This window comes from Oryzias latipes, chromosome 24, assembly GCF_053564925.1.
Source record: "Oryzias latipes strain Hd-rR chromosome 24, Olatipes_Hd-rR_3.1".
NCBI lineage: Eukaryota > Metazoa > Chordata > Actinopteri > Beloniformes > Adrianichthyidae > Oryzias > Oryzias latipes.
The window spans coordinates 18,427,683-18,480,699 of record NC_136260.1 but is presented as its reverse complement, the minus strand read 5'-3'; the positions used below and the strand labels follow the sequence as shown (position 1 = coordinate 18,480,699).

At 39.7% G+C, this 53,017-nt stretch overlaps 6 protein-coding genes across 6 annotated transcripts in view; 1 reads left to right on the top strand and 5 right to left on the bottom strand.

The window, feature by feature from the left end:
- matn3a (matrilin 3a) overlaps positions 1 to 602 on the bottom strand; it is an 8,032-nt gene extending 7,430 nt beyond the window's left edge. Inside the window, exon 1 of the mRNA XM_078942627.1 lies at positions 1 to 602. This exon is cut by the window's left edge and continues 366 nt beyond it. The gene's annotated coding sequence lies outside the window, so the exon portion shown is untranslated.
- laptm4a (lysosomal protein transmembrane 4 alpha) lies at positions 599 to 7,161 on the bottom strand. Its single transcript, XM_004083451.3, has 7 exons — positions 6,931 to 7,161; positions 5,015 to 5,135; positions 3,413 to 3,489; positions 2,628 to 2,750; positions 2,424 to 2,519; positions 2,067 to 2,165; positions 599 to 1,625 (listed from the first exon to the last, which is right to left on the bottom strand). Exons 1-7 carry the CDS (start codon positions 7,057 to 7,059, stop codon positions 1,551 to 1,553), a joined length of 720 nt encoding a protein of 239 aa, XP_004083499.1. The 5' UTR covers positions 7,060 to 7,161; the 3' UTR covers positions 599 to 1,550.
- A 1,468-nt stretch (positions 7,162 to 8,629) lies between these two features.
- LOC101171049 (uncharacterized) lies at positions 8,630 to 10,989 on the bottom strand. Its single transcript, XM_023952822.2, has 5 exons — positions 10,810 to 10,989; positions 10,017 to 10,095; positions 9,776 to 9,888; positions 9,554 to 9,638; positions 8,630 to 9,453 (listed from the first exon to the last, which is right to left on the bottom strand). Exons 1-5 carry the CDS (start codon positions 10,873 to 10,875, stop codon positions 9,332 to 9,334), a joined length of 465 nt encoding a protein of 154 aa, XP_023808590.1. The 5' UTR covers positions 10,876 to 10,989; the 3' UTR covers positions 8,630 to 9,331.
- A 2,779-nt stretch (positions 10,990 to 13,768) lies between these two features.
- pum2 (pumilio RNA-binding family member 2) lies at positions 13,769 to 30,576 on the bottom strand (the record flags this gene model as incomplete). Its single annotated transcript, NM_001172047.1, is given in 23 exon segments — positions 13,769 to 14,290; positions 16,048 to 16,240; positions 16,960 to 17,081; positions 17,914 to 17,985; positions 18,196 to 18,321; positions 19,251 to 19,388; positions 19,488 to 19,622; positions 19,702 to 19,831; positions 19,933 to 20,200; positions 20,514 to 20,741; positions 20,872 to 21,165; positions 21,256 to 21,396; positions 21,562 to 21,673; positions 22,132 to 22,277; positions 22,377 to 22,481; positions 22,640 to 22,733; positions 22,816 to 23,110; positions 24,770 to 24,942; positions 25,041 to 25,228; positions 25,881 to 25,986; positions 26,156 to 26,224; positions 28,515 to 28,860; positions 30,449 to 30,576. Coding segments are annotated over 22 exon segments (3,600 nt in total). The 3' UTR covers positions 13,769 to 14,158.
- Positions 30,577 to 31,041: 465 nt separating this feature from the next.
- LOC101171298 (rho-related GTP-binding protein RhoB) lies at positions 31,042 to 33,530 on the top strand. Its single transcript, XM_004083452.5, has one exon. It carries the CDS (start codon positions 31,247 to 31,249, stop codon positions 31,838 to 31,840), a length of 594 nt encoding a protein of 197 aa, XP_004083500.1. The 5' UTR covers positions 31,042 to 31,246; the 3' UTR covers positions 31,841 to 33,530.
- A 732-nt stretch (positions 33,531 to 34,262) lies between these two features.
- Positions 34,263 to 47,643, bottom strand: LOC101158739 (apolipoprotein B-100). Its single transcript, XM_011491576.4, has 26 exons — positions 47,439 to 47,643; positions 47,135 to 47,179; positions 46,740 to 46,852; positions 46,515 to 46,660; positions 46,292 to 46,439; positions 45,751 to 45,903; positions 45,528 to 45,652; positions 45,344 to 45,429; positions 44,806 to 45,256; positions 44,602 to 44,716; positions 44,371 to 44,517; positions 44,043 to 44,254; positions 43,743 to 43,962; positions 43,481 to 43,654; positions 43,212 to 43,406; positions 42,951 to 43,118; positions 42,609 to 42,814; positions 42,275 to 42,445; positions 42,045 to 42,175; positions 41,749 to 41,950; positions 41,463 to 41,635; positions 41,203 to 41,378; positions 40,996 to 41,111; positions 40,535 to 40,908; positions 35,748 to 40,441; positions 34,263 to 35,644 (listed from the first exon to the last, which is right to left on the bottom strand). The coding sequence occupies exons 1-26, from the start codon at positions 47,491 to 47,493 to the stop codon at positions 34,526 to 34,528; spliced, it is 9,915 nt and encodes a 3,304-aa protein (XP_011489878.1). The 5' UTR covers positions 47,494 to 47,643; the 3' UTR covers positions 34,263 to 34,525.
- Positions 47,644 to 53,017: the final 5,374 nt, after the last annotated feature.

The window sequence follows — 53,017 nt, the reverse complement described above, 5'->3', positions numbered from 1 at the left end:
ATATAATTATGAGCCTTTATCCTTTCTATTTTACTAAAGCAATTAGTACTTTTATTTAGCAATCATTTTATTGTCAGGCTATTTTATTATTTTTTACTTAAAGAAGTTACATATGTCAACCACTCTGCAATTTTCAAGAAGAGTACTGGAAATCAAAACAAACTAACTTTGAAAGCCTCAAAATGTGTTTGTAGTTAAATATATAGAATGTACGTCATACACTTTTGTGTTTTTCTTTTTGTCATTTGAAGCTATGCAGATAAAATATCCTGCTAGATTTTATGGAAATCATTTACTAAAATTAAACATTTCTTAGCGTAATCAACATCTATCAGAAATTGTCATCATAGCAAAAATTTGTGATTTTCTCGTTAACTATTTTGTCTAGTGTATTAGTGGTTTTGTTTTAAAAGCTAAATGGAAGTTTATGGTCTTTGTGATAGGGCGCCCCCTGCTGGTGTAACCTGAGCATACAGAAAAGTGGTATAAAACTTCATACAAAACAGAATATTTTTGAATAAAAACATTTTATAATATTCGTTTAATTTTAATATAGCTTCCCCTTATAGAATTTAAGGAAGATAAAAAACAACACAAATTTGATCCGAGACATTTATTGAAGTCAAATTTAATTCCACTGGGACAAAGTAATAATATCAGAAAAGGCATGAGAGCAAAGGGGTGGTTGTAATGACTGCATGCAGCTGACTTTGTCTATCTGCTGGAACTCTATCAGCTGATGGTCAGACGCCCAGCTGAGCCTTCATCCGCCGGTCCTTCATCGAGTTCTCCCTCCTTATTCCAGTACCAGCAGCGGTTCTCCAGATTTTGGGCATTTTTTCCTTTGAAAAAAACAAACCCCTTCAACTAAGATGCATGAGCCGATAAGCATGCGACAAGTAGTGCGAACAAAGCGGCCGTTAGTTTCAGAGGTGAAAAGAAGGGAAAACAAGAGAAGGTGCTCCGCGGTCAGCTCCCTCTGGAAACCCAATCGCTACGTCTGCTCAGACAACGGAGCAGCAGAGGGGCTGCTAAGGAATCAAATCACAACAAAGCAAATAAATAACCAACAAAAAGTGCAAGAAACTAAATTCTCAAGTGGAGCAAAGCTCTTTTTTTTGTTTTTTAGGGAAATATTAACTAGATCTAACAAGTGGATTGTCAAAAGTTCTTAACATTGAATCTATTGATAGAATGGTGCTGGGTTGATGAAAGCATTTTAAACTATTTCATTTTCACATATCCCTTTTGACTAAGACTTAAAAAAGGCTGATGGGAAGGGGGTCGGGGGGTCCTTCTGTCACTTTTCAAACCACAGCATTCACACGTTTTTAAATCACAGATTTCAGCTTCTCGCTCCTCATATCTGCAGGATTCTTCAAAGCGACTTTAAGAAAAACGGCGGAAACGTTTTCACAGGCTTTACACAGACACAGCGGCCCAGAGATGGGATGAGAGCGGAACGGCGTTCAGGAAGGGTCTCGTGAAGGAATCTAGGAATGCATATGATGGCTGTGTGTCCATGTGGGTTCAGGAACGGGGGCGGCTTCTTAGGCGGGCATGTAAGGAGGAGGTGGGTCCTTCTCCGGCATCTTCATTGCCATCTCATAGGTGGGAAGGATGTACTAGGAAAGAAATACACAAATATCTTTAACTTTTAGGAAAACAGGCAGATTAATTCCATTTTTTAAAAGGAAGATTAAAAATGTCAATTGAGAGAAAAATACAAAGTTGTTTCAGTTTTTTATTTGTTGTTCTGCGGTTAAAATCTTACTTGTCAAATCGAAAGTTTTTCTCAAATAAAAAGGACAAATCGCAAAGGATGATATATTTACTCATTTTGGAAAAGAATATTTCAGATATTCTCATTTAGCAGACTAGCTCAATGTCACTGGACTCTGGCAGTAAACAAACAACCCATAATTTTCTTTATACGCACCCTCAGTCAGTAGAAAAATGCCACAAGAACATATTAAAAAAAAAAACAGAGGGTCTTTAAGTCGTGGTGGTCAGATCAAAACAGAAATGCATGAATCTTTAACAAATTCCTTCTCCCTGCAGATTACCTGAGGGGGAGTCTCAAAGGCTGGGTAGACGGCGATCTCCGGCATGTTCCTGTTGTTGATGTACTTGTAGCAGTTCCACACACAGTTGATCAAGTAAGCCTGGAAAGAAGAGAAGAGCTTAGCATGGTTTACTCTGGAGCCACTGCTGCTATTTAAGAGAAATCAAACATGTGCGACGGTCTATTCACACTAATCCAAACAGAATTGGAATCATCTATGATCTATGCTGCTGCATGTCCAAAGGCAACGTAAATTTGCTCCATAAAAGGTGGATTTCATTCACTTTCTTCCCAGACGGAACATTCTATGACCTACTGACCAGCAGTGACCCTGCAGGTCGCGCAGTGATGACCTCACCTTGAGGATGATGAGGAAAGCAAAGAAAACCAGCACAAACAGCAGCAGGCAGCTGGAGTTCATGGACAGGAGGTTATCTTTGTAAGGGAAATCCGGCTGTGGAGGGAAGGAGAAGAGATCAAACGTCAACAGCTTTAAAAAAAACTCTGATGGAGAGCAGTGTAAAATAAATAAATGGGTGAATAAAAGTGGGAGCAGACAGACCAGCTGATCCAGGTAGTCCCTGATCCTGGGCAGGTAGGTGAGAGAACTGATGGCCACCAGGCAGCTCAGAGCAAAGTCAAAGAGCTGGTAGCAGAAAAAGGGGATGAGCCAGCCGTCGCGGTGCTGAAGACGATAAACAAAAGGTTACCCACTTGGACAAATGTTTACTCATGCAGGAAGGACCGCGTTTGCACCTTTCAACCACGTCTCCAAACAACAGTTTGGCCATAAAGTGGACAATAGTCCTTTAGTTTTATGGTTAGAAGATTTTCTCACAAAGTTCACATGATGTTTCTATTTAGAAACTACACCAGACATGGTTGAAATAGCAAAATGATCTTTTAATCTAACCAACTGATTATTTATTCTCCAGCTTTGACAAGAATCTACTACCTTATACCAGTTGATGTTCTATGTTTACAACAGTAAGGACTGAATGAAATACTTCCACCTGCTTCACTACAGACCGTCTGTCTAGTGTTCTGGGGGGGGGTTATGCATTCTACTTTAGGTATGCAGTCATCTACAAGCTCCACCACAAAAGCCTATCAAACCTGTCAGTGTTGCTGCCGTTAAGCAGGTCTGGGAGGCAAAGATGACATGAGGTGAGACAACAAACTACATCATTAATACTTGAAAAGTCTCATTTAAAACAGACAAACGTGGAGTTTTGAAGCGTCTTGGCTTTGACTTACTGTTCGCCTCTGCTGCAGCTATTCCACAGCTACAAATCCACGTGTTTTCAGTGAAATGTGCATAAACGGGGATGTTTCTGCAGAACTTACAGTGATGGCTCCATACACCATCATGGCACTGATGGTGAGCATCAGCAAGGAAATGGCGAAGCCAACACAGGCGTTTTCTGTATAAACAAAGGAAAGGCTCTGAATAAACATGCAGTGTCTTTCCAGTTCAGCTGTGGTTTGAATCCGCTGTAAGACGGACAGCCTCCAGGCGCTCTCTCTATCATACTCCCTCTGATTTAATGGCCGGCTCTGGGGAGCATTAAGCCGCCCGCTTTCAGTTGCACAGTAAAGTAAGAGTCAGTCTGTGATAATTAAATGGTCTGCCTTTCATATCCTCTTTTCTCTCCATCACTGGCGGCCGCAGAGGTCCAGTTCAGACGGATTCCTTTGTTGTTCAGCATGAACTTCTCTGAAAACCATCAGCAACTGGACTGAGAAATAACTGTGCGCTCCATTCAGGTGATAATAGTTTTACTTGGACAAAGCCAAAAAAGCAAAGATATTTGTTGATTTTTCAAGCATGATTACTTTTGCCAAATGAATTATTTGTACTGGTCCTTAACCAACAACTTAGAATAAAATTATGTTTTGAAAGAATTCACTCTGATCATCTTTTGATCAAGTGTTCCCATTGGCCTTTTATTTATGATTATGTCAAGATCAAAAACCTGTTGTTTTCTAGGACATAGTTTCTGCAGAGAGGTAGTAATTCAGTAGAAACTTGCCTTTGAGTAATGGGTGGGACTGTTGGCATGGAGCAACCCCGTCCCCCCTTCCCCATCCCATTCCCAACAGCTCAGAGCAGGCAGCTTGTGGCCTACTGAGCATATTTTCTACGTCACAAGTAAAGTTCAAATTAAATGTAAGGTCTCATTAGTCGTCATACTCCGAAGGGTCAATTGACCCACCACCCTGGGGGAGGGGTGAGCTGCAGACAGCTGACCCCGGTGGTTTAACTCCCCAATCCATGCAGGGAGGAATTGGCTCCCATTTTTGATATTGACTTGACCATGGACCCAGGGCGAACACTCTTCCACTAGGCCACTGAGCTCTTTTTCAAACAGCATTATATCGATGTGAACAAAGAAATACTCAGAAAATGAATTTTAAGCTTAATCTTCTTCATACACGTCTTCCATTGTGAGAAAAATGCCATCAAAAACACTATTTTCGTCGAATACTTTAAATAAATCAGAATGAAATACTGCGAAGTGGGGGTTCTTTTTCCGTAATCCTTTAATATTTTCACTAAAACATGACAAGGAAGAGAAAAAAAGCTACCTGATGACTAATATAGCTGTAATGCAGGTCAAGGACAATAGCATCTTAAATACTAAGACGCTGCAAGACTTCTTCTGTAAATTGTGAACAAACACATGCGCCTCATGTCTTGACATGAGTGTCTATGCTTGCTTTAAAAAACAAAATAAACAAGCTCTACATCCCAACAACTGTTTACTATAATCAATCATGCAGTCTTGAAGGCAGAATACTGGGATTCAACTATACCCTGTGATGTATGATGGGAAGTAAATGTATCTGTTTCTGTGGGTTAACAACTTTCGGCAGACAGACATCTTGTTCAATGACGGTTTAATGAAAGCTGAACAATATAAATGAAAAGCAAATGATTTTCCGTACCGGACATCCTGTCAGAGGCAAAGTAGTGGTCAATGACCTCATACTGAAGGTCAATGGTGGGCACATTCTCCGGGTGGGTCACAGCGACCGTCAGCAGGATACCCATCAGCAAGTTAACCACCTGAATCCAGGAAGAAAAAACAATTTTAGAAAGGGCCCCATTGAAATAAATGCATTAATTGTGTTTACATAAAAACCATAATAGTGCATTTAATAACTTGCAAGTACAAAGTCATGGTAGAGCAGGTTAGCTGTTCACTCTTACACACCTTTCTTAATATGGTGATGCGAGAAGAAAAACAACAGAACCGCTGAAATAAATCAACACTACATGCAAAGCAATGGAAAGAGAAAAACAAGAGCAAAAAAAGGGTTCAAACAACAATTTGTTCTTTGAAAAAAACAAGATAATTTTGAGCAGATTGTAAAATATGAGCTGTTTTTCCTCTTGTTTGTTTCCACCAATCTCTAAAGCAATAAACTCTTATGTGATCCTGCTTTAAAATCCAGAACAGGTTAGATAGACAAAAACACAAGTGCCTCGTGCAGCTTCAAGTATATTCAACTGGGATTTTCGTCATCTTCGCGTTTTAATTTTCTACAAATCTTGCTCCTTTTAATCAGTATGCATATTAGTAAAGACAATGGCAGTGCCGTTTTCAACAAAGCTGCCTTCCACAGGCTAATAAAATGGCATAAAAAAACAATTAACTATAATATGTTAGTACCAAGAAGCAAGATGTAGCAATTTGCTGGTGTATTGCAAATTTTAGGTAAAAAAAAAAAAAGTAAAACACATTTGATCTGTTATTTATTTAGCTACTTTAACTTTGCTGAGCCTCTTTCCACTAAAATAGCAAAAATACAAACTAGTGAATAGATCTGTCATAGGGGATGATAACACATATCCAAAATAAATAAATAAATAAACAAACAAATAAATAAATAAATACCCAGAACCTCTTCTCGATTTTGATGGGAATGGGAAACATAAATAGATGTTAAAAGACAAATAAGCCTTTAAGTCAATAAAACAAAACAATGACAAGACAAAAAGAGGTGTGTGTGTGGGGTCAGCAAAATATAAATCATATTTGAATGTTTTAATTGCATAATTTTTCTCATACCTTTTCTGATTAAGATGGATGATCTTGTGGGATTTTAAGTGTTTCAGCTACGTTTAATTCACGATTGAACAAATAAAAGCATTTTTAGTAAAACGTAGACGTTAAAGTTTGGGTTAAAAATATGATTCAGTCTGGTTATTATTATTTCATAAAATATCACCAAGGAGGACTTAAACGCTACAGGACACTAAACCCTCTGTTCTGTTGTGTGTCTGTCTGCCACCGAAATACAATAAATTATTCGGTGCCTTTAAAAAGTACGACATAAAATGTGACAAATATTGACATCAGTCCAGTTTTTCGACGTGGACAATTCAACAGCGCATTTACGATGAAAAAGTGAGAGAAAGTCACGACACGCGAGATCTTTCCCTCGATTCCGCAACTATTTTGGCTGATCATGTCGGCGACTGCAACAAGTTTACAATTCCAGATATCAAAAAAAACATCAAGTAACATATAAATATAGGGTTTTTACGTAGTCATTTAGGCCTTTCCGTTATACTAAACCAATATTTGAGACATCGGAAAAAAACACAAGCGAACAAGCTAGCGCTAACCGCAGCTTTCCGTTAGCATAACTTTGGCACATAGATGTTTTTTCCGCTCTAAAAATACAATCCAAATAACATTTACTTGTCTACAAATCTTAAAAACTACACATGAAATAATAAACCTAATTGTTTATAAACGCGAGTAACGTGTTATGTAATTTTTCACCGCATAACAGTTGACAACACATGCTAGCGTTGGTAGCATGACCGCTTTTTTGCGAACCATTTTACGTACAATGTACCACGTTCCCAGGATGATGGTCCCTGTTCGGACATGGCAACATCCACAACACCGGGTGGTGTACAGTCGATCTCGACTTGGTTTAAAATGATGCATGTCCTCCACGAGCGTGGGAAGAAACATCTGGAACACGGATCGAGTCGGGGGGCAAAATGTCCTCAGCGTCAACAGTTAGCGAGCGATCGACGAGAAACGCCCACCCGCTGCCCAGAAGACCTGCGCACACGGCGAATGACAACAAACGGCAGAGAAGGCGGAGCTACGTGTGAGTGACAGGAGTTTTAGCCAATGGCAGGAAATAAATTCATTTTATTTATTTAAAAAAATGTTTAAATATAAAATGAAAAATGTATGCATGTATAAGGATAATAATAATAATCATACTCATAAACTGCATTTATAAAGCACTTAAATCGTCCACACAGACCGGAAGTGCTGTGCAGTCACAGAGAGATCAAAATCTATAAAATAATGGACAAAACAATATTATAAGTGTACAAAGAAATGCTCAAAGTTTCATTATAAAAACAAAACACGACAGACATTTCATTAAAACAGGCAATTATGTAGACTCTCGAACATGAATTGAGATTTTTCCAGAGTATATATATATGAAAACAATTTAACAGTCTTTTGACAAAGTAATCAACCCAACATAAAATAGGTGAGCCATTAAAGCTAGGTGTTCGATGCTTTCTCCATCTGCCTGACAGAAAGAGCACTTTTTACAAACATCAGTGAAAACCTGATGAATATAATCTGTTACTGGATAAATATCGACCTGCTCTTGTGTCTGCACATACCGATTTTCAGCAACAACAAAAAAGCATTAAAATTCAATTTTTACATGCATTAAGGCTCCCTGTCTTTGTCAGTAACAAAGAAAATGAAGTATATTATTAAATAAAATAAAAATATTTTTAATCTATAACCTTTGGGTTGCTTCGTTTTTTTTAATTAATATTTGAAAGTAGAGGTAAAACTGAAATTGTATGTGCATTGTCACCTTAAACAGACAGCTCCTGTCCTGGTGATGAAACCTTTTGGAAATTCTCCATTTGCTGTGTTTTTACACACAGAGTAAAGCTGGGCATGTATACAGACAGTTCAGTAAAAATCATCTGGCTTGCAGATAGCACATCTTCCATTCACAGCATCGAAAACAGAAAAACAGATGTTCACTCAGCCAAGTTAAGGATCCTATTTTTGGTAAAAATGGAAAAGGAAACTGAGCGTTTCTGAGAAAGATGACTGGAGTAGCTATACTAGACATACGGGTTCACCCATGACTAATGAGATTACTGGAATGGATGGGGCGGTGCTGCAAAAGTCCTCGAAATGACTCCTGGATTCTTGCAACAACAAAAAAAAAAAAATTAAAGGACAGCCCTGCAGTGAGCAGACAACTTATCACCCTACTTTTGATTTTATGCCAATAGGAATAGGAGCATAAAAAATATTGACCATCTCTACATAAACAACATGGTGACATGTAGAAGGATCTCTGATGAAGAATACCTCGAACAAAACACATTTATCCCTGACTGTAGCAAAAATTAATCCTTTTAACGTTTGAATTTATTTTTAATGGCAGAAAATTCTGATTTCTGTTAGTCTGTTTTTCTTTTTAGGAAATGTATGAATCAAAACTGACCTGTGACCCACAAATGTCAAAAGCATCACATGCAAAAAGTGGTCTTCATGAAGTAATTTATTTACAAAGAATATGCAAATATATTCGATATTTGTGGTTTAATGGAAGCTTAATGTGGTCTGTTGGCATATTTTGAACAAGACAAGTACATTTATTGTATTTTATGGAAAGAAAGGTTGTAGCCTTAGACTTTTGCCATTTCTTTTTACGTCAAAACAACTAAACATTTACATGAATTAGACCCAAATATGCATAGGTCAGCGTTAGTTGAAATAGAAAAAGATTTAAATTTAACTGTAGGTGGGGAAAAAAATCATGCTTGTGGCTATGAAAAGTAGGATTAAAAGGATTTAAAGGGTTTTTAATCACCTGTAATTATTTTTTTTAAATAAAATGCTCGGAAAAAAAGAGGCCATCAAATAAATAGATGGAAAATACAATGAAAAAAAATATATATATATTTAGCCTAATCACCCCACAGATTTATGAACTAAGTCTCATTTAAAATAGAATTTTTTTTAAATCAAATTAAAACCATAAACACATTGGCTCACCGTTGCCATGTGTAAAAGAAAAACTTTTGGTTAATAATGTAAGGAAAACTATCAATATTATTTGAGAAATTAGTTGCATTGTGGCTCTAGAGAGAAAGGGGGAAATTTACAGCAGCTCCCCAAAACAAAAACAAAAAGTTAAGCAGCTTTAACATTTTGATGGCAAAAATTATTATATTAGTATAATTTATGTGATTTCTCTTTTGCCCAGAAGCCCCCCTTCATCCTCCCTTTTCTTCCACTTGTAGATCAATATTGCTGTTATCGTAGCTCCGATTGCCGCTCCCGTTAGAACCCCTGCAATCATGCCTGTTGAGACCAAATGTGCAAAGATTTTATGTGCAGTGTGACTCAGCTGCAGCACACAAACAAAAAAAGGAGATGCATGGATACAAATATTAATAAGTACCAGCCAGAACTTCTTCCTTTTCCCAAAAATGCCTGCCATTTTCCAAAAACACAAATCCGGACGCGGAAATTCTAGTAGAAGAAGCCTGCAAAATAAGAATTTGAATGGTTTTTACACAATTTTAAAAAGAAATAATGAACAGAGAAAATCGATTGATTTGTTTATCGTTACACCCCAACAAAATATGGATGCAGTGTTTAGCACAAGAACTGATCCAGATACCATCAGAGTGTCAGCTGGTAGCTTCATCCTCCCAGAATCCATCGTTTTGTGTACCTCTCCTAAATGATCTCCTTCTGGCTCCTCATCTATGTTTTTACCTTCAACGGGAGAAACTAGAGGCAGAGAGAAGAAGGAGCGCACTGTGAGAACATGCTGGGAAAAACAAAAACAAAAAAAAAAACAGTATAGTGTAGTGCAGTATAGAATAGTATAGTGGGATTAGCAGAGCGCTTTGATTTACCATGATCTGACCAATCTCCTGACCCAGAACTCTCCAAATCAATTCCTGATCCTTCCAAGTCCTCTGGAAGGCCAGAAATCTACAACAGAGACATAAAAATATATAAATTAGGATGCAGAGTCAGTGCAGATCACAGCCAAAGTGCAATTAAGAGACGATCAGATGCAAAGATACAAAGTCCTGCTGCAAAAACAAAGACACACACTTCCTCTTTGACAGCCAGATGTTACCCCACAGAAAAATGGTGGTAGGTTCACCACGTGATTTTAAAAAAAAGAAAAAGAAATCAGCTAATAAATTCCGAAATTTGTTCAGAAACTGTTTACTAAAACTTTAAATCAAGAAGTGTAGCATATAACTGATATCTTAAACTTATGCAGAGGTTGCCACACTGTCAACAAAAGGCATTTGAGAAAACTATACATTTTAAATGCCCGTTTTAACTAATGGTCGTTTTAACGTATTGTATTTACCAATTAGAATAAATGAAATAATTTTAAAAAGAAGTGCGTGTAGACGACTGATCGGTCACAGGGCCAAACAGCTTACAAAACGCGTAACTGTGTATTTGAAATAATGAGAACATACCATAAAAAATTCATATGGAACCATAAACAACATAAACATATTTCAACAAAAGTTGTACTTTTAGGGCGTCTTAAATTACATTTTAGAGGGGGGGGGGGGGGGGGGGGGAAATCAAAGTTTTCGAGTGAGATAACAGGAAGTGGGTAAGAAAGAAAGCGATGACGTTTCCATCGCTTAAAAACGCAACAGACGAACTTTGACTTACCGAGCTCGTGACAGCAGGAATTAAACCAGCAACTAGAACTAACGAAGCTGGTAAAATGAACCGCATGTTTGCGTTTTCTTTGTTTAATCTGGTGTCGATTCTGTCTTTCTGGCGTATCGCTCCTCACGGCACCTGCGGAAATACAGTGACTGAACCCAAACCACGCCCACACCTGTGTTTTGATAGTACCGGTAATAAAGTCCACCTGTGACTGACTGCTTAGGTGTGTCACCTGTGACGTAACATCATGAGTTCATATTTTAGTATGGTGTTATAAAATAAACACCTCAATATTCTAGACTCTTGTTTATATCAAAATACAACAAAAATATTTTCAAATTTTAATAAAAGCAGCATGTTTTTGCTTTAATTTGCATCTTTTTAAAAACTTCTTTACCTGGCGGATGGATAGGCCATCTTAAATTGTGCTGAAACAGTAACCTTTAAAAGAATGTACTCAAGTGTGAGCAAAAAGTATCCAAACATTTAAGTAAACATGTAAATACCTCAAAACTTTTTAAAACAGAAAAAAAAGAGAATAAAAATCTAAGAATTTTTAGATACTAAAAGAAAACATTTCAAAAGAAGTGAAAAGGGAAACATACTATTTACAGTATTTTTGTATAATAATGTCGAGAATCATTTAGGAACAGAATAAAAAAAACTGTTGGTCAATATTAGACATTAACATTAATGCCTGAACTGATAATAGATTTTTGTAATTTATAACATCAAAATTCAGCTGAGATTTTTAAAGGCGATCACCAAAAATTACTTTTAGAAAGTAGTATTACAGCAATCTCTGAAAAATATATTTTTAATAAAATTTTCCAAACTAATATTGTGCTGAATATTGTGCAAATATAAATGGTAAAGTTTTCAAAACCAAAATACAAATATAGCTCATCTTGGATGGATACAAGTACTTTTTCACCATAAAGTTTTTTAATTTAACACTTGTAATAAAGAAAAAAAAATCCTTACTAATCATTTCTGGCTCCTTTTCTCCCCTTCCAGGACAGCAGTTGGCTCAAAACCAAACAAGTCAAGAACAAACACGCATGAACGAAGGTCAAATGTTAGAAGAACAGTTTAATCATACATCGTCATATTTCTGCTTCCAAAAGTGAGTTTGTTTTCTTCATCCAACATCTGGAAATGTACATAAGGCCACCTGAAAATGTACATGACTGACAGTGTGACAAAACTCATATGTTCATATTTATATAATTGACAGTATTTTACATTGCTTTTGCTTACAAGGTAGGAGCTGTTCCAAAATACAGCACTCTTCTGTACAAAAATAAGTCATCATATCCTGTTTTTGTGGTAGCGGAGGACTAAAATACACCCTCCGTTTTGGTGCAGAGTGATTACTGTTTAAACTGTCACACATCAGAGGGACTATCAACAGTGGATGTTACAGCTTTAGTACAAATAAAGGCTGGCCTTTCCACAAATTATAACCCAAAAAAAAGCCAGATTGTGAAGCCATAAAGATTTTTTTTTTCTTTAAAATAACACTTGATCAAATAAAACTGTATACATTATGTTCAAGGGGGAAAGGAGTGATGAATATACACACATCTAAATGCACATTTGCCTTTTTCCCCCTCCCCAAAAAAAAGTGTAAAAGACATCCCATTTACAGCATAAACGTTTACAAATGTACAACTGTACAGACGAAATAAAAGCATCACTACAAATTTAGAGCAAGGCCTGTCAAACACACCAACTAGACACATTTTTTTCAATTTCAACTAATAATTTTACACTTATTACCTGCACATATACTACATATAATCTACAATCCATATGAAGTAAAGAAGTCATTACTACAAGCGTTTTCAGCGGAAATGTGGAGCTTTGGATGGCCGCCGCCCCCCGCCTCATAAACCAAACTAATGAGGATTTAGCAAGAAAGAGAGAAAGAAGCAGATCAAATTGAAAAGCAGAACAGCCCATCGGGTTCTTGAATCACCTTTAAATTATTTGTACTACAGCTACTTGATTTCACCTCAGCATGTTTTCTCTCTTTGTCAGGCGGTGGGGGGTTCCATCACAGCTGCCCTTCTACCCAAAAGCAACAATTTTACTCGTACATAAAAGGTGCTATACATCGCTAAACTACTTCTAAGCAAGAGTTGATTATTTAGTACATAAAGTTAATAGTTTTCTAGAGCAGTGTTCATTTCAAAACTACAAGACAAATGTTACACAAAGTAAAAAAAAAAAAAAAGGAATTTAAAAGATTAAAAGATGCATGCCGACACATTTCCCAATCCCCAAACTCCCACAAAAAACCCAGCCCTTCCATTATGGTCATTTTATATTAAGATTAAACCAGTTTACATCGTCTCTGTAAACCACTACTCATGCTCTTCGTCTGCGAAGACCAAACTGTTCTTCTTGCATAACCCCCAGAGTGATCACCTGGACGGAGGAAAGTAGAACGGCTGGAAACGGGGCTCAGTGAACAAACAGCAGCATACGTTTGCCTGTTTGTGACATTAAAGAAAAAAAAATGAAATAAAATAGAGGCAGAATCTATGCTGCTGCAGTAAACGTACATCCCCCACCAGGTCTGGAAAAGGAGGCAAGAAAAAGAAACAACTCAAACACTATCAAAGACACCCAAGGCCAAGGTAGTGTCCTGAAGGCCTCTGGGTAAATGCGGCACACGCCACTTGCCTGTGGATGGAGGCGTCCTTTGTATTGTATTACTCTTTAAAACGAATCAATCGGCTCCTTTGGCATGGGGCAATGTGTTACTCTGTGTGGGATGCTGTACAAATATTATTCAATTGCCCAGACTCGATTAAATCAGCTGACATAAAACATCAGGTTAGAAAAAAACAAAAAACAGAACGGAATCGTGTTTTAAAAGGATCACTGGGTAACTTTACAAAGTCACTTGCTGGTGTTAACTGTAAGAATTTCAGCAAATGTTTTAACAAGATTTTTTTTTTTGTATAGAGAATTTACAAGGTAAAAAACTAAATATACAAGATAATATGAAAACCAGTCAAATACATCTATCACATCATTGACACTGAACTTGTGCTTTGCCCGGGGAAAACTAAACAAAAGCTAGCTCACTGCACATGCCCTTGGAGCCACACTGGGGTCCAGCACCAGGGGCGGCATAGTGACGCGGGGGGGCAGTTGTCACAGCATTCTTAGGTGACTTTTCCTTCCCTCCATAAAGGAGGGGGGGAAAAAGAGAGGAAGGAAAGAGAAAGGATGAAAGAGTTTGTCAAAGTCTAACACCTATGGCTAAAAAGGAGCCTCTCTCACAGATCAGGGGGTCCTACTCCTCCACTTTAGGGGATCCAGGATATCAGCAGGACTACATAAGCCCATTTGTGGGGCCGCCAATTGGACCCAGTTCAGTGCCGCTCTTCATGTAGTACTTTTCTAGCTTGGCCAGGATGTGTTTTCCATACGTGTACTTGCGCAGAGTAGCGATGTGAGGCCGAATCTGGAAAAAAAGAGGAGGTTGTTTCAACATTTGGTAAATGGCGTATATTCATATAGCGCTTTACTACCTTCTTAGAAGGTTCAAAACGCTTAAAAGCCACAGTTCCATTCATCCATTATTACACTGATGGCGGCTCCACTGCCGCACACTGCCATCAACCTATAACCACCAGGAGCAACGTGGCGTTCAGTGTCTTGCCCAAGGACACTTCTACACATGTGTGGGCAGGGCAGGGAACCAAACTGGGATCTTCTGATTAGAGGTCGACCGCTCTACCTCTGGACCACAGCTGCCCAGATATTAGGCTTAACACACACAGTCAGAAAAACAATGGAAACTCTAAATATTGTGTGTTTCAGGTCTAAATGATTTATAAGACAATCTTTCCTTTTGATATCACAACAGATGAGCAACAATGATAATGTCCAATATGGCAACATCAGCATCGGGGGTAAAAATGACAACTGAATTGACCGCCTTCCACTGGAGCCGGAAGCAAGTTATTTTCTATGGGTGACATCATCTCACTCTGTTCAGTTCTTACAAACAGTCAATAGTAGCGACAGGCATCCTGTAGCCAATCAGAATCGGGTATTCATCCAGACCATGGCATCAAAACAGATGCACTGCGGCTAATGTTTTTAAAGGACTCAGGGATTACAAGAACCAAACCAATTATCTGGGAATTCAGACCCACCTTGTGGCTACACTTAACCCCGCAACCACGTGTTCCCATGACAACACACGTTGTAAACAAAAAGCATCCATGTGAGCACAGCTGGAAACAATAACAGCCCTTCCATTCCGGACCCAGAGAGGATGCTGACGCAGAAAACGCGGTGGGGTTTCTATCTAGAACCTGTCATTGTGCACTCATAACAAAAGCATGGTGGTGAACCCATTGTTTCTTCTTTTGGAAAGTCAACTTCTTAACCACAAAAATACAGTTGCTGTTAAACCTGTGGCTTATCAAACACATCTAAATATCACTTTATGAGACTCCAGAAAATAAATTAAAAACTTGACTTGTTTTAAAGAAAAAAAATCTGTAATTAAGACCATTTGTGGCCTGCAGTTAACGATCCTTCAGGATAAATATTTCCTGCTGATTGTTAAGACTCCACATTAGTGGTAAACCCTGACAGGTCAGGAAGCCTCAATGCAGATTCTGCTGTCTCACTTTCAGGAGAAGCAGATTTCTGTTAAAATGTCTACAATTTAATAACAAGCTCAGTTTAAAACAAATAAAGGATTACAGTTGGTTGAGGAAAGTCTTCCAACTGGGGATTTTATTTTTTCCCCATTCAAAATGAGTTTTTAGGTCCATTCATCCATGTATCTTCTATTCCTTTAGTCCTGTGCAGGGTGATGGGGTCTCTGGGGTACACTCTAGATCAGGGGTCCCCAAATCCAGGCCTCGAGGGCCGGTGTCCCACATGTTTCCCAACCAATCTGCCATTGAAGCTCCTCATTGGCTAAACACACCTGATCCTGGTGATCAGCAGCAGGGTGGCCCTCGAGGCCTGGATTTGGGCACCCCTGCTCTAGATAGTCACCAACCAACCCATGAAGCTCGATTATAAACAGCGGGAGGAGAAAACCCCCCACATGGCAGCAGGAGAACATCCAAACTCTACAGAGGAAAGACCCAGCATCACCTCACTGCGAGGAAATCAGAGCCAACCAGCACGCCCCCATGCAGCAACCTATGCTTTTTTTTTAAATCTAGATAAGCACACTGATCAAGATGAACTCACCTTGTGCATGATGATTTTACGTTGAGCCGGTTCCGCCATATCAATCATTCTTTGGACGACATAGTTGGCATACTGGTCCTTCATCATGGTGTACAAGGCGCTGTGGGGGCCATCTTTCTGGCAGCACACCTCGTCTATCAACAGAGCTCTCTCTGCGCGCGAGGAGTGGATCACACACTTCTCCACAACATTACTGAGGACGATACAAAAAAAATGTTACAGAAAAGTCAAAAAGGGTTGGATTCATCATTCCTGTGGCTTCTGTTGACATCTAAACCAAAATCATTTGTCGTTTGTGTTATGAGATAAGGCGTGTGTACGCTGACATTGTGTACACTGAGTTGAAACGTCTTACTACACTTTCAAACAGAAAGTGATAAAAAAAATGACCTTCATGCTGTTTGTGACTTTCTCCATTTAAATGGTAAGAGAAGAAAAGGGTTTTTCCAAAAAAAAGAAGAAAAAAAAGTGGATCAGTTAAAAGACACCAAACCAGACACCAAGGCTCTCGTGGCATTTTTCGGATGACAAGGGGGAACATATAAAGACAATTAAGCCTAAATTTGATTTTCTGAGTGTTTCTTTCATCAAAAACTTGAGAATCAGAAGCAGACAAAAAAATGCCATTGGAAAAAATGAGTGCGTTTGTAAAAACGCTGGGTGGGCAACTCAACCTCTGAACTTTGCTAGCAAGAAACAGATTTTACCGCACTTCATCCTGAAACATTTACAGACTATTCAATACATTTTATTGTAAGTTTTGTCTGCAACTCTCCTCCAGTCCTAGTTCCTGCAGCGGTCATTACTTGAATTCAAACAGGCCGAAAACACAGAAATATTGAAAATAGCAGCAAATTCATTACAATCATTCCATCAAAACAGAACTTTTAGCATCAAATCAGCTGCACCTACCTTGCAAATTTATGCTGACTGAGGGCGAGGACTTTACCTCGAACCTCTGCCACAATTTTGCTCTTATCCTCAGGTCTGCCATGCTCCAAAACATGCTGAATGACGTAGTTACCATACTGATCCTGCAGGAGGCAGCACACATGTAAATGCTTCAGAAACGCAAAACATTTCTACTTTTTGTTTTTTGATTGGTTCTCATGCAGTATATTTTTTCACCACGTTCACAAAAATCATGCATCTCTATGAAGACAGGCTGGAGAATCAGTGACACCCCCTTAGTAGTAGTGCAAATACCCTCACGTCATCACTGCGGAAGGTCAGACAAAGCAGATGCTGCTGGTTTGGAGTGTTTCCCGCAACACGGTTCAACCAGCAGCATCTTTGCCCCTTCGGAAACGGGTGATAGACAGTTGTGGGTGTGATTTTAGTGTGACGAGATGGAGACAAAAACTCACCTGATCAAGCATCAAACATTTCTAGTGGGGATTAGTGGGGTTTTGAATATAATTTCCATCTTTAATTTCAAAGTATTGCTTTTAAGTTGTTTTCCTATCAATCTGTTTTAGCAGAAAAATATGTTTCTTTTTTTGTGGAATCTTTGATGAGATTTTACAAATATTTCAAGATAAGTTCACACTTTTGTTGGAACATTCAGAATGTAATCTCAGCCAAATAAAAATAAGAGAAAAACAGATTGATCAGAAAATACTGTAGAAAAAACCCCAACCAGATTGGGTTGCAGTTAAGCGAGTGCCTTGTAAATCCTACGTGCCAAAAAGCAAGAAGAGGGCAGAAAGAAGAAAAAAAAGGGGGCTCAGTTCATTCGGAAAGGTGTGTGGAAGTTGGGAATCGGAGGACTAAATGTTAAAACAAACTTTACAGAAGAAGAGATGAAAAAGGGGAGGAAAAAAGGCAAGAATGGGGACATCTGAGAGAGAGGCAAATTGCTCTGACCTTGAACAGTGCATCACGGGACACTGTATAATATGTTTTGGGTGTCATCTCCAATGATACGGCTTGATATTTCTAGATGGAATAAGTGAGGGGGGGGTAGGGTGGATGTTTAAATCATCACAAGTCAGATGTAAATGACAGCTAACAATAAAACAACTTTCATCCTTTCCAGGATGAGAAGCTAAAACAGGAAATACTCAAAACACAGGGACATGCATGCAGTGTACACAGGTGATGAATGCAGGTTCTGAGAGGAGGCAGACTGGAAGCAGATGTGCTCACCTGGCCCAGCTGTTCCGAGTGCTGATGCAGCTCCTCCAGGATGGGGAGAGTTTGCTCCTGAGTGCAGTGCTCCAAAATCCTTTGAATAACTCTGCAGCCGTAAGGATGTGTGGAAAGCACAAACACCTGCACAACAATGGAAAGGGATGGAAAGACGAAAAAATATTGTATTGATCGGAAAAGCATTAACAGCTAACAGGAAAAACACTTTGACTGAATGAAAGCTGGACCCCCAGGAATTCCAAACAGGAAGTAGCGGGGGCTTCAAGAAGCCAAAATCTCATACACTTAACATGGCAGCGTCTATATTGCACAAAATTGGCGACTGAACAGACTTCATTTGGTTGGATCCTGAAGTAAGCCATTTGGGAGTCACGTTCTAAGAAAATAACTCGCAGTAGGTGAAATCTGTGAAGTAGGATTCCAGTTTTAAGGCTGTAGAAGCCCTTTTCACAGACATACTTAAGCATTTTCATACTTTTCTCTCTTGTTGAAACTCTAAAAGTTCAAATCTTTATAAAAATTAAAAAAAAGTTAAGTGTTAAAGATGTTCTCGAGATCAGTACATGTGGTAAACTGAATACATCTGTACAGGACACACAGCAGGGAGGAGATTGATTGACAGGGTGAACTGCATGCAAAAAAAAATCTGCAAAACTGCAAGACCGCGAAAGGTGAACAATGTACAGTTAATGGGGAAGAAAATCTTCAAGGTATATCAAAACTCTATTGAAATGGAGTATAAAACAAACCAATATATGTCCTAGCTCTTACATTTATAACAAAAGCCTTTTAAGAAAGCATTATGAGATCTTAGTCCCACATTTCTTGGTACGAAAGGCAAAAGCTCAGAGGCTGCCGTCCTCCTAGTTTACTCAAGCGGTTCAATAACCTTTAATAACTGACCTCATGCATTTATGTAAACAAGCACCAGCCACAGAGAAAAAAAACATTTGCATTAATCAATGTTTAGACTCACAAACTCTACCGACATTGACAAAAAAAATTGTAGCCGTTTCTTGTAGGGTTAGCAACAGAAGAAATAAGAAACTAACCTGTCCCTGGAAAGCATCAATGATGAACTGCAAAGCCTGAGGCTGGACACATTCAATGCACTTCTGCACCACGTGGTTTCCATTCTGGTCCTTCACGCATTTCAACACGTGGCCATCCAACTCCCTCACGATGTCACCCTAGAAGGACATCCGAGGCATACATTAGTGTTTGAATTGGTCATTTTACACATGTTAACATGGGTAAAATAAATTAAAAAAAGGTAAAATCTCACTTACAATTACCTGCTGGTCTGAGGAAATGGACTCCAGAGCTTTCTGTATAACCCTGCAGCCGTACATCTGCAAAGCCAGGGGGAGAACGTGTCCACGAATGCGCGTGGCCAAGGCCAGTTTTTGGTCTGGGCTTCCAAACTGCACAAAAAGGACATTTTTTTATGCTATGGGATAAGCAAAATAAAGGAAACAAACAGAGGAATAAAAGATTTCATACCTCAAAGAACTTCTGAATCACATAATTCCCAAATACATCAGTCATCAGCTGATATGCTGCTTGCAAAATCTCCCCGAACACCATCTGCCTCTCAGCCGGAGTCGCCCTCTCCAGTTTCTGCTGAATAAATCTAGAATGACAAAATAAAAGATGTTGAGGCGTCCAATCATTTCCAGAAGTATTTAACCAATAAACGAAAACCACAAAAAAATGCATTTTAAAGCCAGTCACCTGGATCCATGCTGGTCCTGAGAGAACTCCACCATGTGACCTGGCAGATCCCGGAGCTGCAGATTTGGGAAGCGGTTGTTCCTAAAGTCCTCGAGCAGGCGACTGCGGCCAGAAGGCATGACATCTGAGCGACTATAGCGGGGCCGGATGGGAGGGAACAGCTGGCTGCTGGAGTTGAAGAGACTAGATGTGCCGCCGGCGTTGCGATATTTGGCCTCAGCTCCTGGAGCAGGAGAAATGTAACGCCCGCTGCCATTTGGCAAGCCACCTAAAAAAAAAAGAAGAAAAAAGATTTGTTATAATTAAGGCACCAATTCCTTAAAAATTGTTCACATTTTTCCTTCTTAACACATTACATTAAACAGGGATTTTCTCCCATAAATCAAGTGTGTTGAAAGAACAGTTTCATAACTAGAATGGTGATTTCATTCTTTAAAAAAATGCACTTTTGAACACAACAAGCACATGTGACACAGACACAACTTCAAAGATGTTCAAACATGTGATGTCTGAAAGAAGGCGGCTTTAAAGGGTAAAAAAAAAAAAAAAATTAAATAAATAAATAAAAATCACAGGTTTACCTAGGTGAATGCTGGAAGAAGATCCATGAGAAGAGGGCAAAGAAGGTGGAGGGGTGAGTGGGGAATGGCCTGGAGTCAGGCCAATCGGGCTGGGTGAAGAGGAGTAACCCAGACTGTTGTAAAACGGCTGACCAATGGGGGTTAAGCTGCTGCCGCCTCGTTTGTATAGGTCAGAACTTGCCAGCAAAGAGTCCCTACGAGATACGCTGCTACTCGTAGAGCTGGATACTGTGAGGGTGAAGAAAAGAGCTAGCTTAACACTAAAGCTAAGCAACGTGTTGGTACTTGAACTTATTCAGGATTGATCTGGAAAGCATGAATATCTCTACTTTATTTTACTACATCGGAGGCCACCAACCTGAGGAGCCGAAGCCTCCCAGAGCAGAGCCCAGGCCAACGCCAAGAGAGCCGCCTGTGTTGCTGAAGCCCAAGGAGGAACTTGGGGGTGGAGCAGCGGAGTTGTGGGAAAACAGCGAGCTGCTTTGAGAAGTGTTGGGGACCGATCCAGATCCATAGAATGAACTTGAGGGCAAACCGCTGCTGGGTGGGGGAGCCTGCTGCTGCTGTGGTTGAGGCTGAGGTTGAGGGATGGAGCGGTACAGCCCATTGGCAGGGGGTCCCGACATGTTGTTGCCAGAACCAGATGCAGATGCTGCCAAGGTTAGAGAATAACATTTACAAAAATGTCACAGATTACCACAACCTTTAATGAAGAGTTTCATAGGTTTGCGTTGGTTCATACCAGCCTGTGCTGCTGCAGAGGGAATGAGGAGAGGCGTCTGGACCAGACGAACAGGCCCACCAAGACCTGTTCGGGCACCAGGGCCCATCACCAGAGCTCCAGTCTGGTCATAATAGGCTGCAGGGGCCAAAACCTGATAACCTGTGGAAATAATAGATAAAAAATGAAGGATTAAGAGTTGCAACGCAAACTTTACACTACAATGATCAACCCAAATCCCCTGCTTCGCCCACTCTACATTAAAAAGTGCAAACTAAAAAATAAATAAAAATCAAAGGGTAAACTGGCGTAAAGTCATCCACCGACCCTGCATTCCTGCGTAAGCCAGTGCAGAGTTTGCAGCAGCTAAAGATTCCTGCTGGCTCTGTTGGCCTTGTCCGGGTGTAAGAGGTCGCTGGTTGGCTCCTGTGCGCATTACCTGATGAAACAGATTCATTAAAATCTGGAAGAAATATAAAACAAAGGTAAATCCCTGTGATCTAAAGAAACAAAACCAACAAAAAAAGACAAAACATACATTTTTAATGTGAAGAGTGAATGGATAGCAAAGCAAAACAATGTGAAGGTTTCAATATTTTTTTTAAATAAATACATCATATTTAGGCTTTTTTTACCTGGAGGTCAGTAATTTGCGATAAAATGTATTTCTCTATGATCTTAATGGCAATAAATTATATTTATATTCAATTTTCAATAAATAAACAAATGTTTAAAAATCACTGAAATTAAGATTTAACAGAAATAAGATGAAGCGATGTCAATATGTTTTTGTTTTTTACAATTTACAGAGCAAAAAAATATATAAATACTGTTAGGTAAAAAAAGCCTCCTATCTCAGAATATAAAGTAAAGGCCTCAGGTGTGGATCAATCCTACCTGTGGCTGGCCTGGTCCTGGACCCTGATTGGATGCTTGCTGATTAGCAGAGTGACTGGCAGTGGATGCAGCCTGTTGCTGAAAAAGACTGGCTGGGTACACCCCCCAAGGAACACCATAGTACTGTGGGGGTACAACAGTGGGGCCTGAGGACAGAAATGGAGGAAATGTAAATGTCCTGACCGGTGGATGAAAACGTTGACGAAGTAAAAGCAAACTGTGGGGGTCATATGTGTGCGCGTCACCTGTAAGTGTAGCTGCTGCTGCCAGTCCAGCAGCAGTGTAGGGGTCAGTTCCATGGGGGGCATTAATGATGTAGGGGTTTGGCACAAATGCAGGAGCAAGGCCAGCTGGGAAATTGTAAAAATGAGATGAAAAAATTGGTATTTTCTGGCCAAATCCCATTAAAAACCAATAATTTATGCAGACAGACAGGATCTAAAAACAAGGTAGTATTATATTGTATGACGATACAACAGAAAAGATCACAACCATCAGCTTGACTTACCGAGATGCTGCTGCTGAGCTGCAGCCAGAGCGTACTGCTGCTGCTGAGCTGCAGTAAGCGACTGAACAGTCAGAGGGTTTGATCTCTGGAACAACTGAAAAACCAAGGATAAAAATAAAAATCTGTTGGATAAACTCTCAATTAGATCTTATTCTTGTGTTAATGTGTCTACACACTTGCTGTTGGGAGCTGTAGTCGAACAATCCCACAGGAGTTCCTGAGGGGTCCATCTGGATCTGGTTTCCAGCATAGTCAAACTGCAATGACTCCACACCAGCTTGTTGCTCCATCCCTCCCATGTTCTGGGGGTCCTGGTTCTGAAAGTCCTCGCCTGGGATCTTGTTTTGAGCGGGATTTTGTTGTTGGAGGACGTGAGGGTGGTGTTGTCCCATCATTTCCAAACCGGCCTGACTGGGACCCATCCTCTCCACAGCTTCAGTGGGGGAAGCTTGACGACTTCCAGGGGTAGGACTGTTGGAAAATAAAATAAAATAAAATATATATATATATATATATATATGAAGGCACCATATATTAATTCATATACAAATAAATACAACACCATTAGTAATTGCAAAATTGAAACTCGTTTACATTTTTGTAAAGTTTTGGCATTGCTCAAATGAACCAAAATGGAAACCCAGAGGTAAATCATTTTTAATTGACAAGGAAACCAAACATCCCAAAATGATTCAATCCTGTGCTAAAAATCTGTCGGGATGGCACAGTTTTAAGTTTAAACTGCATACAGGCGGCCATGGTGCAGCGGCAGGGCGGTTGACCCATGATCGTAAAATTACAGGTTCGATTTCCACCTTGCACGCCCATGAGTCGAAGTGTCCTTGGGCAAGACACTGAACCCCACATTGCCTCTGGTGGGAGGTTGGCGCCAGAGTTCGGCAGCGGAGCCACCACCAGTGTGTGAATGTGTGTGTGACTGCAAATGCCATTTACCATATTAGACTATTGTTATTACAATTATTATTACTGCATACCAGTATGTTTGAAAATGGGTTGTGCTAAATCTAAGCAGGATTTATTATTTATTGTTATATTTCTCTACAATCATTACATAAACATGCAGCAAAACGTTTCTAATGCAGAAGCCTTTTTTAGAAAGAGCCCTACAGAGTTATCTGTCTTGCGATAGCATTACTTGAATGAATGAGACTCTTCCCAGAAAATGTATATATGTTTATTACTGCAACATGATGACTGTCCAATGTTTCTATGAGTCCAGCGGACGTTCATGACCACCAAAGATGCAACGTTTCCCTTTTCTTACGATTCAGAATTTAAAACTAGTTTTTGGATCATGGTTTTGTTTTGATATCTGATTTGTGTATTACAGAACAATCTAAATCAACATATAAACGGAACAACAGAAAAACAAAACCCTTTTCTAAATTTACTAAATTAGCCTGGATTTCCTCTAATGGCCACGAAACGTTTTGATTAGTTTGATTATGTGATCTGTTATTGAGATGTCACTTCTGCGTAACTCAGACTCTTCAAAATGTTCTATTTTAAATAGCCATGAAGTGCAAAAACAGACTGCTATAAGTAAGGGATAGTAGCCGACAAGGGGGGATTCAGAAATGAATGCACGCCATGGGAACCTGAACCGTTCGACGCCAAGTGCGTTAATTTCTGATAATGCACATTTCGAAGCCCATTATCCCGATTATACTACGGTAACTTACAAAATAAATAAATATTCAGTTTTTAGTACTTTATCCTGTTATTTTTTCGGTTTAGATTGCTTTTTTCACAAAAAGCTGATTATTTGTTACGTGGTGCGGCGCATTGTCACCGACATTGACTGCAGCTGCAAAAGAAAGAGATATAAATGCCGATCGACACGATGGGTCAAATAAAGCATCAGTTCAGAGGGAAAGTTCCCCTCTTACCAGTTGTTTTTGTCCAGATGATGAAGCAAAAGTTTGTTTTAAATAAGCCAGCGCAGTGATATAGAACATTTAAACGATGCGACTGGAACTTCTTTCTTAGGCGTGCATCATCACCGTGGATTTTCACTTTTTAATCCACACCCAGCACCCCATAAGAGTCGAGTGTTCACCCGGATCATGGTATAAATTCATATAAAGGCTCTGAAAAATTAAAACTTACTTAAAGTCTTTACAGTCTCTATCCATGCCGTTGAGGAGAACTCTTCCATTGGTTTTAGTCGGATCGCTTTCCTCCCCCACTTTCATCTCTGCGCTTTTATCTTCTTCAAAAGGTGAAACCTTGTCTTGTGCATCACTTTTCTCTCTAACATCTTGATCAATATTTCCTCCACCCTGCATTATTATAGAAAATAATAATACAGCTGTTACAGTGGTTTAACATGGGAACCCAGAGTTGTAGTTTTATGGTAGGCAGAAAAGGCGGAGCTTACAAAGCCACCGTTCCTGTAGCGACCATCCATCTTATCCCCAGGAGAAGAGCTCAGGACGTACTCCACCATGCTGACTCCCAGACCGCCGCCTTCTGAGCGCGGTGAAAGCACAGAGTTGGCATCGCCGTTCCCGTGGAAACCCTGACCTGGCCGTCGCTGTACCATGATTGGCTGAGATACTGAGTGATCTGAATGAATGGTGTTAGTCAAATACTGCAACTCAGGAGCTGCACTTTGGAATGCATTTTTAACCTCCTATAAAAAAATATTGCTTTTGGCAACATTCCTTTAAAGAATAGCTCAGCATTTTGTTTAGGGTGCTCCATCTCTGATTATTTGGTTAAACAAAGAAAATTTAACATCTCAATGTTTACCTTCCTGCAGAACATTTGAATAAATAAATGTTTCAGATAACTATATTGTAAAAAAACAACAACATCTTAATACATTCAGAAACAGCTGTTATATTCAAAACACAGAAAAAAATGTATAAAATGTTGCTTGCTTAAAAAAACCCCCACACATCACCAAAAAATATATCAATACACGTACTACCGTAAAAGACAGGTAACTAAAGTCAGGTTTGCATAATGATTAGATATTCAAATAAGACTTTATTTAAATGATCAGATATTATTAGACTGATGAAACTTGGGAGTTACTGTTCCCTTACTTTTTCTAAAAACTATCCTCTTTTTTTGAGGAATAATGTTTAGTAATTAAAAAAATAAATAACGAAACTGTTTTCTGATCAGGAGCAAAAATAAAACGGAAAAAAAAAAAAAAAAAAGAGTAAAAAACTGAACAAAAAAAAAGAGAACCAAACAGAATAAAACTCACGGGATGATCCCCAGGCGTTGCCCCTCCATTCTTCTCCAAGAATCATCCCTTTCCTTCCGTCCTTGGTGAGCTCATCAGAATCCCAGAGCTTTTTGGCTGGCAAAAGCTTAATACAAAATAATAAAAAAGGTTGTCAGGTTTTTTAACTTCACTGAACAACGCTACAATTGAAAAACCCAACTATAATCAACATTTGAGTAGAAATCAGGAACAGCACACACAAAAATAGAAAATCTTCTAATAGCATTTGCATTAAAATGTTGAAATAAACAAACCTCTCCCATTCCCCTCGATTCTAAAGCCAGAGCCTGAAAGTCATAGTTCATTTCATCAACTGGTCTGACCTGAAACAAGGATGAAATAATGTCAAAATTTCCATCTGCTGGCTTCAAAACTCAAATATTTATACAAATGATGATTACATTTTCTATTTTTTTCTAATGACAAACAAAAATTGCCACAATTTATTAATAAGTTCAGCCAGAAAGCTGTTGGTCTACTTGTTTTTTTTGGAAATTTGCATGCAAACAAGAGAGCATAAACATGTTCTCTACTAAAATGACAACCAAGAATTTATCATCTTTAGCATCTCCACATTTATGCAACAGACTTTCAATTTAAACATAAAAACACAAAATCCCACAAATCAAAAACTTCATACAAAGGAGAAAGGGCTTCTTCCTTACATACTTTTTACAACAAACACATACACCAAAGATTAAGTCCTAATTCTATTGGCTGAAATGAACGTAAAACTAGCCAAAATGAAGCCCTGCAGACCTAAAAGAGGTCTAGACAAATGTTCTAGTGCCAGGTTTATTAACAGAAACACCTCATTTAAAAACATGGTCTCTAAACAGCCTGATGTTAAAAAAAAAACAAGCAAAGAAATAAACTTTATTACTCACAGACATAATATTTTATTGTCTTCAGTTAATAAGAAGAGTCTTTAACCTCCGCTGTGCCAGAAAAATGACCAAAGCTATTCTCTTTTGGGTTTGGTTCTTATTTTTAAAAAAAAAAGGGGGGGGGTATTTTTAATTTACTACACTGCCATTTAAAAACACAAAAGGTTGACCTGAATAATGAGAATACCTTGGACACAATGCTTTAGCCACTGATGGTTTCTCATTCTGGGAATAATAGGCTAACTGTCTGAAATACAAAATGTGGTGTCATGGGTAACTAAAACCCTTTTGTTTAGGCGACTCTTCACACAACGTGGTCAAACGAGGTCTCACAATACACATCGACAAAATAATAAACTGCCTTCTGTTGGGATTTTACTTTTGAGAATAATAAAAATAAGAAAATAAAAGAAACGCTTGATGGTTTCTAAGTTTTGTGACACCTTTCAAATTATATGATCAAAAAAGGTTTAATTTTGATGACTGGTGCTTCACATTAGGGTTGGGCGATGTCCCTTAAATTGGCCGTTGACGATGTTTGCTGTCAACCATCGGGATGGACGATGACATCGTCGGGGGGGGGGGGGGGGGGGGGGGGTGTGTGTGTGTGTATTTTTTACATTTTTCGTTCTTATATAACTGCTATTCGTTATTTTGCTTTTTTCATTTTATTTCCCAACTAATGGTTAATCCGCGATGATCCAGTATAAACTGAGGGAAGTGACTTTAACAGAAAAAGTAACAAGCAAAATACAAAAGAAGTAGTCCGCTCCCGCACTTAACTAGCGAAGTGGACCGGCGGAGGGCGGATTTACAGCTTTATGTTTGATGGGAAGGGGGGGGGGGTACATGAGCGGTATGTGTGGGAGATTTAAGACTGCGATCCGTCCCGCAGCTCTAGGGGTACGAGCTATCAAACTCAGAACCGGGTCTAAACGTGTGTCTGAGCACAGCTCGGATCGTCAGCACACACAGCGGTTTGAGCTTCAAAGCAGAAATGTCGCTCAGTCCTTAGAAAACATTCAAACAATCACGTGGATTTGTGTTTCCAGTCGTGTCCCGACTAAATAAAGGCTGATGTTATTCACAGCATGCAGCGCCACCCAAAGCTAATGTTGTTAGCCTGTGTTAACATACTGCTAATCCTGGCTACGTTCAGAAAAAGCACTGACCACACGGATTAAAATTCAAATGATGAGCGAACAGGTGTTTCATAATAACCGTAACATTATTAAAAGCACGTTTAGAAGATCGTCTCGTATTTTACCGAGCTGACATGTCAATGTATATAGCTGCTCGCCGCTGTTATCGTTTTGTATTGAATTGTTATATTCAATAAAGTTTGGAAAAAAAGCCGCTCGGCGGAAGTTGTATCCTCTTCCGGTTTTCAAACTGCGCATGTGCGAATACTGCGCGTGTGCGAATGATTTATTCCGACCGAAATTGTGACCTTAGTGAACGTTTTTATATTCTGAAAACATTTTTCTGGGCCCATGTACACGGTTGGATACTAATCCGACCATTGATCCCATCAAGATATTTTGTACATGTAACCGCGGCTTATGATGTCGACGCGCAACGTGGCGGGGGCGTGGCATCACGATGGTGGTCTCTCCATCGGGATGTCAGTCACCCATCACAATGGACGATGATATCGTCCATCGGCACAACCCTACTTCACATCAAACTACATAGTAGTGCAGCAGTTTGTAATTAAGGCTTATACCTGATCAACATGGTTAGAATCTCCAGTAGGCCAGCGATGTTTACTGATTGTGCAACCAACAAGCTGCTCTCCGGGCTGTCTCTGAAAGAAGTACCCGACTGTGGCATCATCCTGAGATCTCCCGCTCAGCGGAGGTTGGGGTGTACCCGGAGTAAGGTTGGGATTCCTGTCCATGCCTTGTAGGTGCCCAGCACCCCCAACTGTGGTTAGGGGACCTCCAGCATGAACCCTAATGCCCCCGGTCTCAGGAGCGCCATTTGCGTGCAGCACCCCACCCCTCGTCTCCTGCCAGCCCACGTCATTCATACCTAGGATGCTGCATGGAACGCTCATTCCACGGGAAAACCTACACAGACAAAGCATGAAGAAATGCTACATTAATATGAACACATCGACATGCCTAAATATCACCCAAAATCTATTAGCTATGCTTATGTTGTTTTTAGCCAAAAATCAGTAAACCTGTGTCATTTTCTAGGACATAGTTTATGCAGAGCTGCGCAAGTTCATCAGAAATGTGCCTCCTAGTTGTGGAAGGGAATAGTGGCGTGGAGTAAGCCTGCCCCCACTTCCCACCATCCCTCTGTTTACACTCTGTCCTGCTAGCTTGATGTCCTGCATCACCAGAGAAATGACACAGGAGCATGTAAAAAACAAAATTTACACCGGACTCGGTCGTTAACGAGTTTTATTTATTAAAATGTGTTCTGCCAAAGTTATATTGACGTTAAGAGCCTGTTTCATGATGTTTTTAGCTGAAAGGTTAGTTTTTAAATCAAAATAAAATCGAACTTCTAGGTTCATAAGAAAACATCAAAACTATTTGTTGCTTAAAATATAAGTTCTGCTTTATCATGGAAAGCCTACAAGGTGGTTCTAATAAAAGGATTCACTCAGAATTATAAGTATTTTCCACGTAATCACTTCTTCTTAAGCAGCTTAATTACCCAACAGTCATTTCTGCTTTTTGAATTAGTTTTATTTCGATTGCTGGCTTATAGCATTCAAATTTGTCAGTAAAATAACTCCGTAGTTATAGTGTGGTCACGAATAAACTTGTTGGTGCAGCATTAGCATACAATATTAATAAACATATGCAAGCCTAAAAATCACGATGGTAAAGATTTATGGGTAATTTTAACCACGATAACATAAATGTTTTCTCTTACAAAATTGTTATTTTGGTCAAGGCAAAAACTATAAACGATCATTGTTGTATAATTTTGAAAATTAATTTAAACGGCAAAAATTAAGCGTTTAGTGTTGAGACAAATCAAAGAACAAACCGCTTTGCTAAGCTTGCTAGCAAGTCCGGTGCTAATGAGCAAGCTAAGTTAGCAGCAATTAGCAATTTTTTAAAACGAAAAATAAAGATTATTGTTACAGACTCAGTGGCAGTTGTCACGGGTGTGTTAAATTAGCTTTGAATAATCACACTAATTAAACAAAACATGTTCACGCCAAAAGACATCATTTAGAAGCTCGCCTTCGCAACATCCATGGCTAACCGGCTAATGCTAAGGAAAGCGGGCCTGTTGTGTTTGTTTTTGGTTTGTTACAACCAGACGTCAAATTCAGTTTGGGAATTAAACAATCCTAACCAGCAAAGTAGTGGAGATTTTAAATGATTTAGTTTGCAAAATGGCTTGTAATCATTTCTTACTTTTTCCTGACTCTGTCAATCACATTCAAATATGTTCAACAGTTCAAGCAACCCATGTCAGCTAAAATAGAAGCTAATTGCTGTTTTGAGAGCTAAAGCATCAGCCAAACACTCAGCGGCTAAACAACATGGCCCCCCTCAAGTTCCAAATAGAGGGGCCTTTACCGCTAAACAAAAGAGAAAATATTAATCTTGCGGTAACTGCTTCAAGGCGGTCGTCTCGTAGCGCCCGTGTTTGTATTATGAGCACAAAAGGGGGGAAAATACTCACGCCTTTTTGTATCGAGAGAGGATCTGTGCTCGCTGCACACCGTCAACCCTATTCTATATTGTTTTGTTTCCTTGAGTGCGGTGATTTAGCTTCAGCTAAGCGCTGTGCCTTCGCTGGTGCCCCCTCCCTGTAAATAGAGCGAACTACGTGGACACACACGTCTAACAAAGCTAATGTAAATCTATCTTTCCTGTATCATGTGTATCATGTACTCTTCAAACGCATATCAGCTCCTGACGGGTTGAAAAAATTCAAAAACAAACAACTCCGAAACAAAAAAACAAAAACAAAAATCGACCTATTTGTACTTATCTGAAAACTTTATCATCTGTGTATCTGATTTCTATTTACAGGTTTATTCTACAAATTTGAGGCTAATGTATATAAATTAGCTAACATAAAAATAATATTTAAAAAAAGCTATACATGAAGATTAAAAAAAAATCCGTGATTCCGCTTTATTTAACAGATTTTGGTGATTTTAGAAGCCGGTATGGTTCTTCTTGTTTTTGGACACGCCCCTTACTCCATAGGAGCCAATCATCTTTCATCTCCCAAAGTGTGATCTCACCTCCCCATTTCCGATTGGATTGCTATATTTAGGAAAGCGCACAGGCTTTATAAAACCACCCACTGGCCTGTAGATGGTTGGGAGTTTTTTTTTAATTAAGTGTCTGGTTTAACTGGTTAGATTTTGCCCACAAAAACAGGGTCAGCAGCACCAGAAGACAAAGAAGAAGACCGCGTCAGTATCTTTGGATGATTCGCCTGAGGGGGACCTCCTAGGAAAAGGCAGGAATGGCAGACATACGGAAGAAGCTGGTGGTGGTCGGGGATGGCGCATGCGGGAAAACGTGTCTGCTCATTGTGTTTAGCAGGGACGAGTTCCCCGAAGTGTACGTTCCGACTGTGTTTGAGACGTATGTGGCGGACATTGAGGTGGACAACAACAAGCAGGTCCAGCTTGCTTTGTGGGACACGGCCGGACAGGAAGACTACGACCGCCTGCGCCCGCTCTCCTACCCGGACACTGATGTCATCCTCATGTGTTTCTCCGTGGACAGCCCCGACTCGCTGCAAAACATCCCGGAAAAGTGGGTCCCCGAGGTGAAACACTTTTGCCCGAACGTGCCGATTATTCTGGTGGGCAACAAGAAGGACCTGCGCAACGACGAAAACACCAAGAACGAGCTGTCTCGCTTGAAGCTGGAGCCCGTGAAGGCGGAGGACGGACGCGCCATGGCGGCGCGTATCGGCGCCTATGACTATTTGGAGTGCTCTGCCAAAACCAAAGAGGGGATCTGGGAGGTTTTTGAAACGGCAACGCGAGCGGCCTTGCAAAAGCGGAGAACACCCGGAGATGGTTGTTTTAAATGCTGCGTTTTAATGTGAATCATCTGCTATCCATCCGCTGAGGCGTCTGGACACGCGTGGGCCTGATGGTTTGGGCACTCCCCTGCTGGAGTCATACGCCCTTGATTGAGCCACACACTGACTGAATACAAGCAGACTGTATTCCCTCATTTCCCCCCCGAGCACGCATGAATATCAACAAATGTTTGTATTTTTTGTTTTTTGTTCTTTGTGAGTCACATGATCACAGTCTGGCTGGTGGGGGTGAAGAGAAACCTGACCCACTTCCCATGTGGACACGTCCTTGTCGAAGGCCTGCTCCTGGGCCAAAGTTTTTGTTCTTTTTCATTGTTGAGTCTGGATAGGTCACTACAATGTGTAAACTTTCAAAAGACAGAAAAGAAAAAAAATAATAATTTATTACCAGTTTGTGCCATAACATTTTTGTCAACCTGCAGTGTTGGACACTACAACAATTTATAAATATCGGTGCAAATAGTGTTGGGTGAAGTTTTTGCTACATTTTACTAGACAAAAGCTCCAGTTTACAGTTCATAAACCATATTTGTATTACAAAAGTATAGGTTTTTCACATAAAATGAAACAATCTGGGATCATCCCAGAGTTAGAACTTCCCAGCTTGCCTTCCTGAAAATGGTTAACCTTTTAGATCCTTTAAAGTGTTTTTCTTCTCAGTGTCGCACAGTATTTTATACAAGAAGGCTGTTTGGAAATTCTAGCCCTTATGGAACCAGTTGTAAATAGTTGAAGTTCTTTTAAAAAAAATTAAAGTTATGGGATTAAAGAGAGAGCAGGTTGCATGGTTTGACTCTGGGATGCATTTTCTTTTTAAAACACTACAGACATTTTTTAAAGAAAATGTGTTCCTTTGACACAAATAACTTATGGAAGGACATTAGATTCATCACTGTATGTTTTTTATCCAAACTTATTTGCATCCAATTCACAAACTTTGAACAAAAGGCTTCTTGAATGTAAACGTGATCCATTACTGAAGCTGTAAAATACAGTTACTGAATTTGTATTAATTAAGGGCTTTTGCAACTGCAACAACGAATGTACTTTTTCTTGTTAAAGGAAAACTTCATAGGAACAGATGTGTTTTTCTGAAATAAACCTAGCTCTTGTGTGGCTACACAGACGTCTTGTGTAACCACCCCGTTGCATGCTGGTGGGAGTGTTTGCTGAATGGACATCAGTTACTGACACTGTTGCTACACGGCGATCTGTTGTAAAAACCCGGTGGATTTACTGTTCCAGCTGTTCTGTTCGTGGTACATTTCCACAAAGAAAGTATTTTAAATGTGTACATAAAAACAGAAAAAAACCTTAACAATCAATAATGAAGTTACCTTAAGTTAAAACCTTTATATTGAACAAATCTAGGCAGAGTTGGAGTGGTATAAAAGTCACATTCCTGTCTGCCTTCTGTTGCTAGGCTTTGTGCTGACTTACAGGATGGGAATGCTTTGTGCTGGACTTTTTTTATTGTCACAGTGGCCTCACTTGTGCCTCTGATTTACAGTGTTCTGACACTGCTTGCTGCAGGTTGCCTCATCTTTTTTTCAGTAAAACATGGGCAGGACTGTGCCAAATTGTTTGTGTCTTTCTGGTTATTGCCTCGTAATGGTACAGAAAAGGTTTTACGGGGCTTAAGGGAAGAACTGCTACTGCTCTGGAAATGTCAATAAAAACACATTTCACTTTTCATTGCTTTAATTATTTTTTTCCCATAAAAATGAATTTTAAAATACTTTCATAACATATTTATTGGCAAATGCATATGCGTGGATTTTTTTTTCAATTTACTTTCTCAGTAAATATTTACTATTTCTAACATATTCATAAAGAGCTGGGGTGTTGTACTTTTATTTACTTTAAATATGTAATATAAAGTTCTTTGTCTTTTAGTCAGTAATAAGAACATTCCATGAAATATATCAAGACTAATAGATGTTAGTCTTAAAAACTTAAGGACTAACATCTAATGAGCAGACAGTTAATAATAAAAAAATGGAACGTGTCTGAAAAATACTATGAGAAAACTGGCTTTTGTCGCATGTGATAGGTTATACATAGGGTAATCATGGGTATTTATTTTACAATCAGTTATTGCTCAAATGATGTAAGAGCTGCAACTGGAAAATGAGTCATTCTCTCCGAGTCAAGCAGTTGCAAATAGAATGTTTTGGTGTGAATTTCATTGTTAACACACAAACCTGCTGTTTTGTGCACCAACCAGCTTTGTTTAAGGACAAGAAAGATGGTGTGTCACAAGAACTATTTTTAACTTAGACTTCCTAATGACTAATGTCCCTTTGGGAGTGCTATCTAGTTCCATTGTTTTCAGCATATTTTTTAAGAGGCACATTTTTGTGTGTGTGTTTTAGGTGGAACAGCAGAAAATTAATTTAAAATATTAAAAAAAAACGAGTTAGACTTCTGTGCAGTAAAAATTGTATTTATTGAAACCCAGAGAGGTTTTTAAATAGTACAAGGCATAAAGAAAACACATGAGGGTGAAAAGAATTGTTAGTCTGCAGTGACACAATGAACAAAATTACATGGAGTAATGGTACAGAGATAAAAGGATGTACCGTAATTGTCTGTCAATTGCTCAGCTTTTTGGTGCATTTATGGTTGTGTTGTTGGTTGCAAAGAAATTGATTAACACTATGTTGTATTTTTGAGAGTCAAAATCATTTAGTTGAATCTGGCAGCCAATGGTAAGGGAATGTCCACATCTATCTGTCTGTCAGTCACTTTCACATACTTTTTAACATTCTTGGTTGTTTCTTTGAGAGCTCTGATGATGTCGTTGTGGAAAGAATTTAGGCGTTTTACAGACAGATCAATCCAGGACTGGATGTCAGATCTTAGCTGTTCAGTGGAGACGTCCGCCACAATGTTGTAGATTTTATCAGACACAGCTTTAAAATATTCCAAAATGATTCTGTGAATTTCTTTTAGCTGCTGCGCAACATCGGCAAAAATCTGGGAGTTCATTGCATCACTAATCAGATCGCTGAAAAATCTGGAGAGATTCTCTGCACTGAGAGATTTTAGAGACTGAAGAAACCTCTCACTCTGTGCAACTGTGAACTGCACAGATGCATATAATTTTTTCGAAATATCCTCAAGTGAGATGTCTCCAAGTTTCCTCACTGTAATGATTATCTGCTCCTGGATTTGCCTCAAAGCTAACAACAAGTCATCAAGAAGCTCTTTACCACTGACGATGCGGTCAGATCCAGGAAAGACAAATTCAATAGCTTGGAATTGTTCGAGGACATCTGCAAACATGATAGTAAAGTACCCTGGGATCCTTTCAACAGCCTCTTCTGATACACCAGCAACAAAAGCACTAAACTCCTTGTAAACCTCTAGTCCAGAGAGCTTCTCTTCATAACCTGGAATCCGGAACTTGGTCTCTCTGAGGAATTTCACAGCAGCGTTAAGGAAAAGTTTAACTCTTTTTTGATATTCTTTTAGAATTACAATGGTCCTATCTGTGACAGTGGTCATAACATCAGAAACATCTGATGCCATTACGCTCTCAATAGCACTGTTGAACCAAACTTTCCCCTGCTTCTTAGCTCTTTCTAAATAGTTTTTGAGGCTTCTGAATTGCTTGTTAATTTTGTTGTAGGCTTTGACAGCAGCATCAGACAGCATGTTCATGCCTGAGGGGACTTGTTTCTTCAGTCCTAGCATCATCTCATAAGGCATTTCCATATTCCAGGTTCCCTGAAGGTTCAGCTTCTCAGAGTCCATCACTGACATCTTGAGGGCAACGATATCAACATCCTTTGTCAGGTCAGTCTGTTATAAGTAAACAAACACAGAAATGAGACAGAAATAAATCACCTTGACATCTAAATTGTCAGCTGGCAAAAGGTGAATAGTAAAATTACAGGTTTCTTACCGGATAGCGACCATAGACTCTTGCTTTCATTTGGGGGAGCCGTTTGGTTTGCACCTGAACAGCAAGGAGACCTGCAGTTGGCGTGGACATGGTGACAACAAGACCCTGCACTGGATTTCCAGTAATTTCCTGGTTGATTTCCAAGGTCTGGGAAGGTAGATTCACCCTTCCTGTATTGGTGATAGAGGCTTGCACAGTGTCATAGTTTAGGTCAATGTTGCTCTTGTGGTTCCCCTCCAGGACTGAATGTGCAACAGAAAGGATGGAATCCACTTTAATGCTGTCATCTTCTAACTTCACATTGGTCTGGCCTTCAATTTTTCCAATCAAAAGAGAAAATGGAGAGGATGAGGAGGCATCAAATTTGGCGGAGAGGTCTTCCTGGTTAAAAATAGTGGCACTGGTTTGGAGATTGATAACTGCAGTCTTCATGGAACCCTCATAAATCAGATCGCCCAGTTTTGGAATCTTGATTGTTTCAATTATGGGTAAGGAAATCTTTGGAATTCTGACTTTGCTGAGCGCAGATGAGACATCCTGAGAAGACAGCGTTACAGTTTTGGGGACAGGCAGGGGGATTGTGAATGAAGACAACTCGAAATCAATCACTGGGACTTCATAGGCAGGAACCGTAATGGTTTCTGGCACCTTAGAACTGTATTTTTCATACTGAACCTTTGCTTTGTCGTAGGATGAACCAAGAGTGGTAGCAAACTTTTCCTTGCCAACAATGACTTTTTCGCGTAATACCTTGAGATTGCTGTTAATGCCCTGAAAGACTGGACCCACATTAATTAAGGCATAAGGTTTTTTGATGTACTTGAGGTTGGAATTCATCTCATATGTCTGCTGAGTTGTGATTAGGAAATAACCTAAACCAGCATCTTCCCACAGGGAAAAGTTCTCCACTGTTGGCGTCTTTATGCCAAGAAGAGGCAACGTTATTTCAGGAATGGTGACAGTTTTCTTCAGCACTTCAAGATCTGCTTCTGCGTTGATTTGGGAAAGTATGTTAACTTCTTTATCAAGGTTTTCCATTGAGAATAGATGGGAATATTTGTACTGGTTGAATCTTGCCAGTCCTGTCCAGCTTGCTTGGTGTACATCGGAGTTCAGAGTGAAAGCCATGTCATTCTGAAGATTTACTTTGCCTGACAGCTGGAATGGAAGAACAAACTTGGCATTCCCCTTGTTTTTGGTGTCAAATGAAACCTCTGTAGGTCTGATTAAAGCAAGAACAGAACTTGAAAGCTTTCCTTCAACCTGACCCTCCAGCTTTGATTTGTGAGAGGCAGTGACGTCAATTCTCATGTCTTCCGCTTTAGCCTGAAGCTTCACCTCTGTAACGCTGTCCTTCAAAAAAGGCGTTTCAGTTTCAATCTTGGCCTCAACAATGACATGGCGGAAAACGCATGCATCAAGGAGAATTTCTTCCTCCAATTTCAGAAACTTGCTGTTTGTGTCACTGTTGAAGGTCAATTTGGTTGTGTGGAGATCCATAACCACCTCCATGTCACTCTTGTGAGTTGCCTCATCAGAAAAGTCTTGAATGGAATATTTTTCTCGAGCCACATTGGTTAAGGTCAGACGGGCTGTGCCTGCTTCAAGCCCAAAGACAGTCTTTTGATTTATCATCCCCTCACTGACTATGCTGAGAGGTGGCATGTTGAGATTGTGTTGACAAGTGGACTCCACTGAGGCAAAAAACCCATTTCTCATGGCCAAGAATGCATTATTCATCAGCTCTCCCTTATAGAGCTCAGTGTTGACTTTTGCTGTGGTGTTGGCAGAAGCTTGGGCTGACAGGCCATAGAGGTTCATCATTCCCTTATGGTTTAGAGTAAAGGATGACTGGACAATATCGACACTCTCAGAGAGGGACAGGTGCCTCATTTTGGGCAAAGCAAAATGTGCCGTGGCATCCACAGTGTAGTCAAGGATTTTCAAAGAAGACTGAGCTCTTGAATTGAGGTTCATTTTAAACTCGGGCGTGACGGATGTGGTTGTTACGTTCTCCATGTCAGCAGTGGTACTAAGTTTGTAATGAGGAGAAGTAATTCTGAACTCACCATAAAGTTTTCCAAAACAGGGGATCATACTCATCTCTGCCACTTTCTCCTTGAGCTCCATGGTTAAGGTGTCATAATCAAAAGATTTGATTTTCTGGATCAGTCTTGTGAGGTAGTCACTTATGTCATCCATCAGCAGTTTGAAGTCAAATGAATATAGCTCATTCAGCAGTTCCTGAACAGGGATCTTAACTTTTTTCACCAATGGCTGGATGTCAATGCTTTTGAAAGCATCAAATATTTGCTGAATCTTCTCCTTGACTTGATACTGCTTCATCATTTTAACTACCTCATCCATGAGTTCTCCAACAATTTTTTCAACCTTGTAGTTGGACAGAAACTCTTCTAACTTGGAATAAATTGCATTCAACCTGCTGGAAATGTTGCTATTCTTGATTGCGGTCTCAACTTTGTCCTTGATAGATTTTAGGAAACTGATGACTTTGTTGGCTGGGAACCTTACTGTGAGGTTTGTGATGAACTTCTCCATTGGCTTGATGAACATTTTCACATCTTGGACAAAGAGATTGAAGTCAAAATTGTCCACAACTTCTTTAAGTTCTGCAACCTTGCTGTTGAAATAGACACTGATCCCATATGTTGAGTCAAGGTTTTTGCACATGTCAATGCTACTGTCCATCAGACCCATCAGAGCGACTTTCATCTTTTCAATGACTGCAGGCAGATGGTCAACAAAAGGAATCTGGATGAAGTGGCTGTCGCTGTTCTTGTCGTATTTCACAAATCCAGAAATGATGTAATCTTGGGTGGCATCGCTGAACAAAGGGGTTGAGACTGCTCCTCTCATTTCAACACCCATTTTTTCGGCATCATTATATGCATTCATCTCTTCATCAAAGGCATGGTCGTTTACTTTGGTTGTCATCTTCAGTGTTACACTTTGCTTTTGGAGGTTCAGGTTGGTGTTAAATTTGTTGTCCACGTTGGTCTTGATGGTTTGTCCGCACTCCATTTCATGGGTGGTTGAGGCTCTATACTCAAATGACTCTGTGAACAATGTGGGTTCTGCTTTAAGGAGAAATTTGCTGTAAACCTCCCCATTATGTTTTCCAAAAAAATAGACTTGACCATTTGAGTTAAAAATGGCATCAATGTTGAGAACAAAGGGTTCAGCGGTGGTCTTTATTTTGTTGTCCAGGCGAATAGTTGGGGAGTTGAAGTTGGCCACATTGTTGAGCTTCACGCTGAGACCAGCAACCTCCATGTCAGTAGTCTGGGTAATCTGAGAACCCAGGAGTTTTCCAATGGTATTGGTTTTTGTAGAGAAGACTGTGTCAACAAATTTGAATTCATAAGTGTGCTTGAGCTCCTCCTCTGAGTAAACTCCATTCAGGGTTCCGATCAGTTCTATGTTGTAGGGCTTTGCGCTAAATTGTGCATCATTTACAAAGCTAATTGCCAATACCTTGAGGTCATTTTTCACGTTAACGGATGCAATGTAAGGCTCAACATTAACTGAAATGTCATGCATGTAGGAGTTGCTCTTGTCAAGGAAGTTGTTAGTTTTGGACTGGAGGGTAAAAGATCTCAGTGAAAGAGACATTGAATTGGTGTTTTCGGTTTTCAGCTCACCAAAAGATCCAACTACGTTGTTAGAGAAAACAAGGCCATCTTCATTCAGTCTGAAGTTCACTCTGTTCATACTGTCCAGGTCAAAGAGGTTAGCCTTAAACATGCCATTGAAATAGATCTCTGTCTTTGCAAGATTTCCCTCAACGTTGAGCTCAGCTTTGTTGTCTTTAATGCCTCCTTTGGTTGTGAGAGACAAGGTGGCGCCAGACGTGTCAACTCCACCGTGGAAAATATTCTCAAAAGTCAGCGGGCTGTGGTGGGCGGTTGTTGTGCAGCTGGTTGTCAGCCCATTTGTGGTTAGGGTCAAGGTGGCTTTGTGAGATGCAATGCTTGAGAAGATGTTCATGGAGGCATCGGCATTGATTTCCAACCCAGAGGGGTTCAAAGAGCCAGTAAGCAAAGAGTAGACACGGTTCCTTGTATCATCAGCTTGATTCTCAATTCTGAGGGTGGCCTGTCCTCCAGCAGCAGACATCTCTATCTGACTACGAAGCATCTTCTCCCCTTCGGCATTGGTCACAGAATCTGACTGGAAGGTGAGCTTGGTGTCCTTGTAGCTGAAGCCTACCTTGGTGGTGTGTCTGACTAGGTCACTGTTCATGTTGATGTTGGACTCATACAGAAATTCATCGTTTTCATAGGATACCTTAACTTTGTTTGAAAGCTTCACTATTTCAGAGTTTACATTCAGCGTGCTCTCCATTTTTGCTTCTTTCTTTGCTGGCTCAAAAGAAAAGGTGTGAAGATAGTTTGATCTGGCAACCATGGGCCCGACAGTCACACTGGCATCAGCATTAAGATCACCAAAGAGTACGCTGGAGTCGAGGGTGCACTGGGTGGTGACGGTCGCAGATGTGTCCAGACCCACTGATGAGACAGCCTTTATGTTGTAGCGACCGGTTGCAAGTATGTTTTCTGTGACAGCAATGCTTTCCAGCACACTGAACTCAGTGTCAATGAGCATGTGTTTCAAGGATCCATCCAGAATGACTTCAATAGTTTTGCCTTCTGTGTCTGTGATAGAGTATGAACCTATAAAATAGAAAATATGATTGTTATGTTCAAATGTCAATATAGTTCTGTAATTTTATAAAGTATTTGTGGAACAGAATAAAGTCAACATACCTTCTGTTGAGAAGGAGAGAACTTTGATTGGACTCTCAGCCTTGATCTTGAAGTTGGCCACATAGTTGGGGGACTCGCCAGTGTTGTTACCTACTCCAACCTTTCCATTCCAGTGATAAAAGTTGCTTTCCATCTTGGTAGAAATTTCCACCATTCCCATCAGAGGCAAGGTGAGATCATACTCAGAGGGTATGGTGAAAGTTGGGATTTGGATTGCCTGAGGGGCAAGCTCCATACCCAGCTGAGGAACGGATATTTGCGGGGATGTGACCACTTGAGGTATCCTCAGCTCCTTTGACGATTTGCCTCCGAGGGGCAGCGGGATGGTCATGGTGAAGCGGTTCTGGTTGAACTTGTATTTCAGTGTGCTTTCACTGGTGAGATGTAAAAAACAAGCATATATCACAAAGGTGTAGAAAATAATTTAATCAGTTTGAACTTTTCTAGTTAATGACACTTACAGGTTCACGAAAAGGTTTTCAGGCATTGATGGCATTTCCACTGTGGAAATACTGTTCCTCAGATTCTTAATGTAAGGAACATCAGTTGAGATCTTGTCAAGCCAGATGTTGCCAGCCTAAAAAATTGTATTAAATAAATGTCATTATTTTTACATGAATGAGAAACAATGTAAAAGTAGCTTTCTGCAATTGCTTTTTTTTTTTTACCTCAAGTCCCTTGTTCAGGATTTGCCGTAGTTTCATGTCCGTGTTAACCACCTGATGGTTCATGATTTCCTCAGCAAATGTCTTGGTCCAGGCCTGAAGAGCTTTGGAGTATTGCACTGGAACCTCAGTGTCAGCATTCATGTTGGACATCAGCTGAACCTCAGCCTGTTCTTCCCCTAAAATACAAACACGTTTTTTAGTTACATGTAAGTTGAGGACTTTCTTTCCTAGTGACTGCAAATATGGCTTAATTTATATACCATATTTAAAGGTGACTGTCTGAACAGAAGCCATTTCTGGGAGTTTGATGTCACTCTTCAACTGCAGGGTGAGTCCTTCAGCTTTGTTCATAGTGGCACTGAGAGTGGCATCAGTCTTAAGTGAGGGAACCACTAGCTGCACCTGCAGCATGCCATCAGCCATGGCCTGAAGTCTGTGATGAATGAAAAAAGTTAGCAGAAGGTTCAGCTGAATTCTTACATTTTTAAAAGCAATAGAATGAACATTTCTTTCATGTGAATCTTTGAAATACACAATTTTACACACTTGGCACGGCCAATCAACGAAAGCTGGGGCTCGTTCTTGTTGGAGATCTCAAAGATGATGGATTTGCCCCTTGCACTGTTCCCTAATACACCAATTTTAATGCCGCTCTCAACATCAAAGTCTGGAATCTGGATTTGAGTGGTGAACGTGTTCCTGTTCCTGTTGTATTTCATGGTGGCCATGGCTTCTGAAGGCTGATCACCTGAAATCATATTTGGAAAAGCCACAGGTTCATTCCTGAACAGTGTAGAATAAAAAGTACTATCAGAACGTGATTTTAACCATGCTGGTTTTACCTTCTGCTCTCAGGATCACCTTCAAGGTATCAACCTTCTGCCGGCCCTCATTTCCTTCACTAAGGAGTTTGTAGGAAACTGTGGCCGTGTACTCAGACACTTCTTCAGTGGGTTCAATGTCAATAGCAAGTCTACAGTTGAAAAAATGAAAAGTCCTGGTTAGTTCTTATAAATAATTTATATATATTGTGCATAGATTCAGAATATGAACAAAAAAACATTACACTTACGTTGTCTCTCCATTTACAGGGAAGTAAGGAGCATCGCTCCGCTCACCAGCCTCAGGCAGAAGTGTTTTGATGCAATATTTGACTCCTGTGAATACAGGCCTACACTTTGACTCACTCTGTCTGTGTGGGATCAGAGTGGCCTGTTCAGCTCCCACAATCATCACTTTGTTGCTGTTTAGGAAAAAAAGAGTAAAATAGTAAGCAAATAGTTAATCTGAGGATTTTCACAAGAAATGCACAATTTAATCTTGCCTTAAGTGCTGGTTCACATTCTTATTGAACCACATCATAATACTACATAGTTTGACTACTTTTAAAAAAACAACAACAATACCTTAATCTGAGGAGCTTCATGGTGCCTTCTGGAGCAGGGATGGATAGCTTGAATTGGTCTGGCTCCATGGTGATCTTAGCTTTGAAGGCACTCTCATGGTACACGGTGGTGTGCATCTCAACAGCAGACTCAACAAATTCTGGAATGTGGACTCCCATCTGAGTCGTGAACTCAACTCCAAAAGAGGGACTAAATGACACTGTTTTCTGTGGATAAAAAACATCATATAGAAAAAAAATCAGAATGATAGCAAAAATTGGAACTGACAGGGTTTTATGACTTACAGACAATACAATTAATAGAAAAAAAGTGGTGTTTGGACTGAAAAGATGAAAAACATACCATGTTTGGATCAATGCTTAAACGTCCTTTGGCGCCAGGAGCAAAGGTACCAGACAGAGCAAATGCCAGAGGCAGGCCAGAAGCTGTTGGCATGATGAATTTGTTGTCCATAAAGATGTAGTGGGCAAAAATGTCATTCTGTGTGGAAGACATCAGCGCCGCCAGAACCTGACAAGTAGAAAGAACCAACAATTACAGAACTTTCCTAAATAAAACGTCTGTTTTGCAGCATTTCCATGCATTATGACCACAAAATAATACCTTGCTGGGAGTGATCTTCTGGAAAATGTTTGCATACATCTCAGCAACTGACTTCAGATCGCTGCCCTTGATGAAGCCAAGCTCAGCTCCCATGATCCTCAGGTAGGCCATGGCCTCTGGGGACTCCTGACTTTGCAGATCTTTAACCAGCTTGTTGAAGTTTTGAAGAATTTCTCTCATCAGATTTTCAGGAACCTAAAATGAGATTGTGTTGGATTAAACAGAAGAAAAACAAAAGGTAACATCATTTATTATAAATGGTGACATACCTTTTGGCCCTCTGGTTTCAATGGGGCAACCCAGTTATTGAGAACTTCTTTGACCTTTGGTGGAAGTTTTCCCTCTACCCAGTACAGAGCTTTGGACACAGTGTCGGGGAAGAAACCATTCTCTCCAAACAGAGCCTCAATTGTTGGTTCAAAGCCTTTTCCCTCCATACCAACCTATGGAAAAATATCAGGGATTGTTTCATCCAAATCATTTTTTTAAATATTTTTTTTTTTACAAGCTATGGCCAACCGCAACACATACCTCCCAGATATCAGAACTGTAGCCAAAAGCCTTCAGGGTTGTTTCTAACAGGACCTCCCTTGGCAGCCGACTGCTTGGATCAAAAATTACGTTTCCCTGAACGCTGGCCTGCAAGCTCTCATGTGCCATACCCAGTTTGTAGTTTCTGGATTTTATGGTATAGTCGTAGTGTGTGGCAACATCTGTGTCCTCCATGGCGTCCAAGATTTTCTTACCAAAGCTAAGGAGAGGGTGAGCGTAGAACATTATAAATCATTCTGATAAAATTGGATGGAAATGGGACATTAGGTTTTTTCTTACCTTTTGGTGTCTGGATCATTTGAGGAAATGATGTTGTAGATGTGTGAGGACACAAACGCCTTGACTTGAGGGTTTTGCTCCTGTGTGAGAATCTTCGTCACTGCCTCAATGTCACTGTCCTGTGGATTCCTCATCAGGATCAGGTAGGCTGCCAGGCGCTTTTGCACCGCACCCTTGGGATACTGACTGACCCGCTGGAGGTTGGATCGAACCTATATGGGAGGATAACATTGACTTTGCTTTACTGTTTTCCCCCATATTTTTTGAGGTTTTGCAGTGAAGAATGACAAAGCGGGAGGATGTTCGAGTGTGGTAAAATGTACGCTACCTCATCATTCACAGACATGCGCCTGAAGGCCTGGATGGCAGCGAGCTGCACGGACAGGGTGGTTGCAGGTTGCCTCATGCACTTCACAAGGGTGGTCTTGATTTTAGGGTCAACAGACTCCATTGCATCTCCCATGTTACCAACAACCTGAATTTAAGAATGTATTAGGAATAGTAATGACAAAAAAATCACCACAAAGGTTTTCTGTTCTGCTGCATGTTTGTGACCTACCCTTAGGGTCAGGAAAGTCAGCTCTTTTTCTCCTGGACAGTCTGCCCCCAGAATGGAGGTCACAAACTCATAGACATCATTGATCTCTGGGGTGACTCCTTCAGACTTGAATAACCTGGAGAACAACAGTAACACCATTGAAGTAGTGCAAATGTTTAACAGTAACTGGTGAGAATGGTTTTTGTCTCTCTTTTTTTCACTTACTTCCTGGTGGCAATGCTGAGGGCATACATGATGGGTTTGCTTTGTTTGGACTGAGCCATTTCCAGCAAATCTTTCACCATCAAGCGGGAGGGGTGTTGGAGCATTCCCATGGCGTAAACAACAGCATCGACCTCCATGGCAGCACTGTCGTAGGTCCTGAGAGTTTTCAGGATGGCGCTGGTGCATTCCGGTGTACCACACTGAATCAGAGCCTGCCACGCCAGTGAGCTGGAGATGTCCATCATTTCATCGGTGACGGAGCGCAGGAGGTCGGCCTTCAAACCACGGAGCTCTGAAACCAGCTCGCGAAAGAGGCCGGCACGCTCCTCGCCATTAGCGGTCTGGGACAAGGTGTTGAGCTTCTGCATTGTGGCAATCACAGCATCTTTGGTCTGCAGCGGCGACTTGTCATCAGCCACTTCCATCGACAGGTGTCTGAGGCTGGCCTCATCTGGGCGAGGTTACAGCACACAATGAGAACATTGTGGAGGAGTGTACATGTTTAAACATATAAGATGTGAAACGGTAAAAAACTCACTGATGTCAAAGATTCTGTCGTTGATCTGCTCAGTTTCTCTTAGGGTGACAGTCTGCCTGACAACTGCTGAAATCCCGTACTCATTCCTTTTAAGAGATAAAATATTAAAATTTTGTATAAACATCTAAATGAGACTTTTTTTGGTAGAAAAAAGTCAAATTTGAATAATATTTTTCAAACCTACTTGTGGGAGAAGGGCAGGAAGACGTGTTTCTCCGTGCAGGATCCACTGGTCATGTGCTTCATCTGGTTGTCAAACTTGTAGTTACAGGTCTGGGTACTGCTGATCATTTTGGATAAGGGGTAGTTCTGAAAGTTGAAGGAGCCCAGTGAGACATGCAAGGTTTGGCTCACTCGAGTTTTCCAGGGAGAGTGCAGTCATGGCAGGGAATCAGATTGTTGCTCACCATGCCAGAGATGAGGGCCAGAGGACTGGTGTGTTGTCTGTGGGCGGTGAAGCCGTCGCATTTGGACAGATCCCTGATTAGCGTCACATCAGTGGGGATCTCCTCTCTGGAATTGACAGTAATGTCTGTGGAGCACACTCCATGAACAGTGGGCTAAAAGGGAGGAAAAAAAGGCCAAATGAATGCTAAAGGAAGAAACCAAACTGATAAATTGATGAAGAAAACATTTCCTCTGTCTTCATTATCTCCATATGCTAGATAATCAATAATTCTTCTTGTTATGGGAGCAGGTGATGCCAAAGTAGAGATAAACTAATCTGGGACTTTGACCTGAAAGTTGTCACTATGAGAACGTGTCCTACAGGAGACAATTTATCACTTGGGATTGGGACACTTTATCTGCTTGTTGTGTAACTTGTTTATCTTTGCATGACTACATCTCAACCTGGATCAAGCTCCACTTTATTAGTCGACAGCCATAAACCCACAAAAAAACATCGATGTGGCAACGAATAGGCGACAAACACGCAAAAAGATTTACCACATTTTGGTTTTTCTCTTCTGTCATTTCGGGCACCATAAGAGCAGAGACGATTCCCCTCTTAATGTTCAGGATGTTTACAGGCTCATCATCTTCAGGGTAGAGTTTGACCTCAGTCTGTCTTTCCACTGCGACCCTCAAAGGGTTCCTGTGGAATTCACAACCAAATCTCTAGTGGGCAGTTTTAAAAAAACACATCAAATGCAGTTCTGATTGAATTTACTTGGCCATTGCAGTTCTAAAAGCCTCCGCTTCAGCAGCAACACGGTACACCGGGTTCCCACCATCGTCCACTCCGGAGATCTCGCTCAGAGAGCACTCCGTTGTGCGAAGGATGAAGCTACATGTCTGGGGTACGTCGACCTCGACCTGAGAAGCACATTTAGCATGTTTCTTGGAGCGTCTGAATCAAATATAAGGTATAGGAGCTGAGTAAGGGGGGACTTACTGTGCAGGAGACTCTGGGGCCGCTTTTGTTATCACTTGCACCGTTTACGCTGTTAAAAGTTTCAGCTTTGTAGCTGTAGACAAACCGCTTGAAATGTCCGTATCTTTTGGCCACTGTCAACAAAAGGTATAATAAAATGAAATCTCTCGTGTTATTTTACTCTCAAAATAATATTTGTTCTGTTTAATTACAATTACAATGTTTAAATATTTCAAGTTAGTTTGTGGCTTTTGTCTAAGTGAAATATTTTCCCTTACACAGTTTTAAATGACTCATACTTGAATAGATATTACACATTTTAAGTACATTAAAACTCAGTTTTCTCAGGAAGATTGCTATTTTAGATATAAATATGCACACAAACAGAGGAAGAAAATCCAAAAAAGAAAACTCACAAAAGCAAACTGGAGAGTGTTCTTCAACTCTTTCCACATCTTGCTCTGTAAAGGATGACAACACAGTTTGCTTAAACTCAGGATTCAGTTTCAACGTAACTTCTAAATATTTAAAATTAAAAAATAAACTACTGTATTTACAATTAACATTCCATCTTAAGTAAATTACCAGTAAAGCCATTTTCTGAAAATTGTTAGCATTATTTTAACTATTCCTGCAGTAGATTGATTTTTAGAAAAGATTTATCTTTAAATATGAACTATATGCATCTTTTTTTCCTTAAAACAACAGCAGAATACTCACGGGCAACTGAGTATGACCCCAGAAGCAGCAAAAGACAGAGCTTGGGACCCCACATGATGGGTTCAGCTCTTGTGAGTTGAGGAGAGTCTCCCTCTTTCTCTGAAGACTAATCCTTGGGCTTGAGTCTTCAGGCTTTTATAGACCTCCAGTTTTACTGTAGGTGATTGCTGTGACTTGAAGATATGTTGTCCTGCTTCCAAAGTCTGAGCAGCCCTTGTGGCAGGCCAAAGGTAAAAAGACATGTCTGTCAGCAGTGGGTGGGGGTGGTCCAGAAGATAATGTGAAATTACTACTGTTTTCTTATTTGGTGTGTTGGGTTATTTGGAAAGAGGAAAAAAGGATTAAAAAAATAAACAAGTTACAGCTATTTTAAAATTAAATATATAATAATCAGTTTTATATAACAATTAATAAATCCTAAGAATTTGATTTAATTACTTCCTTTTTGTATGTAATCATTTTTCTTGTGACAATTTAGGAAAGCATTTTGGAATGGTTGCATTTTGGGTTTTTTACCTCGACTAATTTGAAATGGGATGAGATTAAGAAATTTTTTTGGTTTGAAAATGCAACCTTCAGCCAATTCGAAAAGCAAACACAACATCCATGTGTGGAAAACAAAAGAAACCAAAGAGCTTTACAGAACCTGGAGTGAACTTTTGTCCTTCTCAACACTGACGCAGAACCGAAACTTGAGTCACGTCTTGCTGCTCGGACACGGTTATCTTCACATATGGGAGCAGACCTGAAGCTCTGGGTGTTTTACAACATGCAATCTCCTTGAATGATGGATATAAATTATTTGAAATGATAGCATGTAAAGCACTGGTGCATCTGTTTTATTTAATAGAGCTCAAGCAAAAGCTTTAATTTAGAAGAATCGAAAAGATGTTTAGAATAAATTGTGCTGTCAGTAATGGTAATTAGTGTATACTTATATTACGCTATTCTTCCTTCCTCGAAGGCCCAAAGTGCTTTACAGTCACAGGCCCATTCACCCAGTCACACACACATTCACACACTGATGGCAGCGCCGGTGCTGAACACTGGCGCCAACCTCCCACCAGAGGCAAGGTGGGGTTCAGTGTCTTGCCCAAGGATACTTCTATACATGGGAGTGCAAGGCGGAAATCGAACCTGCAATCTTACGATCGGGGTCAACCGCCGTATCGCTGCACCACGACCGACCCGTAATGTTTAATATATCTTAATTGTTTAATTTTAGACTATATAAAAAACTTAGAATTTGATATTAACAAAGTTTGGTTTTTATTTAGTTATGTGAAAAAAATTGGGAACCAAAATCTGTGCGCATGTCATCTGGTACCCGGCAGGTGAAGGTTGGTGGTGGTAGTATCATGGATTCTTTGTGAATGCCCAAACTGGCATCAAGAGAATAGTTAGAAACCCAGGTGCAAGGAAATATCTAGACAGATTATTGTAATATGTCTTTTCTCCCTCATTTAAATCAGAAATTGGTTTTTAATTTTTTAAATAGCAGTGTGGTGCATGAAACAAGATCCCTCAAAACACAACAAAAACTCAGGACTTTAAACATTTTAAAAGCCAACAGACTTAATTGGAACAAATAATCTTTCTCTGTGATGCAGGGAACCATGGATAAATGTGCGGGGTTCTTGAGCAAAAGCCAGAAACAGTCTGCATAGAAAACAGAAAGAGAACCGAGAACCAAACCTCACAAAATCCCAAAACTTTGAAATTGTGTTACAAACGTTTTAGGGACTCACTAGTTGGTAAACACTTTAACTTGATTTAAATAAAACTAAGAATGCGATATTCTTAATTTTCAATGAATTGACCTAAAGCTTACAGCTAAAATCAATATTCTTACTTTGGTCCAGAATTTTCTGAAAGGAAATTTTTCATTTCTTGTGACGTTGAAAGGGTTTCAGCTGGTTCTGAAGATTGATGGATGGAAATCTTTTTTGTTTATGACATGAATGAATTATTGACCATTTAATCTTAGTCTTACCAGATGCCCAAATTTAAATGGTTAAAGGCACAATTTTGTTTACCTGAAGCAAGAAATAATTGAGTGAGAAAGTGAGGAAAAAAGACTAAAATAATATTGAAAATCATGATGCTAAGTAGACTCAGATGATTTTCAGTCCTGAAATTAAGGCTGAATAGACTCAGATTCAGTCTTCAGAGCTAAAATTAAGGCTCAAATTCAGACCAAATAGACTCAGAGCCCTGAAATGCTGAAATCAGGGCTCGAATTAGGGCCCACTAGATTACATTTTGAGTTTCATTGCTGGAATTAGGGTGACAACTAAATTAAACAACTAATATTGGATACCAGTTCATTATAGAAAATACATGCTTGTCAATGTGGGAACCAAATATCTGTTGATTCTACAGGTAGTACAGAATCTGAAAAGATTAAAGATCTGCAGGACAAAATCAGCTCGTCGAACCTAAATTCAGACAGGATAAAGCTGCTTCTCACTGCAATGTTGCACATAAATGAAATAGCTTTTTTGGTACTTTTATTTAAAACAAACAACACTAATTACTTCATTAAATGTTGTCTTTTATTATAAGCCAAAGCTTCTGTGGAGCTACACAAAAAAAACCCCAGCCTCATTGCATTGTTGTTATTTCTTTTCGCCTTCCTCATCATCTGCTTTGGTTTTCTCTTTGTTCCTTCTTTATTAGTTTCTTTATTTCTATCTGCTTCCCCTGTTACATTTGAGTCTTCCACCTGTTATGATACCTGCCCTGACATCATACCATCATTATTGTGCTTGGGTTTACAATCTTTCAGATGTTTTCGCCAACTTTCCAAAAAATGGGTTTAATGCAAAGAAAAAAACACAATAATATTGGTTTGTTCGACACAATGTGGAGCAGATACAATAGTTGCTTTGTGGAGAAACTTTTCAGTAATCATTTTATATAATATTTTCCAGTCTTGTTTCAATCCACATGAGCGAGTTACATCATGCAAGTTCATTCTGTAAGTCTCCTTTTTAGTGTCTCAGCTTCTAAGGAAAACCTTTCCCCCAGTGAAGGAAGTGTGTGCATGAAGCAAACTCAAGATAAGGAAACCAGACTGAAAAAGAAGCCGTTATCACAAAAAACTGAAATCAGCAGAGGGAGTACAGTATGAACCATGTTTCCCTGGTGACCTATTGGAGCAGATGACAAGTACAGTTATCTCTAATTTACCATATTTAATTGAAAATTGTTCTGACAGCATAAAATGATAAAAGTTGAGTAGTTGTGTGAACTTTTTTTTTATAGAAGAATGAACAGTGACAGCAAAGTGCTGCAGATCAGCTAAAGCTGCCTCGCTGTTTGTGGGAGTCTCAATTCCTGTCAAAGTTCAATTTGTGAAGCTGTGGATTTTCACCAGTCGGATCAATAAGGTTCAGTAAGTTAAGGAATGAGTCCCATCTTTTAGAGTCCTACTCCTATCATCTTTTGTTATTTTGTGAAAGACTTCTCAGTGGTCTTTTATTTATGATTATGCTGTTTTAAGCCATAATAAAAAAAAAAAACTGTATTGTTTTCTAGAACATCTTTTCTGCAGAGCAGCAGGAGTTCATTAGAAATTTGCCTCTGAGTTGTGAGCGAAACTGTTGGCGTTGGTTATGCCTGTCTGCATTTCCCGTCAGCCATCAGTTTACATGTTTTCCCACTAGCTTACAGCCCTTCACACCCACAATCTAACTTTACTATAAAGGCGAGCAATATTGGAGCTATCCAGCCATACAGTCAGCTCGAGCGAGGAAAACAAAGACCGTCATAAATCTAGTTGTCTACAAGTAGATGCATCAGAATGAAGCAAAGCTGGGAGCTTGTGTCACATCTACACACTTTTATAAACAACATTTTCTGTCTGCTCCTGATTTACCACAATTTAAACAAAGAAATACTCAGAAATGCAATTTTATGCTAAACTTTATTCATGCCCTCCATTATGAGAAAACAGGCAAAAGAACGTGTTAAGAACACCACAAACACTATTTTCAACAGCTTTTAAAGGGATGTATACTCACATTGTATATATATTTAGCACATTTCCACTTGCTTCAAAGGTCCAAAGTGATTTATGGTTACAGCCCGACTCTCGTTAGGAGCCAAGTGAGGTTTTATGGCTTGGCCATGGACGCTTTGGCATCATCATAGGCCTGCAGAGCAGGAACCGACTCTGCAAACCGCTGTGCCTCTCTATGCACCATGACTTCCTCAGCATTGGGTATGACCTGATAGTACAACCAAACCGAGTGTCTGTGAATTCTCTCCTTTTGGGCCTTGCAATAACCGAACCTCAATTTGATGAATGTCAATTTGACAAAGAAAAAACGGAAATGTGGTATTTCTTATACTTTTTTAAATAAAAGGTAAAGCCAACAGTTATTTTAATTTTTTTCCAAAACCTCTAGAAATCATTAAAAGACTAAAAATGGACTGCTTGACTCCCTTTTTAAACAAGTAGAAGATGTTTTGATCGTTTTAGTACCCCTGTAATATAAAAATCGAAAAAAATCCATACAAAAAGCAGTTTAATTTTTACCAACTCAGTCACGTTAACTTCCAGCCATGACTCTATGAGGACAAACGAGGTTTTTTTTGTTGTTCTGATTAACTGAGAGGCTTGAATACAAATTCAGTTACTCATTACGATGAGTCATGGGGGTGTTTGTTTGTTCACGAACACAGACCAGCTCACAGCTTAAAGAAAAATCACGAATGAGCAACTCAGTCTCTCCTGGATGAATTTGGCTCACAAATTCTAAAACAAAGGAAGTCAACAGGACAATTTTCTGACATCTCCTTCTTTGCCAGAATTTCAAGAACGATTTTTGAACTATGGGAATCTTTGTATTGAGAAGCCATTCAGTACTTTTACAATTTTCAGTCATGTTTATTTTGGGGCTTCCTTTGCTCTCACTTTCTTTCATCTTCACCGCGCATAGATGATTTGTTTTGCTCATGCAATCTTTGGGCGTGATTTTCCTTATTTTTCTGTATTTAACTCGTTATTGCATTTTTGCAATTAAGGTTTAATGAGTTTTTCTAAAAATGTAAACATTAAAACCTGAATAAATGTTTATCGATTAGTAACTTTGATCCTCTTGATTCTGAATATTTCAGATAATCTGCATTTAACAAGTCAAAATCAAAACACAGGAATGTATTTTTCTCTTTTTGGAAATATTTGAAAATTGTGCAAATAAAGAAAAAGACTAGTGTGGGCAGCTGGGGCTTTAAGGGTTTTTACCACTCAAAGGGGTTAATCATTTCAGTCCTGATTATCCAAATTTAATTCATTTTTTGGTAAGACCTTAAAACCTGAGTTATTTCTGGTGGCTGGCAGACCTTTAAGAAAACCGGCGTCAGTGCCATCATGAAAATCATGATTCCAGGGCACGTGTTATCTAACTATACCTGTTCAAAGCACCACCTTAAAACATTGCCCTACATTTCAGTGACTAGGCCTGCATGATAACATGTACCTTTCTACAACGGCAATCGAGGATCAAAGGTTTCAGTTTTTGACGTTCATCCACAAATGTCCTCATCAGTGCAAACATGTTTTTCTGTACTTG

Coding starts and splice junctions, on each gene's coding strand:
- laptm4a (XM_004083451.3), bottom strand. CDS start 7,059: ATGTTTCTTCCCACGCTCGTGGAGGACATGCATCATTTTAAACCAAGT. Junction 2,166..2,423: donor CTTTCCTCATCATCCTCAAG/GTGAGGTCATCA, acceptor TCTTCTTTCCAG/GCTTACTTGATCAACTGTGT. Junction 1,626..2,066: donor CCTTTGAGACTCCCCCTCAG/GTAATCTGCAGG, acceptor TTTCTTTCCTAG/TACATCCTTCCCACCTATGA.
- LOC101158739 (XM_011491576.4), bottom strand. CDS start 47,493: ATGTGGGGTCCCAAGCTCTGTCTTTTGCTGCTTCTGGGGTCATACTCA. Junction 43,963..44,042: donor AATGATCCAGACACCAAAAG/GTAAGAAAAAAC, acceptor CCCTCTCCTTAG/CTTTGGTAAGAAAATCTTGG. Junction 43,407..43,480: donor TGAAACCAGAGGGCCAAAAG/GTATGTCACCAT, acceptor ATCTCATTTTAG/GTTCCTGAAAATCTGATGAG.
- LOC101171298 (XM_004083452.5), top strand. CDS start 31,247: ATGGCAGACATACGGAAGAAGCTGGTGGTGGTCGGGGATGGCGCATGC.
- LOC101171049 (XM_023952822.2), bottom strand. CDS start 10,875: ATGCGGTTCATTTTACCAGCTTCGTTAGTTCTAGTTGCTGGTTTAATT. Junction 10,096..10,809: donor TTCCTGCTGTCACGAGCTCG/GTAAGTCAAAGT, acceptor TCTCTGTTGTAG/ATTTCTGGCCTTCCAGAGGA. Junction 9,639..9,775: donor TACCAGCTGACACTCTGATG/GTATCTGGATCA, acceptor CTTATTTTGCAG/GCTTCTTCTACTAGAATTTC.